This window comes from Peromyscus eremicus, chromosome 3 (genome assembly GCF_949786415.1).
Source record: "Peromyscus eremicus chromosome 3, PerEre_H2_v1, whole genome shotgun sequence".
Lineage (NCBI taxonomy): Eukaryota > Metazoa > Chordata > Mammalia > Rodentia > Cricetidae > Peromyscus > Peromyscus eremicus.
The window spans coordinates 52,265,752-52,337,840 of NC_081418.1; the positions used below are offsets into that span (position 1 = coordinate 52,265,752).

Genomic DNA, 72,089 nt, shown 5'->3' on the forward strand with positions numbered 1-72,089 from the left:
AGAGAGGAAAGAAGATATTCAGACTTGAAACATGGAAGACTCCTCTCACTTTGCAATTCATCTTATACATAATATGCAGTCAAATATCAAATCTGAAGATTCTGTTCATCTCAAAGACTCTTGGTTTATCATGGTATAATTTCTTTGTCACCACCTGTGTCTTGTCTTGTTCAGGATCACATTCTCCCTGCTGAGCCACTGAAACAGTGCTATTAAAATTCTTGTTTTTGATGTGGGCTCTCTCTTCCAATGCATCCTCCATAGCAGTGAACTAGATGTGAAATAGACATAGATCATGTAACTCCATACTTAGAAATCCTTTAGCTGCTCCACACTGAAATTGGGTCATATCTAAATTCTGGGCACAGCAAACGAGCTTAGCCCATTCTGAACCTTCCCAACACACTGGTCAATACACACCCTGTCAACTTCTGTTCACTTTCAACACTTCTCACTTCATTCTCCAGCTAAACTCAGTCCTTCCTGAGCTTTCCTAACAGCCTTTAATTTCCCGTTGTTAGGATTACTTCCACTCTGTCTTACTCAGATTATAGGACTCAAATAAGGACAAGTTAACTTCTCACTATTTTCTTTAGGGGAACTTGACCACAAGAGGAAGATTAAAATAAATGGAGGGTGGTAGGTAAGTGAATAATTGCTCTAGTACAATTGCTCTAGATCACTAAATTTTGCTTGGCAAAATGGTCCTTCAGGTTCCTGGTTTGCAGAGGAAACTGCCATAGTTTCCACTTAAACTTTATTTACGTGAAACAGTGTATATACATTCTGTTTGTTCCAGGCAGTTTAAATTTGCTGAGGATACAATGTTTTACTTGCTAACTATTGTGCCTCAAGTTGAGCATGAACCTAGCACATAGTATTTACTTGGTGAATAATTGCTGTATGAGTGGATTCAATAACTTTCTGTATTTTTCCCTGACAAATCTTCTACTTATCTGTTCTGGATATTGCTCTGTATAAATAAAATGCTGATTGGCCAGTAACCAGGCAGGAAGTTAGGCAGGACAAGCAGAGAATGAATTCTGGGAACAGGAAAGCTGAGTCAGGAGAAGCTTCCTGGAACCGCCATGAGTACAAACATGTAAGATACTGGTAAGCCACGAGCCATGTGGCCTTAAGGTATAGATATATAGAAATGGGTTAATTTAAGATGTAAGAACTAGATAGCTAGAAGCCTGGGCCATTAGGCCAAACCATTTAAATAATATAAGAGTCTGTATGTTTATTTTATAAGTAGGCTGCCAGACTGCCAGGGCTTGGCGGGAGCTGGAGAAAAACTCTCCAGCTACAAATGGTGCCCAACAGAGTGGTAAAAGTTTCCACCTAAAACCTGAGAAACAAGATTGTAAAATGGAGCTAAAAACAGCTTCCTATTTATCTCTCTCTCAAGTTAGCAGCAGCCTGAGGGTTTGAGCTACTATGGCGGGTTCATGACATGTGACCTTGACCTGCAGTATGGCGGGAAGAAGGTATCTCCATGCCACTCATTATGCTGCTGCTGTATGGTGAATTTAGCCTCTGCTAGTATAAAAAAAAAGTGGTTTCTGGGCTACACGCTGCTTAGATAGAAGCATAGACCCACTATGGCTCCCAGTGTCTTTAAAGAGACACTAAAGGTAGTATAAAAAATAAGCCTTGTAAAGATATGGATATTACACAGAGAATCTGGATTGTGTTGTCTTTGGGATTCTTAACTGCAGAAAAACATTTGATTGTAAAAGCTGTTGAGTTAAGCCAATATGTGTATTTTAAAGGTACCTTGACTTCAAAATTTGGATGTAAGGATATGTTGCTTTGGAAAGGAGGCTCTTCTTTTGTTTCCACAGAAAGCCAGAGGCTATGGATTTGTTCCAGATTAAGATACATCAGGTTTGACCAGCCAAGACCCCCTGAAAGGACTCCAATGACGCCATGGCCCAGATGATCCAACATCCAGAACAGTTTCAAGGCAACTGGCTCAGGCAATACACCCTCACGGACTACTCCATAATCCTTTGGATTCTTTGTGTCCCCATAAGATACAGCATCCCTACCCAGCAGGAAGTAGTATGAGAATTTACGTCCAAATTCCCAAATATACCAAGCTGGCTTTGGAGGTAGAATTGGCTCACTCCTTCTCTAAACCCAAGTATATTGAAAAAAAAAAAAAAAAAAAAAGGTTCAAAGATTCTTATGTCCCATATGAGAAGAGCCCTCTGGTTTGGGTCAGAGAAAAACCAATATTTTTATTTAAAACAGGTTGATTATAACTACAATCTCCTTCTAAAGAACAAAAGGGGACAATATAGATAATGATAAGATAAAGGGGTAGATTATTGAACCTACTTTTAAAGAGCAACTTGTTTAAAAATGTTTTACATTGTTATGGATTTTAGTTTATTGATACAAATTTAAAGTCAATTTTGTTATACTGTATGTGTATTTTTACTCTTGTTTAAGGTATTATGTTTATACAACTCATTTAAACTGTAATGGAACAATTAGTCTTCTATGATAGTCAAACTTATAGTCATGTTAAGTTTTCTAGGTATATATAGATATATTTCAGATAGATAGGTAATCTTCAAATACTTCAAAGACCTACAGAATATGGCATTTAAAATGTTTTAAAAAATGTAGACTTTCTGGACAATGAGACATGTCTGCTCCTGGCAGCACCGATTTACTTCAGAGAGGAAGATGGGCATCGAAGACACTTTATAACGGAGTTTATCTTTTTCTTGGCAAAAATAGCCATTTGGGCAAGAAACTGTTCTTGCCTGGACTGCTTGATTGACTGGACATGCAGGACCCATAGGAAGGTGACCACTAAATTTTGCTTGGCAAAATGGTCCTTCAGGTTCCTGGTTTGCAGAGGAAACTGCCACAGACATTCTACAGGACACAAAGAGAAGTAACTGAGAGACTCGAGGCCTGTCAGCTGAAGACAGATGCCCCAACTTTACAAAAGAACTTTGGATGACTGTCCAGGTTGCCAGCTGTCTCTGTCTACTCTTGCAAGACTCCCAAAAGTTGCTTGTGTCTGTCTCCCATTTCTCAGGTAATAGTATATCCTTCTGGAGTCTTTGATGTCGTTGAAGACTAGATAGTCATAATTTTCCTTAGTTATGATAAAAGATAAGTTAGATATGAAGCCTTAGATTCTCAAATATAGGACAGATAGGATATCTTCTTTAATTTTGCCAAACAGACTAGATATTATAAATAGACTAGATATTGTAACAGTAATTCTTGCTTGGTAATTGTTTTGTTATATGTAATTTTACTATGTGAAAGTTAAAACCTTTTTTGAAAAAAAAAAGAAAAGAGGAAGTGCTGTGGATATTGCTCTATATAACTAAAATGCTGATTGGCCAGTAGCCAGGCAGGAAGTATAGGTGGGACAAGCAGAGAAGAGAATTCTGGAAAGTGGAAGGCTGAGTCAGGAGACACTGCCAGCCACTGCCATGAGTACCAACATGTAAGATACTGGTAAGCCACGAGCCATGTGGCAAGGTATAGATTTATAGACATGGGTTAATTTAAGATGTAAGAACTAGATAGCTAGAAGCCTGGGCCATTAGACCAAACCATTTAAATATATAAGAGTCTGTGTGTTTAATTTATAAGTGGGCTGTGGGACTGCCGGGGGTAAGCTACACATATCCATCATAGACTACCCTAAGTATGAGCTGTTCTTTGAAATAGTCTTTGAAATTCCTTCTGTCTGCTATTGCCTTCATCCACCTGTTATCAAATCTTCTTAGATGCCTTCATTCATCTTTTGTCATTATTTACCCTGTTACAGATCCAGTTGTGTTGTAGCTTGGTTTTTGTAATTTTGCTGAGAGTTTTGATTTCTTTGTCCATTTCTTCAACTGTTTTTAAATTCTAGTAAGATATAATTTTTGCATTTAGGCTCCAAATGCTGTGTCTAGCACTGTGCTTCCTACTCTATTGAACAGACTATAAAGCCACATCTATAGCTTTACTGCCAAGGATCATCTAGGTTCTCTGTTTCACCAAAGTGCCTTCCAAATGCTCCAGTTGAAAGTTATGTCTTGTGTTGAAGGAGAAATCTCTGTCCTTAGTGCTACTGAGCATTTGCTCTGATTAACTGGACCTTGGGATCACAGGATCAGAACACCAGTCACAGCAGCATAAGTGGTCACCATAGGTCAGAGATGACTGGACAGTGTGGCTTCTAAATAATTTAACACGTGAGTAAAGAAAAGTCAACTACTAACCCAGAAAAGACACTTTTCTCTCTTTATATAGCAGCTAGAAATCTTAAAAAGCACCCATAAAACTGGCTTCTTGATGCTGGAAAGCACATGCCAGCCAGAGCAAGCAGGCTTAAATTTTGGCTCATCATAGGTGGTTGAAGCAGTTCTTAGAAAAGAGAATTTGTTAGAGAAAAAAGCTAGGTATGGTGGTTCATGCTTGGAACTCCAAGATTTGGGAGGCTAGGACAGTGGGCTGCTTTGAGTTTGAGGTCAACTGAGGATATGTAGTGAGTTCAAGCCTAGCCTGTGCTACAGAGGGGGAATCTCTTGTAAAACTTCCACCTCCACACCAAAACAGAAAGAAGTTGACATAGGGTCTAAGACTGGCTAGATTACAGGATTTGGCACAAACCTCTCTTCTCCAAATTACATTCCCTAGAATTCCTTTCCTAAATGCCCTCCAAGCTCAGAAGATAGAAGCCTATGCATTATGGATTTCAATAGTCTGTATATCGTGCAGTGTTATTTTAATTTTTTTTTCCATCTTAGTGCTGGATGTACATCTACAAAATACACACGTGGTATAACAAAACATAGAGACTATATTTTTAAATATTTTATTTATTTATTTTTAGTTTGCCCTACGTCCACTTAGTGTTCCTTACAATCAGTGACCTTGAAAACACTCAATATGTTTGGTGTCCAGAACATAGCAGAGAGAAGTCTTAGGGGAACATAATTCAGGACAGTTCCTCTAATTGAGAGACATCAGCTTTTTTTTTCTGTAATTCTGAGGCCTGGAGTGTGAGGACAATGAATGGGTGGTAATTGGAATGTTTTCACACCTGGAGATATTCACACTTCCCAGATCTACTTTCAAGGAAGCAAGTGGTGTGTAGGGCTTAAGGCACTTAATCAAGAGGAGTTGCTGTTTTCAGCACCATACTTTTCTTTTTCCTCATTTTTTTATTATTTCCTTTATTTTTGAGATAATATGATTACATCATTTCTCCCTTCCATTTCCTCTCTCCAGACCCTCCCATATACTCCTCCTAGGTGTCTTGGAAATCCCCGGCCTCTTGTTTCATTAATTATTCTTACATGTATATAACCTATTTGGTCTGTATAATGTTGCTTGTATGGATGTTTTCAGGGCTGACCATTTGGTAGTGAATAACCAATTAGTGTTATTGTTATATAGTGTGCTCTTCCCTGGGGAAGACCGTTTCTCCAGACTTCACCATCCCTTAGTTGCCTGTAGTTCTGTGTACAGGGTTGAAGCCTGGGCACTTTCCCACATCCACTTTGCTACTTCTGTGGTTATTTAAGGTGATTTCCAAATACTGGTAAGTGAGGATGAGGGTGTGTCTGGAAGGACACAAAGGAAGTGGTTACAGTACAATCTGTGACTTGATGAAGACCAAATGCACATAAGATATTTTTACAAAGCACAAAATGGTTGATGGAGGGCAAGATTCTAGTGTTTGCAATATCAAGACATCACCAATGCTTCCTAAAGAACTGGGTGAATAAAAAAGAACAGAGAAATACAAAGGGCTCAGAGTGCCCAGGTGATGCAAGTACATGATCAGTGGCTGTCACCACCAGCCTCACCCTTGGAGGATCTGCCTGGATCACATGGAGTCAGGCACAGCCTCCCTTTCTGTCACATTATTGGTGCCTCGAATAACACAATAAGCACACTTATGGGATATTTATGTACACTGTGAAGAAGTGTCTTTGCTAAGGGACCCTCTGTTGGATGTAATAAAGAGCAGAATGGCCAATAGCTAGGCAGGAGAGAATAGGAAGGACTTCCTGTCAAAGAGAGAAACTCAGGATGCTAGGGGCACAAAAGCATCACAAGCCAGACAGGGAGAGGGAACAGACAGTGCTAGGTGGAAGAGAGGTAACACCACTTAGCAGAACGTAGATTAATATAAATGGTTTAATTTAAGTGATAAGTGCTGGATGACACAAGCCTAAGCTAAAGGCCAAGCTTTCATAATTAACAATAAGTGTTTCCATGTCATTACTTGTGAGCTGGCAGCCCAAGGAAAATCTTACTATATACACTGCCAATTAAAAGATCACTATGATCAGAAGACTAAAGACTGAATTCCTTTGAGTCTGCAAAAGAGGGTCCTGGGGAAGGAGATGGAGACAGCATAAGGTGAAGAGGACATCCCCAGTTGTGTGTGGTGTTAGAATAGAAATGGGGCACACAAAACAGCCTCATGTAGGCTGTTGAAGCCCCAGCAGATTGAGGTCAGAGAAGACAGCACAGGCCTTGTGCAGGGTTTAAAACCTGGACTGAAATGAGGAGACCTTCTACATAATGCTGCTCTTCAGGCTTGAGGAGTCAGAACATAGATTGGGTGGGGAGGATGTTAGCAGGTGAGAGAGGGAGAGAGCTGAAATAGTCCACTGGCTGCATGCAGATTGGTGATAGGACATGGATACCTAATAAGGTTAACAGATAACAGGTTTCTCAGCACTGCCTAAGAAAGCTGCAGACATGGAAAGGGAGAGTGCCAGCACTAGAATGAACTAGAAACATTAGTAAACTCCCAGCTTTTCAATATGGATAGACAGAATTAGAAATACATGTGGATGTGTAGAGTTGTCTGTATACTGTGTATGCTTCCTACTTTACTTACTCTTATGCCCTGGACTAGTGTCATATCCCAAGCACACATACATAGAGCTTATGCCCTATTTCCTAAATATATTCTCCCCACTAAGAAAAGACAGTTCTCTTCAGATAAGTAATAGATATAAGACTAAGGGAGGATAGGAAATGTGGGAAACATTTTGTGTCAAAGCAATGGAGTCTCCAAAGAATGAGGAGGTCATGACCGGAAGGGTGATTTAAGAAAGGAAACAACCCCTTCCACTCCCATAGCTCCTTTGAACAACACTTGGTACACATTGAAGAGCTACTATTCCATGACCACCTTTAAAGTACAAATGTTCAATTAACTCACTCCAGATAAAAGTATTTAGTCAGTTACATTCTGATCTTGTATCTTGAGATGGCACTTTCAGTTTATGCAAAACCACCTACATAAATAAGCCAGTGCCAAAATAACACTTTAGAAACACTCTTTGAAATATGTAGACTTGGCTTTGCTTGTGATCTTTTATTATTTAATATTATACTCGTCTATTCAGACACAACTAACCATCCGTACCCTGTAAACCATCATGATAAAGTTGGGGGATACTGTGGTTCCTGGTACAGACAATGAGTGAGTATCTTGGCAGAAGGTTACCCCAACAGTCTGAATGTTTGGCAGGATGTTGCAAATGACTATGTCAGCCTTTACCTGCAACCAGCTCTCATTGGAAACGGGAATATGGAATATTTAGGTGCCTAAAGCAATTACAATCAAATTTTCCCAAAGTGTGCACTGAAAGCCTCACCCTCAGCATTCAAAAAGAACATTATTCATTGGTGGTTTTTTTAACAAGCTAAACTAGCCTATTTTATAATAGTCTGTTTTATTTCTCGATACTTAGTGTGTGAGCTGAGCCTGCTAAGTAGGGATGCATTCAGTACTTTTTGACTAATATGGGGTATTTAGTAGATGATGTTTTCAGTCAGCACATTTTTCCTTGGAGTTACCATGGATTCCCTTAGTTCACCATCTCTAGATAATTAATCTTTCTTTAAACTCAAAACTCAGGAATCTTATGATTGGGGTGGGGGGGATGAAGACAGGGAGGAGTGTAATGTGCTTGTTTGTCCTCTAGATGGAGCTATGACAATACTGAAAAAAATTTCCCAACTATTGATTATTTGGGATTTTTCACATAATACATCTCGATTACACTCACTTCCCAGTCCTCCCAAGTCTGCACCCCAATCCTTGTAACATTTAAAAAAAAAGAAGAAAGAAAGAAAATAATAAAAAAAAACAAGTCCAATTTGTGTTGCCCATATACTCACAGAAGCATGGTTAAACTACAAGTAGCCAGCTGCTTAAGGAAAACAATTGATGGCTTCTTGACAGAGTGTGAGTTGTAAAGGACTCAGTTTTCACTGAAACTCTTGAGGTTATTGATGGAGGTGGATGAGAAGGGAGGATGGGAAGGGAGTTGGGCAGGAAGTAAAGCCTTTGGCTTTGTTTCTTGCTGTGGTTGAGAGATGGTGTGAGTCCAGCTCAAAGGCACTAGGACTTCCTGAACCTGTAGGGTATTGTTCCTGAAGACCCTCTGCATGTCTCCTGTAGGTATGCATGCTTAGGCCCCTGGGAGGTGAGGTCTTCCCAGTGGGTGTTGGAGGGAAGCATATTACTATCCTTCCCCTCAAAGCTCTTACTGAGGTGCTTCTTACCTCATTATTAAATTACTGCATCTTGGACCGCTGGCTCCAAAAAAGGCTCTCATCAGCAATGAGGCTGCCTTTCTTGTGATGAAGGAAAGAAAGTCTGAGTGTGCCTGATCTGGGTCCATGGGAGGCAGAAGGAAGGGCATCTATCTAAAGGATTGAATCTGTGTCATGGGAGGAGGAGGTATTACAAAGTAGACAGAAGAGAGAGTGTGCCATTTGCTGGTACAAGCAGCTGTCTGAGGTGCCTTGGGAGGCTGCTGGGTATGGTCTGGGTATGGGAGCCTATGTATGCATGATCAGCCCTGACAAGCACAAAGGGCAGAGAGGAAGTGTGAGCTGAAGCCACTTACAGGAACAGGGAGCACCCAAGCAAACACTCTGACAGGGTAAGTAAAAGGCCCCTAGACAGCCAGGTCCCAAAGAGGGAGACATAGATACCATCCTGTGCCACACTGTGATGGGTTCCAGGCTCTTCAATTGCCTGGCCCTTTGTCTCCTGGTGTCAGGTGAGTCCTAGCCTTGGTCCATACACTTCTTGTATTTTCCATGGAACATCTTTTTATAATTTTCTTGAGGATTAAATTTGGTTTCTTATTCCCACAGGTCTAGTGGATCCTAGAATTATCCAGACACCCAAACATCTGGTGACAGTCATGGGGAATGAAAGGACCCTGAAATGTGAACAGCATCTGTCTCACAATGCTATGTACTGGTATAGACAAAGTGCTAAGAAGTCCCTACAGCTCATGTTTTCTTATAACCTCCAAAATCTCATTGAAAACCAGACTATCCCAACTCGCTTCCAACCTCACAATCCACAGCAATCCTACCTAGACCTTCAGATCTCAGCCCTGGAGCCTGACGACTCAGCCACATATTTCTGTGCTAGCAGCCAAGACACAGCCCTGCAGAGCTCTTGCCCCCCTGTACACAAACCTCCTCAGTCTATCCAGGAAACGGTTGCTGTAACAGGTCCACCTGAGCCTCGAGACACAGTCAGTAGTGCACAGGACTCATGTGGAAACCTCAGACCACAACACCAGCTGCCAATTAGATATCTTATTCCCAAATTCTGTGCCTGCATAGCAGCAGTCTTTGCCTTGAGTGTGATGGGGTCTAGAGTTGAATATGGGACTGACAAGCTCAATTGAAAGTTGTTTCAAGGGTTTTAGCCTGAGAAATGTTTTTATGAACCACTTAACTGTTCTCATCAATCCTCTGCCAATATGTGCCCTCATGTGACTTTTCAAGAAGAGCCTGTACTTCAGTCCTCATTCCAGCTCCAAGTATGCTCACACCTTTTCCATGACACTCTACCTCCTCCCACATGGCTCTTCAAGTTCCCATATCCCAGGAAAATCACTCATTTGAGTGTACCAATGTTGGATTTACTCTCCTTGTTTATGGTCAGGTTCTCAACTCTTACTTTTCCTTCCCATTGGAGCTTTTAACACTTTCATGCTTGACTCTTTCCTTAGATTTCTTTAATTTTCATGCCGAGTCTTTGTACTCTGGGTTGTTAACTGTAGACTCTGATGCCTCTGAATTGTTGCTCATCACAGTATCAAAGAAGAAAACCTCCTGGCATTTCTGAGAAAGACTTATTTCTAGGATCTTCCTATGCTGAATGCCAGAATCCCTCTAACTACTCCTGGTAATGGCCCTCTGTCTTATGCACACCATCAGATCTCATAGACAGAACAGAATCCTGAACCTTGGGTGTCTGGTATATGCATGGTACTAATGTTTGCTCCTTTGGCCTGTAGACGGCACTGTATTACCACTCACCCTTAACGGACAGACCTTGCCTATGGGACCATAGGATTGTAGTATGTCCTGCCTCTGTTTCTGAAGCCTAGTTGCTCAAGCTAAGAGAAGCTGCATTCCTGCTGTGACCCCATTATGGATATCTGGCTCCTATGTTGGATATTTTTTAGTCTCCTGAAAGCAGGTGGATTCTTAAGAATTCCTGACACTTTTCATTTCATACAGAGATAATTTTAAACCAGTATATTAATCTTCTTTCTCATTTCACAGGACACACAGGACCCAAAGTCGTGCAGATCCCAAGTCATGAAGTGATACACGTGGGGCAGAAGGTGACCCTCAGTTGTGACCCTGTCTCTAATCACATATCCTTTTATTGGTATAAACTGACCTTGGGACAGCAGATAGAGTTCCTGGTTTCTTTCTCCGGTGGTAAAACCTTGGACAAGTCTGATCTATTCAAGGAGGATCGGTTTTCAGTTGAAAGGAAAGAGGATTCATATTTCACTCTGAAGATCCAGCCCACAATGCTGGAGGACTCAGCTGTGTACTTTTGTGCCAGCAGTTTATCCACAGCCTTGCAAAAACACCTCCTTCCTGTACACAAACCCTCATGTGTCTGCCTCTCTCCTGGCTTCCCCAGGAGAAGGAAGTCTGTTTATTTATTTTTTAATTACAGTTGTTTTTAAACAGATACATATCTGAAATTAAATGATCAAATAGGCTATCTCATCCAGGGGTGGTCAGAGTCTATGGGATATACATACTGTCTGCAGACACCATAGAGTGTGACTGGGAAACAAACTTGAGTGAATAATCTCTTAGCAAGTAACTGAGGGACTCATATCTTCTTTTTTCTCCATTTTAATAGCATTGGAGTTTTTGTCTGTTTCATTAAGAGTGGTTTAGATTTCAACCCATAAGTTAGAAGTATGGTCACTGCACCCCTCATCTTCACTCCTAGTGCCTCAAGGGCCACATTTGTAGTTCCTGCCACTGGATTAATCAAACCTGTCAGATAAGAAATTCAGATTTATTAGATAGAGGAGGAAGAAATTGTCACTTCAACCATAGATGCAATAAGTATCCCATTGATTCTGAACTGGAAATGTCTTGGTCTTTTTGGTTTCTTTAACTTGGAAGCAGGAAGGTTAGGATAAGAAATGGAGTTTATATAAATAGATGTTAAATAGAGTCTATAAAATAGATGATCATGTGGTCACAAGTTTGCTACTCCACACTGGGAATAAGGAAAAGTTGATCTGGAATTGAATGAATTCACTTAAGTTCCTCTAATTTGTGGTGTGGTGATCGCGACAATTTGGTGAATGCATCAGTCACAATGTGAGCAAGTAGATCTACTTAAGGGATCAAAGCCATAAGGCAGCAGTTCTCAACCTGTGGGTCTCAATCTCTTTGGGGAGTTGAATGAACTTTTCACAGGGATTGCATAAGACCATCTGCATATCAGATATTTACATTATGATTCTTAACAGTAGCAAAGTTACACTTATGAAGTAACAACAAAAGTAATTTTATGGCTGGTGGTCACTACAACATGAGGAACTGTATTAAAGCAACACAGTGCAGAGAACCACTGCCATAAGGAGTGAAGATTGGGGCCATCCCACTGAACAAGGAACAACCCACAGAAGAGCAGAACAAGGATAAAGGAAATCTAGAATTTCTGGTAGAGACGGAAAACGAGGAACATCATCTATGCCTTGGGTATCAATGTTTGCATCAGCTCTGAAGTTTACTGCTGTGAACCTCCTGTGTTTGTAGCTGGTGTGTTGACCATGACCATGAAGTTCTGATTATTTAGCCTTGATAAAAGTGTAAACTGTATCATTTAATGCCAGTCACAGCTGTGATGAGCAATTCCGTGCAGACAAGCAGACGTTGACTCACTATGTTGGAAGGGTATTTAGGTGTGGGTGTTGAGTTATAGTAGTGGCCTGGATAGCACTTATGAAGGCATAGTCCAAAAATGTGCAACAGTAGATCAGAGGTTTTCCATTAGTCTGACTCTCTAGAAATCATAGATTGACAGTCAATCACCTGCCTACACCAATGCCCAATTGACATGCTTTCATTTGTACTTTTCTCTTTTTCTGTGTCTCTGATTTGGTCTGGGCAGTTTCACCTTATCTCTAGATCTTAAATGTTCTTTTAAGCTTTGTTCACTTTCTTTGTAAACTAATATATTGAATGTATATATTAGGCAAACAGTATAACTCAGTTCAGAATTTCCATTTAGACCATGATTACAGTTTCAAGTTGTCTGCTAAAATTCTCCATTACATTTATTTTGTTAAAACATTATCTATTTAAAAACCAGTGTCTAATAACTGTAACATCTAAACTTGTTTAAGACCCTTCTTTGTCTGTTGTCATGTCTTGGTTTGTGATGACATTATCTTGTTTCCTCACAGACCAAGTAAGTCAAGTGAAAGCTGAAGTACATGAAAAATTAGGAAAATTTGAAGCCCTGAATGATTTCATCTTCTGCTTGAAAGGAGAGATTGTGAAGAAGTTAAAAGAGAGGCAGGTCATTTTCATTAAGTTGATGATTGAGTTAAGCTGAAGCTGGGCTTTGAAGAGTCCATGGGATCATTGTTAACTCTTAGTCTTAAAGGGTCAGTGTTGTAAGTTTTAAAGAATGCTTTGAGCACTTAGCAGCTTTATTGACATGAAATTTATATAACATAATATTTATTCTAATATAAAATTCCGTGAGTTTTAACATATCCATGGATCTGTACTGGTGTCACCATGGTCTGGCACTAAAATATTTTCATTCTCCTCAAAGTTCTCTTGTGCTCATCTTCAGCAGTCCTCTGCTCCTGTCTGCATACTCAAGGCATGGGGGTTTTCCAGGGACTTTTTGATCAGTATCACTGAACATCATGTTATTCTACACATCCAAGTGCTACTGGTTGCTTTAGGAAGCACCCCACTCTCTCAGCCTTATTTCCTTCAGGCACTTAGCGCACTGTGCTAAGTTTGCAAATGGTCTTAAGGCAAATCGCCTGTCAGTTGTATTTGCTGTGAACTTTTGGTCTTTTGTGTCCTTACGGTCTTTGCACCCTCAAATGCCTCCAAACACAAATCATTTCTATTGTAATAAACGTTTCTAGTTGATTTTGGAAATAATCCTATCCAACTCTGAAGGCCAGAGTACATTCTGATCATGCTCACATTTGGGGAGGAAACACCCTTAAGAAAGGAAGGAGTTCAACCTTCTGCAACTTGTTCCATCATCACTGCTAGAAGTCCCAGCATATAAATTAATCTAAAGATATTTAACTTTAGTGACCTGGATGATATCATCTCTTGTTTTCCACATAGGGAATAGGTACTCTTTAGGGTCTTATGGAATACTGATACACGTTAGTTTGTTTCTGGAAAGTCTTCATTCTCATTATTTATCAATGGGATCCCAACTGGCATCTAGTTCAAAACATTTGAATGACAGTTTCCTATGTGTTGCATAAAATTTGGAACCTGAACAATAGTTAAGGGCATCAAGACATCCTTACATGAAACTACCCTACACACACACACACACACACACACACACACACACACACACACACAAACACAGACAATGTGGACCACTCATTGTCTAGTTGAGAACTCAAACATCATTTGCAGAATCTGTGAGACAGATTTTTCCCTCAAATTATACCCATCAAGAGAACAACTATCAAATAGTTACATTTCAGTCTCTGCTGCAGGGCTTATCACTCCTGAGTTTCAGAACTTGAACATGTCCCTGACTCTCACAGCTTACCCCTGCGCATGGGCCTGAGACCATGTGCTTTGTGTGACTGCTCAGGCTGAGTGGGAGAGGGAGGTAGGGTCAGGCTTGTGGCCTCTGTGGACAAAAGCTCTTCTCTTTTCCTGGGAAAGGTGCTTCTGAAGCCAAGGGTGCCTAAAGACAATTACACCCCTCTTCTAGCAGCACCCCAGGAGCCCTTTTCTCCCCAGTGGCCTTAGTCAGCCCCTGCATCACCCTGTTCCCGCCTTCTTCTTGCTTATTCCCTGAGCACCACTTTCTCAGATGGTGCCTATTGAGAAAGCAGTTTGGAATGGGAGAGCCTTGGACCAATGACAATCCCCCTCTGTGTGTATCCCTGCCTCTAAGAACCATGCAACTCACCTGCCCTAGGACACAGCAGAAATGCTAAATTCTAAACATTTTTGTCTGTATTGTTTGCTTTGTTTCCCTTTGTATTTTGTTTGAATAATGAAAAGCATGACAGGAAGAAGATTTATTCAATGTGCTCCCATTGGAAAGAAGGTCAGAAAGACCCAGTGAATCCCCAAAGTCCATCTTCAGGCTTCCAACGATAAGAAGTTTCCTTTCAGTTTTAAACAGAGGGCCAGAGATGTGCATATCTAAGCAGTTTCTACTGGTCAAAGTGTGGTCCTGTCCATCAGTGTTTCAGCTCCATCCTCCTGAAAAGTAGACTGACAACTGGCACATTTTTTTTTCTGGGAAAAATTTTAATTTCTAATGACCCAACAAGATTCCCAGGAGTACTCTAATGTCATGAAGTTCTTTGTTTCAATAGTCTGACAGCCAAAATGAGATATACAGTGTCTCTTCAGAATGCCTTCCCTTACTTTAGGTTACATTGTTCTTTATTGTGTTGCTACACCTCAACCTTATAGTGGAATATGTCTTTTGTGAAACAAATATAAAGGAAAATCATGTAGGGATGAAGGTTAGACTGCTTTTTAACTCACTGGCCACAAGGAGGAGTTGTGACTCTGAGATTAAGCCTTCTAAGGAAAATGTGAGAGAATTCACTGGTTGAGAGAGGGTTAGGAGAAACTTTGACCTATTTATAGCATGGGAAAGTGTGGTCTTCGGAGGCTGTGAGACAGGGATGTCATGTGAAGGGCCTCTCTCTGAACTGAAGTTCCAGCAGATGGCCTGCCTGGCTCACTTGTTGTATGTGATCCTGCATGGGATTAAAAAGTAGGGTTTGGCATGAGAAGCCTGGGAACCCACAGGCAGGTGCAAGTGCAGAATGCTCCCTGAAAGTAAAAAACAAAGCTCTTGGAGGGGAGGCTTTATGCCTTAGCTCAGTCAAGTCTAGTCAGTCCAGTCTTTCATGATGTGAGCTTCTATACCCAACAATGAATGCTGCAGACCAGGGCCTCCTCAGGACACTTGAGGATGTTACAGAAATCTACAGGTGAGGCCAAGAGAACAAGAGTCTCATTTCTATTGTCCCTCACCGCACACCATTAAGGAATTATACCAGAGAGGTCTTGTTACTGTTTATCTGCTGGGGATGGGGGTGGTGGTTCCTCTCCATCCTTGAAGCACAAACGTTCATTCACACAACAAGCATTTCTTCTAGGAATAAGAAAATTTCCTTCAAAATAGCAGCAACAACACCAAAAGATAGCAGGAACACACCCCTGTGTGGACTCTATTTAAAACCTCTTTCTCTATCTACAAATACCCCTGGTACTAGGGCCAACATTTTGGTGCTATCAAGATACTTAGAGATAGAAGAGCTGGTGGCATTGACTGGCACCCAGAACACAGGTCTGAGACAATGTGTTTTTACATAAGGCTCTATTAACCTTACAGCATTTGGAATTTCCCTTGCTTCTTGGAAATCCAGGAATATCATAAAATTACATTTTCTATGGGCAGATGCTAGGCAGCAGAAGGAAGTTCTAGGCCATTTTCCCATACTGCCATACACATCCCACCATTCTGCACCAAGGAGGAGTCGAGCCAAATTGTTGAATTGGAAAAGAATCCCCTTTTCTGTAAAGGTTAATTTTGTAGCTCATCTTAGAATGAAACAAAGAAATATACTGAAGATTACCAACTCAATTTTCTAAATTGAAATCTAAATCATTTTCTGTGTCAAAAGCTAATTTCAAAATCTGCTGAGAATTATGAACATCAGAAAAGGCAAGTACACACAGGTCTAGCATCAAAATTAAAATTTAAAACTGAGGACTTTAATTTAGGGCACGGAATTCATGATCTTTTGGATTTTTCTCACTAGTGGTCAAATACACTATCTCTAACTTCTTCCCAGTGGTGAATATAAGGTAAAATATTACCACCTTGAGAGCTAGCAAAAGGCCTATAATTCATATTACTACATTTAATTATATTACATTACAAATATGATGTTAATAAAAAATATCATATTACAAATATTTTTAATTGTTCTTTACAAGAAACTGGATCAAATGCTTAGTGATCCATACAATAGTACAAATTGCACATGTCATTACTTAAAGAGGACAGATGAGAATTCAGTAGTTAAATAGGCAAACAAAACAACTGATACTTTGTAAAGCTGGAGGGCAAATGGCCTGTAATGTGATGCTTTCTCCTTCAGTTTGGTCTGAATTTTTACTTGGGAAACTGTCAATAACAAGAGACAGTATGCATGTTAACTGTTACAATTTTTTGTCTGTGAGAATGCTGATTTTTCTCTTCTGGTTCAGAGCCACTGTAATCCACCCTTCTCTGAGCAGAACAGAAAGGCTGCCCTGTGCCTTGTTCCTTAGGAAACTTGAGAAACAGCCAGAGCCCAGGGAGAGGGAACATCTGGGACAATGGAATCTCCTGGGACTCCTGTGCAGCACTAAGCACCTGACAGGACTGGCTGTGGACATTCTGTCTCCATCCTGCTCTGCCAGAGCACCCAGCAGTGTCCCCTGACTGCTCAGGGAGTTTATTCTGATGAAAGTCACCCAAAGCAGAAGTGACAAAGGAAGTTTTGGTCCAAAGTAGATGATTTCATATACAGAACAGAGGATCATATGCTATGCTTTTCCCACTGAAACACACTCTCCAGTGTGGGCAAATATAAGAAGCTTAAAGAAGCCAAATTCAGGATCAGTGACCACAATAAGCACCTGGCTGTTGCTTAGTCCACTTCCTGTTTGTTCTGGTTCTTCCCCAGCCCTCAGCCTCATCCCCACTCCTAAATATTTCTACTTTTAGGTGACAGCCAAGCTACAATTGCTTCATTTTCATGCACACCCTCCCTTGACTTTTCTTACTGAAGCCTGGCCCTTGCCAGGGATTGCAGACTCACCTCTGGATTCTCTCTGTTCAGATCTTGCCTTTCTAGTTCTGCTAGACCTACCAGGAAGGAAACTATACAACAATATTTGTTTCTTCTTATCTTCCAGGCAATTAATGAAAAATAATGACATAATCTTCTGTTTTTTAACTCATAAAAAAACTAATAGAACTTAGAACTAACATTGCCTCTTGTGAAAAAAAATTTTTTTTTCATTTAGGGTCATTTCAGCATCACTTCTAGGAGTCATTCCCTTGATTGTGTTAAGAATATTTGAAGAAAATAGTAGGATAGTGTTGTAGCCCACAAAGTTTTCCTAGTTAGATCTGAGCTTGCTTTACACAGCAGGGTTGCATTAAGGGATGGCTTGACCACCTGTGTGGTCACCAGATGTCTGGGATGGTCTGCACTTGGCTGTGCTTCAGGGAAGTCTTTAGCTCCCCCCTTGGCATTTGTTTAAAAGGCCTTTGGCAGAGAAGTTTGGGCCCAATGGATTAGGATCCAGGACCTCCTCAGGCGATCCTGGGTTTCTCTATCTCTCTCCAGCTATCTTTCTGTTTAAGTTTTCTTTCTCCTCTTATTCAAGAGTACCCTGGGGATAAGTGGGGGTGGGATTGGCCCCAACCAATGGTTCCCAAACAGGGACAAAGACAAAGACAAGCAACAACAACAAACAAACCCCCCAAAACCCAGGTCCTTGTTGAAAACTGGAGTTGGATTCTGCAGAAAGCTGTTGGGCTAATCCAGTTTAGTACTAAAAAAAGAAAATCCTTGGGAGAAAAAAAAAAAAAAAAGGAACTGAAAGTGTGTCCTTAGAATGCTGCAGCATAGAATCTTCTCTATCAAGGTTTCTGTTGCTCTCTTAAAATTTTATCCATGAAAATTAAGGGAAGTAGACTGTAGTAATATACTGTTCAAAAAAATTAGAGTAAGGTAGAGTAGGAATATTGGGAAGAAAACTCAGAATAAGATAAGCATCAAGACAGGGGAACTATGTCCTTAATTTTCTTACTATGGGGCTATGAACTCAATCTGAGAAAAATCAGAGAGAAAACAGGGAGAAAAAGATTCCTATGGAAGCTTTTGGCCTGGGGACTGAAAAAATGCTAAGCCAAAGGATCAGAGGAAAGAGATTTCCCCTGAGGCAAACACGGATTAAGCAAAAACCCTCTGCTCTGTCAGCAATGCCTGAGAAAATTTGTACAACACCTTATATGCAAAATTAGTTTCCTTTTGGCTATGAAGCCAAAGTTTAGACAACAGAAGTTTTTGGAAAACTTGGTGGTCTTTCTCACTCAAACACTAAAAGCTTTCTTGGAAAAATTTAATCTCTTTGCCTGCCTGAGCTTTCTCTAACACTGCAAGTTAGCTAGCCTGCAGCCAAGGGAAAAAGCCTTCAGGTGGCAATGGATGCAGCCCATAGGAGCTGAGTGGGCTTGCACTTACAGACTGTAATAGTGAGCTGCTGACTGCATCCTCTGTCTCCTGACAACCCTCCTAAACACACAGGAGAGCAGGTTTCCATAGTGTAGTGATTATCACATTTGCCTAACACACAGGTGATACCCAACAGTCAAGGACACAGGACATCTTATAGGGGTAGATCGTCTTGTTATGAGTCTAGACTCTGGCACTCTTATAGCTATCACTGTCACTATTCAGAGGTGAGAAGGAGGGATCAAAACAGGTAAAGACTATGCTTTATTTCAAAACTTGTGTCTAGGAGACCAAGTCTTAAGTATCTAGCAAAGCAATAAAATGGAATCATCCTACTATCTTAAACTTTTAACTGTTTTCATCAAATCTTTTAAACATTTTTAAAATATAGTACCTACCCACATGGGAAATTTGGTAGAACTCTAGTATTGTAGAAATAATTCAGTAAGTTAAATTATCTTAAATTTTACTATTAAAAATAATAATTTGTAGCAAGAAGAAAGAGAGGAAGGGAGGAAGGGAGGAAGCAAGGGAAAAAAGAATGAGTAAGGGAGGGAGAGAGCAAAAGATCAAGGGAGAGAGGGGAAGGGAGGGAGGGAAGGAGGGAGCGATGAAGGGAAAGCGTAAGCAAGGAAGAGAGGGAGAGAGGAAGGAAGCTATTCAGACTTGAAACATGGAAGCCTCCTCTCACTTTGCAGTTCATCTTATACATAATGTGCAGTCAAATATCAAACCTGAAGATTCTGCTCATCTCAAAGACTCTTGATTTATCATTGTATAATGTCTTTGTCACCACCTGTGTCTTGTCTTGTTCAAGATCACATTCTCCCTGCTGAGCTACTGAAACAGTGCTATTAAAACTCTTATTTTTGATATGGACGCTCTCTTCCAATGCATCCTTCACAGCAGTGAACTAGATGTGAAGTAGACATAGATCATGTAACTCCATACTTATTAATCCTTAGCTGCTCCACACTGAGATTGGGTCATATCTAAATTCTGGGGCACAGCAAATGAGCTTAGCCCATTCTGAGCCTTTCCAGCATGTCGGTCAATACACACCCTGTCAACTTCTGTTCACTTTCAATACCTCTCACTTCATTCTCCAGCTAAACTCAGTCCTTCCTAAACTTTCTTAACAGCCTTTAATTTCCCATTGTTAGGATTATTTCCACTTAAACTTTATTTTGGTGAAACAATATATATATATATATATATATATATATATATATATATATATATATATATATATATATAAATACTCTTTGTTCCAGGCATTTAAATTTGCTGAGGATGCAATGTTTTACTTGCTAACTACTGTGCCTGAAGTTGAGCATGAACCTAGCTCATAGTATTTGCTTGGTGAATAATTGCTGAATGAGTGGATTCAATACCTTTCTGTATTTTCCCCTGATAAGTCTTCTACTTATCCATCAAAAACCACCCCAAGTATGAGCTGTTCTTTGAAGTAGTCTTTGAAATTTCTTCTGTCTGCTCTTGCTTTCATCTGCCTTCTGTCAAATCTTCTTCGATGCCTTCATCTTTTGTCATTCTTTACCCTGTTACAGATCCAGTTGTGTTGTTTTCTGTTTTTTGTAATTTTTGCTGAGAGTTTTGATTTCTTTGTCTATTTCTTCAATTATTTTTAAGTTCCAGTAAGACATAAGTTTGCATTTAAGCTACAAATGCTGGGCCTAGCACTGTGCTTCTTTACTCTATTGGACAGACGATTAAACCTCATCTACAGTTTTTTTTGTTGTTGTTGTTGTTTTTTTTGGTTTTTCGAGACAGGGTTTCTCTGTGTAGCTTTGCGCCTTTCCTGGGACTCGCTTGGTAGCCCAGGCTGGCCTCGAACTCACAGAGATCCTCCTGGCTCTGCCTCCCGAGTGCTGGGATTAAAGGCGTGAGCCACCACCGCCCGGCACATCTACATTTTTATTGGCAAGGATCATCTAGCTTCTCCGCTCCACCTAAGTGCCTTCCAAATGCTCCAGTTGAAAGTTATGTCTTGTGTTGAAGGAGAAAACTCTGTCCTTAGTGCTACTGAGCATTTGCTCTGATAACTGGACCTTGGGATCACAGGATCAGAACACCAGTCACAACAGCATAAGTGGTCACCATAGGCCAGAGATGACTGGACAGTGTGGCTTCTAAATCATTTAACAGGTGAGTCAAGAAAAGTCAACTACCAACCCAGAAATGACATGTTTCTCTCTTTATATAGCAGCTAGAAATCTTAAAAAAGCACCCATAAAACTGGCTTCTTGATGCTGGAAAGCACATGCCAGCCAGAGCAAGCAGGCTTAGATTTTGGCTCTTCATAGATAGTTGAAGAAGTTCTTAGAAAAGAGAATTTGTTAGAGAAAAAAGCTAGGTATGGTGGCTCCTGCTTGTAACTCCAAGATTTGGGAGGCTGAGGCAATGGGATGCTTTGAGTTTGAGGTCAACTGAGGATATGTAATGAGTTCCAGTCTTGCCTGTGCCACAGAGGGGGATCTCTTGTAAACCCCCACCTCCACACAAAAACAAAGAGAAGTTGGCATAGGGTCCAAGCTTTGCTAGATTACAGGGTTTGGCACACACCTCTCTTCTCCAAATTACGTTCTCTAACTGTTCCTTCTGTGAATACCCTTTGAGCTTAGAAGACAGATGCTTGTGCATTATGGATTGCAAAAGTCTGTATATCATGCAGTGTGATTTTTAAAGTTGTTTCACCTTAGTCCTGGTTGTCCCACTATAAAATTCACACATGATAAACAAAAAAATACAGACTCTATTTTTAAAGAAAAATTATTTATTTATTTAATTAATTGATTGATTGATTTATTTTTTTAATTTTTATTTTTATTTTGCAATACAATTCAGTTCTACATATCAGCCATGGATTCCCTTGTTACCCCTTCCACCCCCCCTCACCTTCCCCCCAGCCCACCCCCCATTCCCACCTCCTCCAGGGCAAAGCCTCCCCCGCAGACTGAGATCAACCTGGTAGACTCAGTCCAGGTAGGTCCAGTCCCCTCCTCCCAGGCTGAGCCAAGGGATCCTGCATAGGCCCCAGGTTTCAAACAGCCAACTCATGCAATGAGCACAGGACCCAGTCTCACTGCCTGGATGCCTCCCAAACAGATCAAGCCAATCGACTGTCTCACCCATTCAGAGAGCCTGATCCAGTTGGTGACCCCTCAGCCATTAGTTCATAGTTCATGTGTTTCCATTCGTTTGGCTATTTGTCCCTGTGCTTTATCCAACCTTGGTCTCAACAATTCTCGCTCATATAAACCCTCCTCATTCTCACTAATTGGACTCCCAGAGATTCACCTGGGGCCTAGCCATGGATCTCTGAATTCAAATCCCTCAGTAGTTAGATGGGGTTTCTACACGACAATTGGGGTATTTGGCCATCCCATCACCAGAGTAGGTCAGTTCGGGCTGTATATCGACCATTGCCAGCAGTCTGTTGTGGGGGTATCTTTGTGGATTTCTGTGGGCCTCTCTAGCACTTTGCTTCTTCCTATTCTCATGTGGTCTTCATTTACCATGGTCTCCTATTCCTTGTTCTCCCTCTCTATTGTTGATCCAGCTAGGATCTCCTGCTTCCCCAAGCTCTCTTTCCCTCGACCCTCGCCCTTCATTACCCCTACTCATGTCCAGGCTGTTCATGTAGATCTCTTCCATTTCTCCTTGTTCAGATATGTTCATATCAGCATTGTTTGTAATAGCCAGAACATGGAAACAACCTAGATTCCCTTCAACTGAAGAATGGATAAACAAAATGTGGTACATATACACAATGGAATACTACTCAGAGGAAAAACAATGACATCATGAGGTTTGCAGACAAATGGATGGATCTAGAAAAAATCATCCTGAGTGAGGTAACCCCGACTCAGAAAGACAAACATGGTATGTAATCACTCATAGGAGGATACTAGATGTGGAACAAGGATGACTGGACTGCTACTCACATCACCAGGGAGGCTACCTGGAAAACAGGACCCCAAGAAAGACACGGGGATCACCCAATGACGAAGAACTGGCAGATTTTATTTATTTTTAATTTTCCCTATGTCCACTTAGTGTTCCTTACAATCAGTGGCTTTGAAAAGAGTCAACAAGTTTGGTGACAAGAACATAGCAGGGAGGAGACTTTGAGGAAAATAATTCAGGGCAGTTCCTCTAATGCTGAGACAGTTTCTTCTTTCTGTAATTCTGAGGCCTGGAGTCTGAGGACAATGAGTGGGTAGTGATTAGAATGTTTTCACACCTGGAGATATTCACAACTCCCAGATCCACTTTCAAGGAAGCAAGTGGTGTGTAGGGCTTAAGGCACTTAATCAAGAGGAGTTGCTGTTTTCAGCACCATACTTTTCTTTTTCCTCATGTTTTTATTATTTCCTTTATTTTTTTAAATAATATGATTACATCATTTCTCCCTTCCATTTCCTCCTCCCATATACACTTCCTAGTTCTCTTGGAAATCCATGGCATCTTTTTTCATTAATTATTCTTACATGTATATAACCTATTTGGTCTGTATAATGTTGCTTGTATGGATGTTTTCAGGGCTGACCATTTGGTAGTGAATAACCAATTAGTGTTATTGTTATATAGTGTGCTCTTCTCTGGGGAAGACCGTTTCTCCAGCCTTCACCGTTCCCTAGTTGCCTGTAGTTCTGTGTACAGGGCTGAATACTGGGCACTTTTCCCCATCCACTTTGCCACTTCTATGGTTATTTAAGGTGATTTCCAAATACTGGTAAGTGAGGATGAGGCTGTGTCTGGAAGGACACAAAGGAAGTGGTTAAGGTACAAACTGTGACCTGATGAAGACCAAATGCACATAAGATATTTTTACAAAGCACACAGTGGTTAGAATGGAGGGCAAGATTCTGGGGTTTGCAGTGTCAAGACATCACCAATGCTTCCTAAAGAACTGGGTGAATGAAAAAGAAAAGAGAAATACAAAGGGTTCGGAGTGCCCTGGTGATGCAAGTACATGATCAGTGGCTGTCACCACCAGCCTCACCCTTGGAGGATCTGCCTGGATCACATGGGGTCAGGTACAGCCTCCCTTTCTGTCACATTATTGGTGCCTCGCATTACCCAATAAGCACACTTGTGGGATATTTATATACACTGTGGAGACATGTCTTTGCCAAGGGACCTTCTGTTGGGTTTAATAAAGAACAGAATGGCCAATAGCTAGGTAGGAGAGAATAGGAGGGACTTCCTGTCAAAGAGAGGAATTCAGGATGAATCTAGGGGCACATGTGTCACAAGCCAGACACGGAGAAGAAACAAGAGTTGGTAGGTGGAAGAGAGGTAATGCCACGTAGCAGAACATAGATGAATATAAATGGTTTAATTTAAGTTATAAGAGGTGGTTGGAACAAGCCTAAGCCAAGTGCCAAGCTTCCAAATTAGTAATAAGTATTTCCATGTCATTACTTGTGAGCTGACTACACACACTGTCAATCAAAAATCTCTGTAATCAGAAGACTAAGGACTGAATACTTTTGTGTCTGCAAAAGAGGGTCCTGGGGAAGGAGATGGAGTCAGCATAAGGTGAAGAGGATATCCCCAATTGAGTGTGGGTCACATGAAGCAGCCTCATGAAGGCTGTTGAAGCCCCAGCAGATTGAGGTCAGGCAAGACAGCACAGACGTAGTGTGGGGTGTGGAAACCTGAGCTGAAATGAGGAGACCTTCTACATAATACTCTTCAGGCTTGAGGAGTCAGAACATAGATAGGGTGGGGAGGGAGTTAGCAGGTGAGAGAGGAAGAGAGCTGAAATAGTCAACTGGCTGCATGCAGATTGGTGATAGGACATGGACACCTAATAAGGATAACAGATAACAGGTTTCTCAGCACTCCCTAAGAAAGCTGCAGACATGGAAAGGGAGAGTGCCAGCACTAGAATGAACTAGAAACATTAGTAAACTCCCAGCTTTTCAATATGGATAGACAGAATTAGAAATACATGTGGATGTGTACAGTTGTCTGTATACTGTGTATGCTTCCTACTTTAGTTACTCTTATGCCCTGGGAACAGTGTCATCTTTCCTTGGAGTTAGCCCATGGATTCCCTTAGTTCAACACCCCTGGTTAATTTATCTTTCTGTGGATCCCAAGCTGAGGAACCATGGGGTGGGGTTGGGAGATGAGGACTGGGATGAGTGTAATGTGCTTGATTCTCCTATAGGCGGCGCTATGACAACAGTAAAAAAAATTTCCCAATATATTTATTAATTATTTGGGAATTTCACACAATGCACCCTGCTTACATTCACTTCCCAGTCCTCCCAGGTCTGTACTGCAACCCTTGTGACCTCTCCCTTTCAAAAAAAAAAAAAGAAGAAGAAGAAGAAGAAAGAAAGAAAATAATAAAAGAAACAAGTCCAGTTTGTGTTGCCCATATACTCACAGAAGCATGGATAAACTCCCAGTGGCCAGCTGCTTAAAGAAAACAATTGATGGCTTCTTGACAAGAGTGTTTGTTGTGAAGGACTCAGTTTTCACTGAAACTCTTGAGGTTATTGATGGAGGTGGATGAGAAGGGAAGATGGAAGGGAGTTGAGCAGGAAGTAAAGTCTCTAGCTTTGTTTCTTGCTCTGGTTGAGCGATGGAGTGAATCCACTTCAAAAGCAGAGACTTCCTGAACCTGTAGGGTATTGTTCCTGAAGACCCTCTGCATGTCTCCTGTAGGTATGCAGGCTTAGGCCCCTGGGAGGTGAGGTCTTCCCAGTGGGTGTTGGAGTGAAGCATATTACTCTCCTTCCCTACTTAGTGCTGATGTGCTTTTTAACTTGTTATAAAATTACCTCATCTTGAAATGATGGACACCTGGCTTCAGAAAAGGCTCTCATCAGCAATGAGATGAAGGAAAGAAAGTCTGAGTGTACCTGATCTGGGTCCATGAGAGGCAGAAGGAAGGGCGTCTATCCAAAGGATTGAATCTGTGTCAGAGGAGGAGGAGGTATTACAAAGCAGACAGGAGAAAGAGTGTGCCATTTGCTGGTACAGGCAGCTGTCTGAGGTGCCTTGGGAGGCTGCTGGGTATGGAATGTGACTGGGAGCCTATGTATGCATGATCAGCCCTGACAAGCACAAAGGGCAGAAAGGAAGTGTGAGCTGAAGCCACTTACAGGAACAGGAAGCACTCAAGCAAGCCCTCTGACAGGGTAAGTAAAAGGCACCTAGACACTCAAGTCCCAAAGAGGGAGACATAGATCCCATCCTGTGCCACACTGTGATGGGTTCCAGGCTCTTCAATTGCCTGGCCCTTTGTCTCCTGGTGTCAGGTGAGTGTTAGCCTTGGTCCATACACTTCTGAATTTTCCATGGAACATCTTTTTATAATTTTCTTGAGGATTTAATTTGGTGTCTTATTCCCACAGGTCCAGTGGATCCTAGAATTATCCAGACACCCAAACATCTGGTGACAGTCATGGGGAATGAAAGGACCCTGAAATGTGAACAGCATCTGTCTCACAATGCTATGTACTGGTATAGACAAAATGCTAAGAAGTCCCTACAGCTCATGTTTTCCTATTACCATCAAAAACTCGTTGAAAACCAGACTATTTCAACCCGATTCCAACCTCACAATCCAGAGAATTCCTACCTAGACCTTCAGATCTCAGCCCTGGAGCCTGACGACTCAGCCACATATTTCTGTGCTAGCAGCCAAGACACAGCCCTGCAGAGCTCTTGCCCCCCTGTACACAAACCTCCTCAGTCTATCCAGGAAACGTTGCTGTAACGGGTCTACCTGAGCCCCGAGATTCAGTCAGTAGTGCACAGGACTCAAGTAGAAACCTCAGACCACAACACCACCTGCCAATTAGATATGTTATTCCCAAATTCTATGCCTGCATAGCAGCAGTCTTTGCCTTGAGTCAGACAGATGGGGTCTAGAGTTGAATATGGGACTGACAAGCTCAATTGAAAGTTGTTTCAAGGGTTTTGGCCTGAGAAATGTTTTTATGAACCACTTAACTGTTCTCATCAATCCTCTGCCAATATGTGCCCTCATGTGACTTCTCTTTGCAAGAAGAGCCTGTACCTCAGTCCGCATTCTGGCCCCAAGTATGCTCATACCTTTTCCATGACCCTCTACCTCCTTCCACACAGCTCTTCAAGTTCCCATATCCCAGAAAAATCACTCATTCGACTGTACCAATGTTGGATTTACTCTCCTTGTTTATGGTCAGGTTCTCAACTCTTGCTTTTCCCTCCCATTGAAGCTTTTAACACTTTCATATTGACTCTTTTTTTATGTCTCTTTAATCTTCATGCTTAGTCTTGTTTACTCTGTATTGTTAACTATAGGCTCTGATACCTCTGAATTGTTGCTCACCACAGTATCAAAGAAGAAAACTTCCTGGCATTTCTGAGAAAGACTTATTTCTGGGAACTTCCTTTGCTGAATGCCAGAATCCCTCTAACTACTCCTGGTAAAGCCATCTGTCCTGTGCACACCATCAGATCTCATAGGCACAACAGAATCCTGAACACTGGATGTATGGTATGTACATGGTACTAATGATTGCTCCTTTCACCTGTAGAGGGCCCTCTATTATCATTCACCAGTAACTGTCAGACCTTGCCTATGGGACCATAGGAGTGTAGTATGTCCTGCCTCTGTTTCTGATGTCCAGTTACTCAAACTAAGAGAAGCTACATTCCTGCTGTGACCCCATTATGGATATCTGGCTCCTATGTTGGATATTTTTTAGTCTCCTGAAAGCAGGTGGATTCTTAAGAATTCTAGACACTTTTCATTTCATACTGAGACAATTTTAAACCAGTCTATTAATCTTCTTTCTCATTTCACAGGGCTTACGGGACCCAAAGTCACGCAGATCCCCAGTCATGAAGTGATACATGTGGGGCAGATGTTGACTCTCAGTTGTGATGCTGTTTCTAATCACCTTTACTTCTATTGGTATAAACTGATCTTGGGAAAGCAGGTAGATTTTCTGGTTTCTTTCTACAGTGGTAAAATCTCAGACAAGTCTAAACTATTCAAGGAGGATCGGTTTTCAGTTGAAAGGAAAGAGGATTCATATTTCACTCTGAAGACCCGGCCCACAATGCTGGAGGACTCAGTCATGTACTTTTTTGCCAGCAGCTTATCCACAACCTTGCAAAAACACCTCCTTCCTGTACACAAACCCTCACGTGTCTGCCTCTCTCCTGGCTTCCCCAGGAGAAGGAAGACTTTATTTTTTTAATTGCAGTTGTTTTTAAACAGATACATGTCTGAAATTAAATGATCAAATAGGCTATCTCTTCCAGGGGTGGTCAGCGGCCATGGGATATACATACTGTCTGCAGACACCATAGAGTGTGACTGGGAAACAAACTTGAGTGAATAATCTCTTAGCAAGTAACTGAGGGACTCATATCTTCTTTTTTTTTCTCCATTTAAATATCATTGGAGTTTTTGTTTGTTTTATTAAGAGTTGTTTAGATTTCGACCCATAAGTTAGAAGTATGGTCACTGCACCCCTCATCTTCACTCCTAGTGCCTCAAGGGCCACATTTGTAGTTCCTGCCACTTGATTAATCAAATCTGTCAGATAAGAAATTCTGATTTATGAGATGGAAGAGGAAGAAATTGTCACTGCAACCATAGATGCAATAAGTATCCCATTGATTCTGAACTGGAAATGTCTTGGTCTTTTTGGTCCCTTTAACTTGGAAGCAGGAAGGTTAGGATAAGAAATGGAGTTTATATAAATAGATGTTAAATAAATAGTCTATAAAATAGATGACCATGTGGTCACAAATTTGCTACTCCACACTGGGAATAAGGAAAAGTTGATTTGGAATTGAATGAATTCACTTAAGTTCCTCTAATTTGTGGTGTGGTGATCGCGACAATTTGGCGAGTGCATCAGTCACAATGTGAGCAAGTATATCTACTTAAGGGATCAAAGCCATAAGGCAGCAGTTCTCAACCTGTGGGTCTCGATCTCTTTGGGGAGTTGATTGACCCTTTTACAGGGATTGTGTAAGACCATTTGCATTTCAGATACTTACATTACAATTCATAACAGTAGCAAAGTTACAGTTATGAAGTAACAACAAAATAATTTTATGGCTGGGGGTCACTACAACATGAAGAACTGTATTAAAGCAACACAGTGCAGAGAACCTCTGCCATAAGGAGTAAAGGTTGGGGCCATCCCACTGAACAAGGAACAACCCACAGAAGAGCAGAACAAGGCTAAAGGAAATCTAGAATTTCTGGTAGAGATGGAAAACGAGGAACATCATCTATGCCTTGGGTACCATTGTTTGCATCAGCTCTGAAGTTTACTGCTATGAACCTCCTCTGTTTGTAGCTGTTGGGGCTGACCATGACCTTGAAGCCATGATTATTTAGCCTTGATAAAAGTGTAAACTGTATCATTTAATGCCAGTCACAGCTGTGATGAGCAATTCCGAACAGACCTGCAGACATTGACTCACTCTACAGGAATGCTGTTTAGGTGTGGGTGTTGAGTTATGGTAGTAGCCTGGATAGCACTTATGCAGGCATAGTCCAAAAGTGTACAACAGTGGATCAGAGGTTTTCCACTAGTCTGGCTCTCTAGAAATCTTAGATTGGCAGTCAATCACCTGCCTACACCAATGCCCAATTAACGTGGTTTCATTTGTACTTTTCTCTTTTTCTGTGTCTCTGATTTGGTCTGGGCAGTTTCACCTTATCTCTCCATCTTAACTGTTCTTTTAAGCTTTGTTCATTCTCTTTGTAAACAAATATATTGAATGTATATATTAGGCAAACAGTATAACTCAGTTCAGAATTTCCATTTAGACTATGATTACAGTTTCAAGTTGTCTGCTAAAATTCTCCATTACATTTATTTTGTTAATACATTGCCTATTTAAAAGACAGTGTCTAATAACTGTAACATCTAAACTTGTTGGAGACCCTTCTTTGTCTGTTGTCATGTCTAGTTTGTGATGACATTATCTTGTTTCTCATATCCTGAATAAGTCATGTGAAAGCTGAAGTACATAAAAAATTAGAGACAATTTGAATCTCTGAATGATTTAATCTTCCTTTTGAAAGGACAGAGATTGTTAAGAAATTTTAAGAGAGGTAGGTCATTTTCATTAAGTTGATGATTGAGTTAGGCCGAAGCTGGGCTTTGAAGAGTCCATGGGATCATTGTTAACTCTTAGTCTAAAAGGGTCAGTGTTTTAAGTTTTAAACAATGATTTGAGCACTTAGCAGCTTTATTGACATGAAATTCATATAACATAATATTTATTCTAATGTAAAATTAACAAATCCATGGAGCTTTACTGGTGTACCATGGTCTGGATCTAAAATATTTTCATTCTTCTCAAAGTTCTCTTGTGCTCATCTTCAGCAGTCCCCTGCTCCTGTCTGCATACTCAAGGCCTGGGGCTTTCCCAGGGACTTTTTGATCAGTATCTCTGAATATCATGTTATTCTACACATCCAAGTGCTATTGGTTGCACCCCACTTTCTCAGCCTTTTATCCTTTGGCCACTTAACAGATTGTGCTAAGTTGGCAAATGGTCTTAAGGCAAATTGTCTGTCAGTGTTATATTTGCTCTGAACTTTGGTCTTTTGTGGTCTTACTGTCTTTGCACTCACAAATATCTCCAAACACAAATCATTTCTATTGTAATAAACTTTTCTGGTTGATTCTGGTGTGAAAATTGTAATAATCTGATCCAACTCTGAAAGCCAGGATACGTTCTGAGCATGCTCACATTTAGGGTAGAAACACCGTTAATAAAGTAAGGAGTTCAACCTTCTGCAACTTGTTCTAGCATCGCTGCTGTAAGCCCCAGCATATAAATTCATCTAAAGATGTTTGATTTTAGTGACCTGGATGATGTCATCTCTTGTTTTCCACATAGGGAATGAGTACTCTTTAGGGTCTTATGGAATACTGATACATATTAATTTGTTTCTGGTAAGTCTTCATTCTCATTATTTATCAATGGGATCCCAACTGGCATCTAGTTCAGAACATTTGAATGACAGTTTCCTATGTGTTGCATAAAGTTTGGAACCTGACTAATAATTAAGGGCATCAAGACCTCCTTACATGAAAGTACCCTACACACACACACACACACACACACACACACACACACAAATATATATATATATATATATATATATATATATATATATATATATATATATATAGAGAGAGAGAGAGAGAGAGAGAGAGAGAGAGAGAGAGAGAGAGAGACTACTCGATGTCTAGTTGAGAACTCAAACATCATTTGTAGAATTCATGAGTCAGATATTTTCCCTCAAATTAGGACCTTCAAGAGAACAACTATCAAATAGTTACATTTCAATCTCTGCTGCAGGGGTTATCACTCCTGACTTCAGAACTTGAGCATGCCTCTGACTCTCACAGCTTACCCCTGTGCATGGACCTGAGACCATGTGCTTTCTTTGTCTGTCCTCTCAGGCTGAGTAGGAGAGGGAAGTAGGGTCAGGCTTGTGGCCTCTTTGAACAAAGGCTCTTTCTCTTTTCCTGGGAAAGGTGCTTCTGAAGCCAAGGGTGCCTAAAGACAATTACACCCCTCTTCTAGCAGCACCCCAGGAGCCCTTTTCTCCCCAGTGGCCTTAGTCAGCTCCTGCATCACCCTGTTCTCTCCTTCTTGCTCATTCCCTGAGGACCACTTTCTCAGATGGTGCCTATTGAGAAATCAGTTTGGGATGGGGGAGCCTTGGACCAATGACAATCCCCCTCCTGTGTGTATCCCTGCCTCTAAGACCTCTGCCACTCACCTACCCTAGTACACAGCAGAAATGCTAGATTCTAAACAATTTTGTCCTATTTGTTTGTTTATTTCCCTTTTTATTTTGTTTGAATAGTGAAAAATCATGAAAGGAAGAAGATTTATTAAATGTGCTCACATTGGAAAGGGGGTCAGAAAGATCCAGTGAATCTCTTAAGTCCATCTTCTGGCTTCTCCCAATAAGTTTTGTTTCAGTTTTAAAAAGAGGGCCTGAGATGTGTATGTCTAAGCTATTTCTTCGGGTCAAAGTGTGGTCCTGTCCATCAGTGTTTCAGCTCCATCCTTCTGAAAAGTAACCTAACAACTTGCACATCTTTTTCTTGGAGAAAATTTTCCCTTCTGATGGCCCCAGCAAGATTCCTAGGAGTATTATAATGTCTTGAAGTTCGTTGTTTCAATAGTCTGATAGCCAAAATGAGATATACAGTGTCTCTTCAGAATGCCCTCCCCCACTTCAGGTTACATTGTTCTTTATTGTGTTGCTACACCTCAACCTTACAGTGGAATATGTCTTTTGTGAAACAAATATAAAGGGAAAGCATGTAGGGACCAAGGTTAGAATGTTTTTTAACACACTGGCCACAAGGAGGAGCTGTGACTCTGAGATTAAGCCTTCTAAGGAATATGTGAGAGAATTCACTGGTGAAGAGAGGGTTAGGAGAAACTTTGACCTATTTATACCATGAGAAAGTGTGGTCTGCGGAGACTGTGAGCCAGGGATGTCATGTGAAGGGCCTCTCTCTGAACTGAAGTTCCAGCAGATGGCCTGGCTGACTTCTTGTATGTATGTGATCCTGCATGGGATTAGAAAGTAGGGTTTGGGGTGGTAAGGCTGGGAACCCACAGGCAGGTGCAGGTGGAGAACTCTCCCTGAAAAGAATAAACAAAGCTCTGGAAGTGAGGCTTTATGCCTTAGCTCAGTCAAGTCTAGTCAGTCCAGTCTTTCATGATGTGAGCTCCTATACCCAACAATGAATGCTGCAGACCAGGGCCTCCTCAGGACACTTGAGGATAAAACAGAAATCTACAGGTGAGGCTAAGAGACCAAGAGTCTCATTTCTATGTCCCTCAAGCCACACCGTTGAGGAATTATACCAAAGAGGTCTCATTGCTGTTCATCTTCTGGGGCGGGGGATGGTCCTCTCCATTCTTGAAGCACGAACATTCATTCACACATAAGCATTTCTTCTGGGTTCAAGAAAATGTTCCATCAAAATAGCAGCAACAACACCAAAAGATAGCAGGAACACACCCCTGTGTGGACTCTATTTAAAACCTCTGTCTCTATCTACAAATACCCCTGGAACTAGGGCCAACATTGTGATGCTATCAAGATACCCAGAGATAGAAAAGCTGGTGGCATTGACTGGCACCCAGAACACAGGTCTGAGACAATGTGTTTTTACATAAGGCTCTATTCACCTTTACAGCATTTGGAATTTCTCTTGCTTCTTGGAAATCCAGGAATGTCATAAAATTACATTTTCTGTGGGCAGATGCTAGGCAGCAGAAGGAAGTTCTAGGCCGTCTTCCCATACTGCCCTATACATCCCACCATATTGCACCAAAGGAGAGTCTAGCCAAATCACTGAACTGGAAAACAATTTCCTTTTCTGTAAAGTTAATTTTGTAGCTTATCTTAGAATGAAACAAAGAAATATACTGAAGATTACCAACTCAATTTTCTAAGTTGAAATCTAAATCTGTTTCTGTGTCAAGCTACTTTCAAAACCACTGACAATTATGAACATCAGAAAAGGCAAGTACACACAGGTCTAGCATCAAAATTAAAATTTAATACTGAGGACTTTAATTTAGGGCATGGAATTCATGATCTTTTGGATTTTTCTCACTAGTAGTCACATAAAGTATCTACAGCTTCTTCCCAATTGTGAAAATAAGGTAAAATATTACCACTTTTAAAACTAAAAGGGTCTGTAATTTATATTATTACATTTAATTGATATCAATAATTAATATATTACAAATATTTTTAATTGTTCTTTTCACGAAACTAGTTTAAATGCTTTGTGATCCATACAATAGTACAAATAACGCATGTCATTATTTCAAGAGGACAGATCAGAATTCAGTAGTTAAATAGGCAAACAAAACAACTGATACTTTGTAAAGCTGGAGGGCAAACGGCCTGTAATGTGATGTTTTCTCCTTTGGTTTGGTCTGAATTTTTACTTGGGAAACTGTCAGTAACAAGAGACAGTATGTATGTTGACTTTTGCAATTTTTTGTTTGTGAGAATGCTGATTTTTCTCTTCTGGTTCAGAGCCACTGTAATCCACCCCTCTCTGAGCAGAACAGAAAGGCTGCCCTGTGCCTTGTTCCTTAGGAAACTTGAGAAACAGCCAGAGCCCAGGGAGAGGGAACATCTGGGACAATGGAATCTCCTGGGACTCCTGTGCAGCACTAAGCACCTGACAGGACTGGCTGTGGACATTCTGCCTCCATCCTGCTCTGCCAGAGAACTCAGCAGTGTCCCCTGACTACTCAGGGAGTTTATTCTGATGAAAGTCACCCAAAGCAGAAGCAACAAAGGAAGTTTTGGTCCAAAGTAGATGATTTCATATATAGAACAGAGAAACATATACTATGCTTTCCCCACTGAAACACATTCTCCAGTGTGGCCAAATATAAGAGCTTAAAGGAGCCAAATTCAGGATCAGTGACCAGAATAAGCACCTGGCTGTTGCTTAGTCCACTTCCTGTTCGTTCTGGTTCTTCTCCAGCCTTCAGCCCCATCCCCACTGCTCCTGTACATTCCTATTTTTAGGTGACAGCTAAGCTACAATTGCTTCATTTTCATGCACCCCCTCCCTTGACTATTTTTTTTTACTGAAGCCTGGCCCTTGCTAGGGATGGCAGACTCACCTCTGGGTTCTCTCTGTTCAGATCTCCCCTTTCTAGTTCAGCTAGACCTATCAGGAAGGAAACTATACAACAGGATTTGTCTCTTTTTAGACCTATCAGAAGGAAACTATACAACAGAATTTGTTTCTGCCTATCCTCCAGGCAATTACTGAAAAATTGTGACAAAATCTTCTGTTTTTTTAATTCTTTAAAACAATATTTAGTAGTACTTAGAACTAACTTTGCTTCTTATGAAAATTTTGTTTTTTTTTTTAAGTTAGGGTCATTCTAGCATCATTTCTAGGGGTGTTCGCCTGATTGTGTCAAGAATATTTGAAGAAAGTAGTAGTAGGCTAGATAATTACTTAAAATCTACTCTTCAAGTATTTTCTCGGTTGTGATCACCAGAGTGACCTGTCCCTTACCGTGTTCATCCCACCCCTTTTTTTCCTGTTTCCTTTTCTTTCCTATCTTTTCATTACGTTCTCTCTTCCTCCATCTCTGTCTCTCCACCTTATCCTCTTTCTCCCTTCCCCTCCCTTTCCTTCCCTCCCCTCTCCCCGTCTTCCTTTCTTTCTCCCTGCTTCTTTCTCATTTTGCTTCCTTACTTCTTCCTTTGAAACACTGCACACGTAAGCTTTGTAATGTAATGAAGCAGTGTGTTCCGGAGGCACTAATGAGCGCTCACAGAACTTGAAAATCATTCTTAGCCCACTGTTCTGCAGATGAGAAAATGGGATGCTGTATAAAGTGCTTTAAAATTAATTCCTGCCTTCCACAGAGCATGTACTTCATATTCTTGATCCACAGTTAATCTGTATATTTTCTAAATTTGGTTTTATGAGGTAGGGCTTTGCTCTTTAACTCTGGCTGGCCTGGCCTTATAGCTAGGTTGGCCTTGAACTCAGCAATCTTCCTATCTCAGCCTTCTGAGTGCTGGGATTATAGGAGTTAGGACCCCACACTCGGATTCCATTCTTTTTATTCCTATGAGAATAGTACTATCCTAAGAATGAGATTATTTTTGTCTTCCTTTGCACCACATTAGCATTTAAGGTCTGAAGTAAGTAAGCTGCACTTGACCCTCCAGGAAGGCTCATAGTCATTCTTCTTTCCTTCACTGCTATAAGCCTTGATACTAGTTCTGTGCTCCTTAAAACGCATGTGAACTGTCTGGGTTTACTCTTGATTTTACTACCAATGCCTGTCTTCCTCTCTCTGTCTATGTCTCAGTTTCTCACTGTCTCTGTGTGTGTGCGCACACACATGCATGCTCGCATATGTCTGTTTGTCTGTCTGTATTTGTGAATCAAGTGCCTTTCTGGCTTCAGTGGTAGACAGACAAATCACGTGTCAGCTATAGTGGAGCCTACTGCCTGCTCTGATAACAGCAGTAGAACCCTGAGGTAAGGACTTATCTGGTCTGCCCTGACCCAACCATGGGTTCCAGGTTCCTAAGCTGTGTGGCCTTCTGTCTCTTGGGAGTAGGTGAGTAGTTGAGTTCCTAGGCAAGAAGATGTGATCCTGTTTGAGTCCTTTGAGCATGCTTACTTCTGAAATTTCCCTGAATTCTGATGATTTTTTTCACAGGTCCCCTGGAGATGGCTGTTTTCCAGACTCCAAAACATCTTGTCACACAGGTGGGAAATAAAGCGTTTCTCGAGTGTGAACAAAAGCTGGGCCATGATGCTATGTACTGGTACAAGCAAGACTCTAAGCAATTGAAGATTATGTTTACCTACAATAATAAACAACTCATTTTAAATGAATCAGTTCCAAGTCGCTTCTCACCTCAGTCTCCAGATAAAGCTCTTTTGAATCTTCATGTCAAGTCTTTAGAACTGGATGACACTGCTGTGTACTTCTGTGCCAGCAGCTATGACACAGCCATGCAGAGCCACTGCCTCCCTGTGCACAAACCCAGCCAGCCAGGAAGCAGTGGGGGTTGAGCATTAACCCACACCTCATGCTCCATGTCCCCAGGGCTTTGGGGGCTCCAGTGGCATTTCAGTTATGGTCTAACCTCCTATGACAGTCCATGAGGTGAATTAGTTCTGTGTTTTATGCACAGATGAGTCTTACGGAATTCTGCAGATTAGCCAGAATGGTAATTGACATCATAGTCACCCGAGTACCTAGACTCTGCCAACAATGAAAGACCCTGGAGATATTAACTGAGAGAAGACACTGCTTCTTCTTTTCTGCCATGTATGTATTGCCTGTAATATTAGGATTGAAGGCAGATGGTTTCTACAAGTATTTGAGGAGCACAAATCTAAAGGACAGAGCAAAATAACCGATTCTAAGATGCTACAGGAAACTGAGATCATCACTGAGGGTTTTTCTTTGTTTGTTTGTTTGTTTGTTTGTTTCAAGAGAAAGGTATCTGGAGAAGCAGGAATGTCCATGGCCACAGGTAAACTAAAAAGAAAAAATGAGGGAGAAGTTGTTTGAGTCAGGCATATACGTGAGGACCCCTTCTCATCAACTAACACTATTTTTCTCCCTATTCTGTTGTCTTTCAACCTTCTCCAAAAGTAGGCAGCAGTAGATGCTGGAGGATAGTTTGAGACACAGAAAGGACTTTAGCTATAAATTTCCATGTAGTAGTTAGCTATTGGGCTTACTAGAGTTACATAATATTGTTCCAGGACTGGAGTTACCTGATAGTCTAAATGATTCATACATTATCTGTATGTCCAGGGCCTCCCCCAAGCTCCCACAACCAAGACCAGAGGTGGTTAATAGCTCAAATGACCTCTACACTCTCTGTATGATCAAGACTAGGCTATATCATTCCATAGACTCTTAAGGTTGTACAGGTTAGCCTGTCTCTAGAAGAAATCACATGTATTCTGAGTCGAGTTTTGATGTAATTACACTTCCTTACTCACTGGGTGTTGTGCTATACCAGGAATTTTTCCCCAATTTGTACCATGTTTAAATTCACTGGGAATCAATCATCAGTCATCAGGCTCCCCAGAGTTTGATCCATGTTGACCGAGCCAATCTGAAACAAGTTTTCATTCTCACCTGTTCATGGTTCTCTTCCCTGCCTGCCGTGGCCACCTGCAGGGACCCCCTCAACATATGATTACATTTGTATTTTGGTACAATACAACAGTGGTATGGGCTAGATAGGTGAGACTCACCAAGAGAAGACACAAATATTCTGTAAGACATGGTATAAAGCAGTTAATGCGAGCCATTGTTAGTGATAGTGTGGATGTTCTGAGTTAGTCACTTTCTTATACAAGTCCTATTTTATCCAGTGTTTGAATGCAGCATTTTGTAGGGACAAGTTCAGCATTACTGTCCCTATTAGGGAGTCCTAGCATGTAGCTATTTTTGCTCATTCACAGACTTTCTGTAAAAACCAAAGTGTTTTACCAATGTCTCTCCTATATAATGAGGCCCAAATGCCAGAGTCCTCTAGCCCTAACTGTCTGCTGAAAACTCTTCTCAACTCTCTAGCCTTCCAGAATGTTCTCTGTTCTGCCTTCAGGTAGCCCAACCTTTGCACCCACAAATTCAATAGTGTTCTCTCAAAAAAGATCTATTTATTCAGATTCTTGGGGTTCTTTTTATCACTCTGTGCCCCAAATTCTAGCTGTCTTGAAATTGTTAAACCTCAAGTACTGTGCACTATGATTAATTAGTAAAATATATGCAACAATAAGTGAATACTCCAATTTATTTAGGAGTTATGGACTACACATTTTCTAGACTAAAAACAAAAACTCAACATTTTCATAGTGTTATGTTTTAATAAAGGTAGTATCTAGTAACTAAGTGATCAAATGCAATACACATTTTATATAAGGAAATAGAAGCAATCATGTTGGGTCACCCCAATTTGTCTCCATTGGAAGGGTATGGGAAGTCATGATGAGGCTAGTTCCATTTCTAACATTCCAAAAACTGACAGAGCTGGGATTGTTTCATCTCAGCTTTTCTGGCTGTACAGGTGAGAAATGTCATATTTACATATATGAAATGATTTAAACACTACAATACAAAATGACTTCCTTAAATATTAGAATTTTATTTTGTGGTTATCTATGAATATGCTTAATTGTCCTGCTAATCTGTGGGTGAACATGGTGTTTGTTGCTCCTAGTTGTTGGTCACTGAAGACTGAACAAACCAATTTGGCCTATAAGCTCCACACAAGATGCATAGTTAACACCCACATGACTCCTTGCTGAGTAAGAATCCTGGCACTGTCAACCTCTACTTAGCAGAAATCAGAGTGAGACTTACGGTGTGTAAATGGGCCACTTTGGCCACAGGACGGAGCTGTGATCTAAGGATATCTATGAAGCTGGTGATGGGGAAGGTGAGCCACTGGAGGGTGGGAAAAGGGGGAATCTCACCCATCTGGACTCCTTGTTAGGCGGAAGCCTCAGCTGTAGACATCTCAAAAACACTGGCATAAATTTCTAATTGATTCCCCTTGGTCTAATATCAAATGATATCTGTTTCAGCATCTTATATACAATATCTTTTCTCTACACCTACTCAAGCTCGATACCTCAAACAACCTGCACACAGGCTATCTCATCCATTTTATGTTCCCTTCAGTGTCTTTACCAGTATCTGGCTTCTGAATGACACCACAGTCATACACTTCAAATGATGACTAGGCATTCAAAATCATCTAATCATCACCATAAACCACCCCTACCTTCCACAAAGCTGGGCAACCACCATTAAGCATGAACCAGAAGAGCAGTTTGAAGGTACTGTTCCTTGAAACTGAGCAGGAGAGGAAGGGGATCTTTTGAAGGAGAAATGGGCTGTGTTAGAGAGTTCCCTGGGAGAGTGTGGTGGTGAAGAACTGCATGATGAGAACATAGCTACAAGCATGGGAACAACTTCTAGAAATACCTCTGAGGGTTAAAAAGTTGAGTTGGCATTTTTTTAAACGTTCATTCCTCCTCGCTCAGTAAATTCACCTTCTAGTACAATCTAAGTTGACTGTGAAAGGGGAAAAGGAAATATCTCTTGGAGCAAAAGAAACTAAAAAGGATAGTGACATCACAGGCAAAAGCACCAATCAGTGCCACGAGGGATAGACACAGCTGTCATCCAGGGTATCTTGCTACACAATGCCCATCTGGGACCTGATTCTACCATGAGATGCTGGCTGCTCTTCTATATTTTCCTATGTCTCCTAGAGGCAGGTGAGTCTTGGATCCTACTGGCTCCTAGCTCCAAATTTCTTTTAGCTGAAGCCATCACCTTTTTTCCTGAACTGTGTCTAAATTTTTGCCCTTTTCTTCCCACAGCGCTCATGAACACTAAAATTTTTCAGACACCTAGATATCTGGTCATGGGAAGAGCAAATAATAAATCTTTGAAATGTGAACAACATCTGGGAAATAATGCCATGTACTGGTATAAACAGAGTGCCGAGAAGCCGCCAGAGCTCATGTTCTTCTACAATCTTAAACAACTGATTCAAAACGAGACTGTGCCCAGTCGTTTCTTACCTGAATGTCCAGACACCTCCAAGTTATTCCTTCACCTGTCTGCCCTGGAGCCAGAAGACTCAGCTGTGTATTTCTGTGCCAGCAGCAAAGACACAGCCCTGCAGATTCATCAGCTCTCTGTACACAAACCTACAACTCCAGGAAGCTATGGGACAACTGAGGGCTCCATTGAACATTTCCTGTAGGACCCAAGGCAGATGTTGCAAACCATAATACTACCTTCCAACTCAACCCATGTAGCACCTCTAGATTTCATGGCCATGTTTAGGGGTGGTGCTTCCTTTACTGCCCGTGGCTTTCCTGCCAACTGATGAGAAGATAAATACTTGTGGGTTTCATTTTTAAATGATTTTGTCATTGTGAGAGAAAATAAACCTGCTAGAAAGTGAATCATTTCAACTAATAGCTTACAAAACACCTCAGTACATAGTTAGATTCAGTCCAGGGCTAGAAAGTGAGACATCTTTCTGAGAGAGGCATCCTGTTCTGTGTACTTTCGGTCCTGCCACTTCAAAGCCGCTTCACCAGTACTCTTGCCACCAGATCCAGGAAGCACTAAGTCGTGAGGAATCAGAGGCTGAGAATCTAAGAAAGGATGCCAGGTCTGGAGCCTGATGATGACAGGGCAGGAGAAGACCATAGCCTTTGCGAAATGTGTTTGAAATACATACATTCATACATACACACACACACACACACACACAGTCTTTAGTAGTTCTGTATTTCTGATATTGTCTATGCCAGCATTTCTGATTTCTTTTTTCTCCATCTTTAGCTAGTCTTACACATTAGTTCTGATCAAAATGCTTTGTCTGCACAGAAACTTTTTCTGAATCCCACACATAGAAACTGCATTGGTGTGTTTCCACTCATTCAGCTGGAAGCCAACTCTTTCCAACATCTGTCTGTTTCTTTAGTTTCATCACATTGAAAACCACCACGCTCACAGCCTCTGGCATGCAGCTTTTCACTGGCCATCAGAAAAAAAGAGGAGAGCCTATGATTCTTTTCAAATTCTTACCTTGGTCTCACTGTCTGAAACCGTAAATAAGAGGTGCCTGTCAGCACATGGTTTAATGCACACTGCAGCCTTTAGAATATCCATGGGGCTACATTGAGGAATCTCATACCCAGAGAAAGTACTTGGGAATTTCTCATCTGCATTTACATAGGAGCAATTCTTAAATTTCTCTTTATTCCCTTTTTTGCCTTCTGTCTCCTCCACAGGATACATGGAACCTGGAGTCACACAAATTCCTAGTCATGAAGTTACAGAAATGGGACAGAATGTCATTTATAGATGTGACACAATTTCTGGTCATTTTGCCATCTCTTGCTACCAACAGACACCAGAAAAAGGAGTGGGGAGTTTGTGGTTTCATTCTGTGAGATGACTTGTTCAGAAAAGGGTGAATTTTTCCAAGGGCCAATACTCAGCATAAATGCCTGGTGGATTGTTCTCCACTCTGAAGATTGAGCCTGTTCATCCAGGAGGCTCCACTGTGCTTCTGTGCCAGCAGCTTAGCCACAGCCCTACAGAGAGGTTTCCTGTGTCTGAAAAAAAACTTAATGATCTTCATGCCTAAGGAGGTGGAGACAGGTGGTCAAAGGTGAAGGTGCTTCCGATGGAAGTAAGAAAGTAACTCCAGTTGCCTGGAAGTAGATGGAAATGGGCGTGTGTGGAGTCATGCTTGGGAAATGTTCGCAGGCACCGTAGGATGTGATTATGAAGACAGCAGTGGGGCGAAAGCAGCCAGAGTAGTGACCACCAGCACCCACACAGGAATCTCTGCACCCACTTTGGGTCTCAGGTTGAGTTTCTTCTTATTCAGTAGGACAGGACTTTTCATCTGTGAGTAGAGACTCATTTTCTAGAGGGGACATGAAGGATTTTCATGAGCATACTGAAAATAGTCAGCTGAGAATTTTCCAGAAAGGGAGTAGATCTAAGGACCGGAGTCTGAAGGTTAATAAGGAAGGTTAATAAGAAAGGTTGGTTTGGATCGGCAGCTGACAGCAGAAGCAGGAGCCTGCTCTTGGGACACGGAGGCTATTTGAAGCATGGCTGCCCATGCCTGTTGAGCGGCCTGCAAGCTGTGCAGTGAGCTCCTGGTTTCCAGGTTTGTGAGCTGCGGTGGGGGTTAGTGATGCAGCTGTCTTTGAATCACTTCTGTTCCTGGAAGGAAGCTCTCACCTGTACTCACATAAGTAACCCCTCACCCATACTCATGTAAGTCACCCCTCACCCATACACATGTAAGTAACCCCAGTAAAACTCATCGCTTCACCAAGCTGGACTTTGGTGATCTGCATTCTGTAATCTGCCATTGGTTACTTATCTGAGGTAATAGATGTTTGTTTGCTTTAGGAATAGTGTCACACAACAACTTAGGAACAGAATGGATGGTTTATGTTCCACAGGGGCCATGGTTGGGGGTTGACACAAGAACCATTCACAGGGTCATATAGATTCATGTATATATTACAGTCTGACCCAGTTCAGGCAACTCTCCTTCATGCTATGAAGTTACCAATCTCTCTAGAATGGGTTTCTGGGTTACTAGGATAGAAGCAAAGTTTGGAGGCAATATGTGCTTTCATATTTTCAGAACGAGTATATAATTTATCATCTAAAGTGGAGTCTATTTGGAATGAGAGAGATGCTGCTAATGATTTCTCTTGAGCAATGTACATGCCTTGCAACATTTAATATACATGCATCCCAGGCCTAAAGCTTTGGGTTTCTTTCAGATTCACAGTAGAAAGAGGCTCTGGACTTGTCTTGGTGTAGCCATAGAGTACAAGGTTCTCTGCAGAGCACAAGAGAAGTTCTTTCCTTGAAAGACCTCAGTTTTGAGACTCACTACTTCTCTCCATTGACAGACTTGGTGCTCACTGAACAGATTGGTGTGAGTCAGGCACAAAGGAAAGTGGACGAGTTCTGTCTCCTGCTTCTTTCTCCCCCTGTATCGTACCTGCCATCCTTAACTGGCCATCCACAGGCCATTATGCTGGTGACTGCAAAGGTGCTATACAGCACTACAAAGATAACTCAGTGTGCAGAAAGTGGCCACCATGCAGGTGTGCAGGTCTCCTCCATCAAGCTGGGAACTCCCATCCCAGAACTCTTCTGTCTTCATCTGCTGCTGACTTCAAGTCTTCTTTGTCTCTGCCCTTTGATGAGAACAACTACTGCTTTCCTCAGTAGGGGAAGAAAACTCTAGTTTTATCTTAACAGAGTCTCTTTTTCATCCCCCGTATTCCCTACCCTCCTTTCTTTCCTTTGGGTTCTGATTAAAATGTCACCTCATTTCTATGACCCATCCCATTATCTGTTACCATGATGACCTCTCTTCACACTGAGCCTCAGGCACTGACTAAAATTAACCTGATGTTTACTAACCCTGACATATAGCCTCTACCTTAGAGCATTAATGTAAATGACTTATTTATGTTATTTACATAATAATCACTTATTTATGTGACTTATATACTAATGTAAAACACTTACGTTACAGAATGACATCACTTATTTAAAATGCTAAGTAGATGCTCAGTGTTCCGTAAATGGCAGGCATTCTGTATAATTTTGTCAAGGGTATAGTAGCACCTTCTTAAGGGGTATCTTTGCTCCAAAATTATTACACCTTACAGGACTGGAGGGTGTTTAGGATATGCCTATTCTATTGACTATGCTAGAATATAAGACAAATAAGCAAAGAGTGTGCTAGAAAGAACTGATTGCTTTTTGTATTATAAAGCTTCTCTTCAAGAGAAAGGCCTTTTGACAGCTGGAAACCAGCCACCTACATGCAGTTTTGATAATTTCTTCTCTCTCAGCATTAGAGGATGGTGTTATATTTCTAGCCTGGGTTGTGTTAGGGGAATAAAGTTATAAACTAAAACCTCTTCCAAACCCAGAAAACCTCTCAAGAAAATGAGAAAAGAAAGTTGTTTAGTTACTTCATAAGCATTACCCAGACTGTGGGATGCATATAGATAATCTGCTGATGAATTCAAATGAGTAGATAAACTCACTATACATATGATCTCAAGAAGAACAATTACTGATCTTCAGTGAAGGGGACTTAACAGGACCCCTTGTCACCAGTAGTTCATTCTAGAATCACTTGGTGATTGCATTGGTCATCTAGGAGAGCAAATGGGCTTTACCTGACGGAAAATATACTGCTCACATACTTGTGAAATGACATAGCTTTGCAATTTGATGTAAAGCACATATTGTGCATTAAGTTAGGTAGACTCCTAAATCAGAGTCTGCCAAGTGAAAGGAGGCTCCTACTTGAGTTAAGGTGGGCTCCCAAGTTAGGCTGTACCCCTCGCTCAGACATGGAGATGCTCCTGTCTATACAAATTCTACCATAAGTAGGTGTTAAATGTTCGCCACTCAGTGTCTCTCTAAGTACGTAGGGCATCTTGGTGATGAATTTTTTTTCTTGGCAGGCTTTGTATGGTGCTTATTTGCCCAAACACATCCACACATAGAGAAAGTCGGTAGATATTAGATATATTTTACTATTTTTTGCCTTTACATTTATCTTATAAGTCTTATTTTATAACTATGGTGCATATTGCAGTTGTATCTTTATATATGATATTTCTTTCTATGATAGTATCTTTACAGAACTTTTAGACTAGCATGGGAAAAGACAAGCTCTCATGTTAATATAAATTCAATAACTTATAGACAGAAGCAAGATAACAGTTTTGGAACTTTTGGAAAAATGGAGTTGACTTCTTACTTGGTGAATAAATAGAGTAGTCAATATCTCCACCAAGCCAGTCATACTTGATTAGAGCCAGAAGCAAAGGCTTGGCCTCTAGAATTTTGTGTAATCATGGAAGCAGTTGGGGAAAATAAGTCTTGCAGAATTTTTGCTATATATTGTGATATGAGTATCTTTTTTTATTTTTTTTTTTGGTTTTTCGAGACAGGGTTTCTCTGTGTAGCTTTGCACCTCTCCTGGAACTCATTTGGTAGCCCAGACTGGCCTCGAACTCACAGAGATCTGCCTGGCTCTGCCTCTCGAGTGCTGGGATTAAAGGCATGCGCCACTACCACCCGGCGAGTATCTTCTATATACAAAAGTTTCTATTAAAAATATACACTCATCCAGCCTCTATGACAATAAGTATGAAGATTTTAAAAACAAACAAACAAAAAAGTCAAACAAACAGGAAAAAAAACAAACAATGAAACTAGGAATAGACCTACCATACTACTACTACTCATACCACTAAGTATTTATCCAAGGGATTCTGTTTTTTAATTTTTATAATTACTCTTTTTTAAATTTATTTATTTATTTTATATCCTGGCCATAGTTTCCCTTCCTCCTCTTCTCTCATTCCCTCCTCTCACCTCCCCCTCCATATGCCCCCACACCCACTCTCCTTCTGTTTCTGTTCAGAAAGAGGCAGGCCTCCTATGAGTATCAACTACGCATGGAATATCAAGTTGCAGTAGAACTGAGCTGCTCCCCTTGTATTAAGCGTGGGCAAGACAAACTAGTACGAGAAATAGAGTCTCAAAAGAATCCTAGAAAGCCTGCCAAGATGCCCTATGTATGTATAGACACTGAGTGGCGAACATTTAACACCTACTTATAGTAGAATGTGTATAGACAGGAGCATCTCCATGTCTGAGCAAGGGGTACAGCCTAACTTGGGAGCCCACCTTAACTCAAGTAAGAGCTTCCCTTCACTTGGCAGACTCTAATTTAGGAGTCTACCTAACTTAATGCACAATAATATGTGCTTTACATCAAGTTGCAAAGCTACCTTATTTCACAAGTATATGAGAAGTTTATTTTCCTTCAGGTAAAGCCCATTTGCTCTCCTAGATGACCAATGCAATCACGAAGTGATTCTAGAACTAACTACTGGTGACAAGGGATCCTGTTAAGTCCCCTTCACTACAGACCAATAATTCTTCGTCTTGAAATTATAAGTATAGTGAGTTTATCTACTCATTTAAATTTATCAGCAAATTATCTATATGCATACCACAGTTTGGGTAACACTTATGAAATATGTTCATCATACAATATACACGTGTCTGAAAAACTGAAAATATAAGATTAAAATAAAATTTAAAAATATTGATTCTCAAAGGTATTCTGGGCATACTTTTCCTGTTAGATTTATTGTTATACTGTTAGGAATTTTAAAGCAAAGAAACATAATATGAAGATATAATTGTGTAAGCATGGCCCACAAATAAACCAATGTTATTAGTATTATTTGCATAAGGTAGACCTTCCTCCTACATAAAGATCAAAGTATCCCAAGTGTTCCTGGATGAGCTCTGCCCAATTGTATCAGAGCACTAGGATTCTGTAGTTAGAAATGCTGCTAACATGGCAGGTGAACGTGAGGAACAGAAAGTCCATTCTTGACTTGTGGATCCTGTCTTCCATAAATCTCTCTTTTCTCAAGTTCTAGTCATTTGTAAAGGTGAGTGTCTACTGAGGATTCTGATTGAATTCATTTTATCATTTCATTTCTACAATTGAATTGGAATGGCAATTCATCCACTGCTTCCAGCCTCAGGCTTCTGGTATTCAGTTTCAGTGTTTTTTTCAATTGTTTATTTCCCATTTGGATTTATCGAAGCTCTAAAACTTCTTATTGAATTTCCAGATGAGTATCTTCCCCTGGGTATGCCATGGACACACACAAATTCAAGTGCAGAAAATGAAATTAGTCCTACTCCACGCTACACAAGACCCACTGAAAACTGCCATTGCTTGCTCTGTATAATTGGTTCCTTCATTTGAAAAATATTTTCAATAACTGACTGGATGATGAGCAATTTAAAAGATGCTTGGGAATCATGACTCAAGCACTCAATGAGTCAAGTTACAGAAATCAATAACTAAGTCTTCAGAGTCAGTGGTACAGCCTCTAATTGGTACTCTGGTTTGAAGGCAGTAAGACAAATAAACCATTTATTTTTCAAGTTTATAAGATAAATAGATCTCCAAGAGAATGACTTGCACTTCAGAAGTTTAAGGAAAAACAATGTTTTCCCAGCTAATTTAGGTCTTATAAATAACAGTTTATTTGATAATTTCATTTCTCACCTGCTATTTTTTTCCACCCATGAGACATCACACTTAATGACTCTATGTGAGGCCTGTGGAAAGCACAAGTTCATTGTAGAGGAGATTCTTGTCCAAGTTCAGTCACAGCATTTTTACCTGACATGGAGCTGGTCTCCAGTGGGCTGCGAGGCATCAGGGTTGAGGATGCTAAGTGCACAGTGAAACTGTCTTCAAAACATACTCTAAACCACCTGATCCTGCACCGCAGTCACTAGTGCAGATAAAACTTGAACCTTGCTTTTTTATTTTTATTTTAGGTAAATTATAGAAATAGATTATCTGAGCTTTGAGTAGAATAGTTTTTCAATCACAGGATTTTACAATTGAAATAACTTCCTGTAACTGTGGCGAGCGATGTTTTGCCTGACTCAGTATTTGAAAGCAACAAAATAACAGCAAAAGGGAACAGAATCCCACCATATATTCATGTTCTGAAACAGAAACAAAGGGGCAGTGGACCTGGGGGAGAAGTGGGGTTTTGTAGGAAGAGGGGACTGGGAGAAGGGAAGGGAAGGGAAAATGTGGTCAGGATGTATTGTATGAGAGAAGACTTTAAAAAAATAAAATTTAAAAAAATGTAGCTGGGCAGTGGCGGTGCACACCTTTAATCTCAGAACTCAGGAGGCAGAGGCAGGTGGATCTCTTTGAGTTCCAGGACAGCCAGGGCTGTTACACAGAAAAACCCTGTCTTGAAAAACCAAATAAATAAATAAAATTAAAATTTAAAAATTCAAACATTGTACTTCTCAGGATGGCTATTTAGAACAAGAAACTAGACAATGAGTGTTGGCATGGATGCAGAGAAATCAGATTTGTGTGTATTGCTAGTAGGAGATTAAAAGAGTTCAACTACTCATTGTGGAAAAGAATACAGAAATTCCTCCAAACCTTCTGCATAGAATTATTCTGCAGTCCATCAACTCAACTTTTGAATATATGTGTGCAAAGGAGTGAGAGCAGGGCTAGAACAGATAGGTGTAGAGTACAGCAGTGCTCTACTCCAGACAGCCAAAGGTGGAAGCAATGTCTGTCCACGGATGCATGGGTAAATCATTGCATACACACACACACACACACACACACACACACACACACACACACACAACACAACACAACACACATACGCACACTCACACATGTGTGTATGGAAGCACACACTCATATGTGCTAGAATATTATCCACCCTTAGAAAAATAAACTCTTGATACAGACAATAGCATGGATGAATCTTGAAAACATTGTGTTATATGAAAGGAGCCAGGGGGGGAAAAGACAAACATTGCTTGACTGTATGATTCCAAATAGAATGGAAACATCCTGAGAATGGGAGTGGAGAGAATGAGCAGTTTGCATTCAATAAATAGAGTTTCACTTTGGGAAGATGAAGAAGTGGGGAGGATGAATAGTTATGATAGATGCACAATGATGTGGATGTTTTAATGCTTCTGAACTATATATTTAAAGTGCTTAAAACTAACATCAAGGAAAATAGTTACAATGGTGAATTTTATGTGTATTTTTTATCACAATAAACTAAAGGATATTTAATTATTGTATTTTATAACACTATGTAATTTATATGAAACTATCATTATGAAAGTTAAAGAATAGTTTAAGCAATCATTTAGAAAGACAGTCCAAATCACTAAAGAAGAAATCCATTCCAGAAGAGATTGGTGATGTGTAAATTTTCATGAAGAGATTGGAGCAATTGTCTATTGTATGGCAGAGATAGCAGACCAATGACATGTTTCACTCAAGTCTCATTTGATGTATCAAAGAGTTTTTTAGGGCTATTTACAGAGGCATATGTAAGAAGTTTACAGGAGCATGGTAACTCAAAATGCATCACTCAAAAGCCCACTGTAGAGTGAGTGACCACACATGAAAGCTATGTTTCTGAGGCCCCTGTCACCTTGGAGGCAACTCCCTCAAAGGGTCTCTTCTCTCTGACAATCACTAACTTCTTAAACTGGGACGGGCCTTGTGAATCCTTAAACTTTCAGAATCTTCTGTACTTTATAAATTTCATCAGCTTTCTGAGTCATAGGTCTCCCCCTCCCTCCAGGAGAGAGTCTACTCAGAGGAAATAACCACATAATTGGTTAACTATAACTTTGAATATATAGATTAGTAAGATATGAAGGAAGTATCTGACAACATTTTTCCAGAGTGAAATGTTATTGATGGGAATATTATGAGTGTTGGGTGTAGAAGACAAATTTGAGGATGCTGTTCCATCCATGGTGGGTGGGATCATCTGGAATTCCTGGGGATTCTTGAGAGGGAATGTAAAAGAAGAAAGGAGGCAAAGGGTGGGAAACCACTTCCTGTCTTTTATGGGTCCTTGTCAGTGTGCCCAGTCTTTTGTTCTGGCTCTCCTGCACCTGTCAGTACCCCAGTGAATAGTTTTGTTGAGAGATTCAAGGAAAGCCAGCTCTCTGGCCAGGTAATGTGACAGGGCTGGACAAGCAGGAGAGTTGCCTATGGCAACGAGCAGAAGCCCTCAGCTGAGATGTCATAGTTTTTTACATTGGTGGGCTGTAGGGAGATTTTACATAGATCTTGAAATGAAGGGAATCTATAGGTATTATCTAGATTATAAACTAGCCAAATATCTCAAAATATCCCAAATAAATTAAAAGGAAAATTTAAAGATAGGATCCAGTTTTGTAGTTCCTATTAGGAAAAATATCTTCTCAGTTTTTTTGAACCTTACACACCGATAACATTTTCTTCTACATGAAAATACCTGGTCATGTGAATGTCAAATGCATTTGATGTGCTATGACCTTTAATAAATTAAGTGCACATGGTCCCGTGGGCTGGACTACTTTACGTCCTTGTATATTTGCAGATGGTATGTTTACCAAACTTATTTAAACATCCTTGGTTCATCTATTTGAGTAATTTGCATACTAGAGATATAAACTGATCAGCTGGTTACTGCCTATTTCATTTGGGATATAATAACAAAATACCACAGCCAAGCAAAACAACTGACATGAATTTCTCCATGTTCTAAGGCTGAATCTTTGAGCAAGGCAGGAAAGATCCAGTGTCCAGAGAGGACTTAACATCTGGCTCATACATGATACCTTCTTGCTGTGTTCTCACTTACAGTTGATTCCTGCATTGAAAATTCAGTTAGATTATTCCAATGCAAGTATGAAGTCTGACAAAATAGAGCTGACACAATTTTCCTGCTGTTTTCACACTACAGGCTTAGGTTCACCTATCTTCTTACTCATATTATAGTTCCCAAATAGGTTCTGTCCTCCTAGAAGAGTCTCACAGCTCGAGGTTCATCTCTGGTTTTTGTATTTCCTTTTTGCCTCATTAGCTTCACTGGAGGAAAACAGCTGGAAGATGATGCTACTTTGCAGTTTTAGAATGAGTCAGGCATTTATATTTCAGACATTTTTTATGTTATTATCTGGGCTTCCTTCCTTCTGAAATATAATGTTTTTTTTTATGGATGCTAATGCATTTCCAAGCTTGACTGGTTATTTAGAAGTTTGATCTAATTGAAACAAAACATCACTAGGTACTCCTTTTAGAGCAAAGAAACACACTTTTTTTTCAATGTGCATTATACTGATAGCTTGTGTTTTTTTAAGATTTTGAGTAGAAACTTTCATTTTCATACCACCCAAATCTTCATCAGATACATCAGCTTCTATTATGAAATGTTTTAGTGAGTTTTGTATGCCCAGAATTTTAAAATTTGTTAAGCAAGACTGAGTTTGAGAGAACTTTATCTGGTTTATAATCATGAAGAATTAAGGGAGAACTTCCCCCCATGGGGAGCATCTTGTCAGTGTGTGGGTCACTATTTCAGAGTAATTGGTTTATCCATAAATGACAGCTCATGTCCGCTGCACCTGGCTCAGCAAATACTTCTCAGTGATATCTTTTGAGATTGTGTGCATTTATACCCAGAAAATAAAAAATAGGTTGGGTAAGAATATCTATATTTTTTTTATATAATGCTCTACTTAAAACTTAATGACAGGTAAGCAGATATATTTAAAGACCTTAACACTAGAGGTGATTTAAGTCAGAAGTAGTATCTGTAAGGCCAGTGCTCAGACACTGTTTTCCTAAGTGTGCCTGTTAAACTTTTAATCCCACTTTAATCCAGGCAGGACTCTCTCCTTCCTAGCTTACTGGGCATAGGTATAGGAATAGCTCATCTCCAACTTTAGCATCAAAGAAAAAGTCAAAGGAATTTAATCACCTGTATTGTCCACATGTCTACTTGTATATGGGAAAATGAGAATTGGATTGTTGTTAATTGGCTGAAGTCAAGAGTTCTAGAATAAAGAGAATAGAAGAAAAAGCAGCAAATGCCACAGGAGCATGGAGCATCCATGGTGGCTTATTTCAGGGTAAGTTGGTCAATGATAAAGAGGAGTGAAAAAGGTCCCTGCCATGAGAGAATTGGCTAGGGCCATCTGAGAACAAAGGCTGTCTGCAGTGAATGACTGGATGAATCTGGTAACTCACTCTACATTTTCCTTTATCATTTTCCTCCTAGATTACCCAGGCCTTAGCCATGCTTTTCATTGAAATCTCAAAAGAAAGTTTTAATTCTCTATGGCTTTTTCTCTTCCAATGTCAAAAGTGAGATTAAGGGAGGTAAATCTCAAATATTCTGAAGGCTGGCATTTATTTATTTGTTGTTTGTTTATTTTGTGCACATGTGCATTGTGTCATATTGTCCAGCCAGGAAAAGTGCACAAATGACAAGATCAGGTGCCACCAAAGAGCTCCCAGTGTTTCTGGTGAAGAGTTCATAGCTGGCTGCCAACATCATGGAGGATTAAAAACAGTGCTATTTGAAACTTTGATCCACTAGAAAGTCCAATAACAAATCTATACATTTGCAGGTGTTCTGCAGCAGTGAGCTGTGAAGTTCAGTTATGAAATTAGAGGGTCTCTTTGAGCTTGCAAAGGAGAATGAAGAGTGTGTTGTTGGAGCAGCATACATACACTGCATAGAGATAAAGAGAGGAACAACTGCCTTCCAGAAGCAGAGGAACTGTGCAAGGACGTGTGGCCTGAAGCAGCTCAACCTAGGGCAGCCCCATCTGTCCTCTCAAGGTACCAAGTGGCATTCTAACGGGCAAGTTGTGGCAGACAATCCCACTTGGGGACATCTCTGGTGATTTGTTGGCAGATGTGAAAACCCCGACACTTATTATGGTTTCCCCCTTGCTGACTTCTGTCCCAGATGAATCAATCATTTGCAAAATGCAGTGGAGGTTATATCACACCTGGTCCCAAATGGACAGATTTTTCAACTACCAAAACATGAATTCTGCTCCCCTGGATTAATGTTCTGAAACACATCGACAGATTCTGTGTCTACACAGCTTCTCCTCGAGCTTCTTACCATGCGTCAGCCTTTGCGTCTGTGACTGTCTTACCCTTTCCTAGGCCAGGAAGTACTGTGTGCTTCCCAGACTAGCCATATGCTGTGTAGTGGCAAGGCTTGGCTTCCAGCTGTCTTGCTCTTCCCCAGCATCAGATAGTCTTGCTTTCTTGCCTTTACTTTCAAAATAATGCAATGTATGCAATCAACTGTGATGTTCATGAAACAAAAATGTTAAGACCTGCTTCCATGGAGCCCTAGCCTGTTTTCAGTCACTATTGCCCTCCTCGAAGCAACTGTCTTATCTACAATTGAATGAGCAGGTGCTATGGGGCATCTCAAGTTTCCATGCATCTTTTGTGATATGCTGAGGCGCTGTGACTTCACAGTCAGAATTGTTGACTGACATCATGAAATCCCCTGACTGTATGAACAAAAGGGCAAGTTTGCCAGCATGCTTTTGAAACACAGACAATGATGTTACAGCAATACTCAGACAGCAGCATGACCCCTTAGCAAGGAAAACTGTCACCACCACCAAATTTTTTCATCATCTCATCTTTAGGGAGTTGATGCAGCTGGAAACATCATCAAAGTTTTTCAGAAATTTACATAAAGCTGAAAGCAGTTTTAGCTGTGCTGAGTAATAAAAATCTTACTTCTTGCCAATTAGAAGGCATTGTGCCTGTGAGTGAGAGTTTGTGTGTGAGTGCTTTTTTGTGGAGACTCACCCACCTGGACACAGTTCCTCTCTGGTGTGTTTGTGTTTCCTGGGAAGCCCTGGTTCACTTCTGAGAGCTCCTCCGAGTAAATTCAGACCCTACTAAATCTGCTGTAATTACTGCATTCAGCATAGTCTGTGAATTTGTAAGTTTGCAGATGAATATACAAATTCTAATAACCCCCTTATGAAGTGTGCTATCTAAATTTTGATGATGATTTACATGTAAATAGTGAAAATGTCTAGGTCTGATTAATGAAGAGTAGCTGTGGAATAGCATGATTCCAGGTACATATCCTGGAGATCACCAGTCTTCTTATTTTTATTGTCTGTGTTATCCTAGCTTATCTCTTCACTTGGCTGCTTATTACAAAGGGGCAACATTTATTTTATTTTGAATCACAATGTTGGTTCACACATTTTTTTCCTGTGTATCCACAGGATGATGATGGATTTGAAGATCAACCTGAAGTTGGGCAAGCTGGGAAAGCAGAAAAATGAGTGTGTTAGAGATAGGATGAGGGCTTGAGGTTGCTGTTCCTGGTTCAGCTGGTCAGTCATGAGTATACTGCCTTAGGAGGTGGGACTTCAGGAACTGATGTATGCCTCTCACTTGGGTGTGCTGTGACACCACAGGGAGTCCTACAGGGCCCATGAAAGCAGCCTCACAAGAACCCTTGTTTGCTCAGATGCAGGACACAGACAGTCAGAGACCTGTCAATCCAAGGAATGGTAAGAGACTCAGGGCCCTAGAGTGCCACTAAAGAGTGAGTTTCCTGTCCCTTCATGGGTGGTGAAGGAAGGCAAGGGCAGGGAACTATGGTCAGGCCAGGCACAGGAAATAGCAAGGGAAAGTTAATATGGAAGGAAATGTGGTATGATATAGATATAGAGAAATTTAGCTGAACCTGACCTCTGTTTGGGAGTCCTAACTCTCAGAGTCGAATCTGTCTTACCATAGGCTGCACTGCACCAGGGTGTCTTGCAGCGAGAGTAATGTCAGAGCACAGAGTACATGCCTATCTGGAGACTATATCTTCAAACCTCCAAATACTTCCCCCAGGAGGCCCCAACCTTGAACAAGGTGATACTCAAGGTTTTTCATCCTACATGATCAAAAGCTGATTTGCGGTGTGGTCTTTGTCTCCTGGGAGCAGGTGAGTCATGGGAACAACTTAGAAGGTTTTGCCCTGTGTTGTTCATGCCTTAAACACAAGACAGAGAAAGAGGGCCCCAGCAAGCTCTGTCTCCTGACTCTTAGACCCAGTGGATTCCAGAATCATGCAAACCCCCAAAACATCTTATCAAAGACAAAGGACAGCTAGCAACAATGAAGTGTTCCCTCTCTCTGGACTCCTGTCTATGTTCTGCTACCAGAAGACACTGGGCCAGGAATTCCAGTTCAGTATTACAATAGAGAACAGAAAGAAAGGGAAATGTCCTTACTGGATTTGCAGCACAGCACTTTGGTGACCATTGTTCTGAAAGAAATCTGAGCTCCTTGGAGCCGAAGGACTCGGCACTGTTCCTCTGGGCCATCAGCAGAGCACAGTCCTGCCTGACCATCAGCATTATGTACAAAAACATTCCTGTCCCTGCTCAGGAAGGAGTCAGAATGGGTCAAGATGCTGCCAGTGAATGTGCTGAGGCCCTGAGAAGTGACAGTCCTTTCTCAGACACTTGTGGCTGCATAAATCTATGGTCTGTTTAGTGTTCACAGAATTTGTGCAAGGTAAACATCACTTGACCTGTACATGCAACAAGGCAGCTTTCTTGGGTTCACATTCGATAACTAACTACCTGATATTCATTTTCCTGCTGCGGGATGTTTTGTATGTTAAATGTGTTGCTCTGATTCATTAATAAAACACTGATTGGTCAGTAGCAAGACAGGAAGTATAGGTGGGACAAGGAGAGAGATTTCTGGAAAGTGGAAGGCTGAGGCAGGGAGATGCTGCCAGCTGCCGCCATGACAAACATGTGAAGATTCTGGTGAGCCATGAGCCACGTGGCAAGGTATAGATTGATAGAAATAGGTTAATTTAAGATAGAAGAACTAGATAGCAAGAAGCCTGCCATGGCCATACAGTTTGTAAACAATATAAGTCTCTGTGTGTTTACTTAGTTGGGTCTAAGTGGCTGAGGGACTGGTGGGTGAGAGAGATTTGTCCTGACCATGGGCCAGGCAGGACTGGAGAAAACTTCAGCTACAAATGGTACCCAACGGGTTGGCAAGAGTTTCCACCTAAAACCTAAAAAAAAAAAAAAAAAAAAAAAAAAATCTAAAACGGAGCTAAAAACAGCTTCCTAGTTGTCTCTCTCAAGTTAGCGGCAGCCTGCAGGTTTGAGCTACTATGGCGGGTTCCTGGTGTGTGCATTTGACCTGCAGTATGGAGGGAATGAGGCGTCTACAAGCGGCACATTACGTTGCATAGTGGATTTAGCTTTTGCTAGTACAAAAAAAAAAGGGGGGGGGTTTCTGGGCTCCATGCTGCTTTGATAGAAGCATAGAACCACTGTTTCTAAGAGTTGATGGCTCCCAGAGCTGAGCTGGCGGTAAACTACCGCCACCATGTTGGGAAGCTGAGGTAGCCGGAGCCACCAGCCAAAGCTGCTATTTTAGCCCTAGTAATGCTACAGTTTAAAGCAATAGGTTCGCAATAAGACAGATTCAGGGGTCTAGAGAGACGGCTCAGAGGTTAAGAGCACTGGCTGCTCTTCCAGAGGTCCTGAGTTCAATTCCCAGCAACCACATGATGGCTCACAACCATCTGTAATGAGATCTGGCGCCCTCTTCTATCGTGCAGGCATACATGCAGGCAGAACACTGTATATATAATAAATAAATAAATCTAAAATAAAAGACAGTTTCAGATGGAATAGTTTACAATGTGTGTAAAGTATATGTAGGCTTCAAAGAGACAAAAAAAAGTGATATATACAGTTATATAAAAAAAATACATAGTTTTAAAAAATAAGGCCTTTAAAGAGACAGTAAAGGTAATATAAAAAATAAGCCACGTAAAGATGGATATTACACAGAAAATCTGGATTGTGTTGTCTTTGATATTTTAACTGCAAAAAAAAAAAAACCATTTGATTGTAAAAGCTGTTGAGTTAAGCCAATATGTATATTTTAAAGGTACCTTGACTTCAAAATTTGCATGTAAGGATATGTTGCTTTGGAAAGGAAGCTCTGCTTTTGTTTCCACAGAAAGCCAGAGGCTATGGAATTGTTCAAGATTAAGATACATCAGGTTTGACCAGCCAAGACCCCCTGAAAGGTCTCCGATGACACCATGGCCCAGATGATCCAACATCCAGAATTGTTTCAAGGCAATTGGCTCAGGCAATACACCATCACAGACTACTTCATAATCCTAAAATTTTCTTTGTGTCCCCATAAGATACAGCTCCTCCCTCCAGCAGGAAGTAGTAAGAGAAGGTACGCCCAAATTCCCAAATATACCAAGCTGGCTTTGGAGATGGAATTGGCTCACCCCTTCTCTAAACCCAAGCATATTTCTAAAATAAAAGGTTAAGAGATTCTTTCGTCCCATATCAGTAGAGCCCTCCGGTGTGGGACAGAGAAAAAACCAATATTTTTATTTAAATCAGGTTGATTATAAATGTGATCTCTTTCTAAAGAAAAAAAAGAGGATAGTATAGATATGATAGGATAAAAGGATAGATTAATGAACCTACTTTTAAAGAGCAATAACTTGTTTGAAATGTTTTACATTGCTATGGATTTTAGTTTATTGATACAAATTTAAAGTTAATTTTGTTATACTGTGTGTATATTTCTACTCTTGTTTAAGGTATTAGGTTTGTAAAGCTCATTTAAAATTGTAATGGATAATTAAGAAATAGATTAATAATTAGTCATTTATGATAATCATACTTGTAGCCATGTTAGTTAAGTCTTCTAGGTATACATAGATATATTTCAGATAGATAGGTAATCTTCAAAGACTTCAAAGACCTACAGAATATGGAATTTAAAATGTTTTAAAAATTTAGACTTTCTGGACAGTGAGACATGTCTGCTCCTGGCAGCACCGATTTACTTTAGAGAGGAGGATGGGCATCGAAGACACTCCATATGGAGTTTATCTTCACCTTGGCAAAAATAGCCATTTGGGCAAGAAACTTCTCTTGCCTAGACTGCTTGATCGTCTGAACATGCAGGACCCGTGGGAAGGTGACCACTGAACTTTGCTTGGCAAAATGGTCCTTCAGGTTCCTGCTTCACAGAGGAATCTCCAGACATTCTACAGGACACAGAGAGAAGTGACTGAGAGACTCTAGGCCTGTGGGCTGAAGACAGATGCCCCAACTTTACAAAAGAACTTTGGATGACTTCCCAGGCTGCCAGCTGTCTCTGTCTACTCTTGTAAGATTCCCGAAAATTGCTTGCATCCTTCTCCCTTTTCTCAGGTAATAGTATATCCTTCTGGGGTCTTCGATGTAGTTGAAGACTAGATAGTTAATCATTTTCCTTAGTTATTATAAAAGATAAGTTAGATGTGAAACCTTAGACTCACAAATATAGGATAGATAGGATATCTTCTTTAATTTTGCCAAATACAAATAGACCAGTTATTATAAATAGACTAGATATTGTAACTGTAATTCTGGCTTGATAATTGTTTTATTATCTGTAATTTTACTATGTTAAAGTTAAAATCTTCCTTTTTGAAAAAAAAAGAAAAGGGGAAGTGCTATGGGATGTTCTGTATGTTAAATGTGTTGCTCTGATTGGTTAATAAATAAAATACTGATTGGCCAGTAGCCAGGCAGGATGTATAGGTGGGACAAGGAGAGAGAATTCTGGGAAGTGGAAGGCTGAGGCAGAGAGATGCTGCCTGCTGCCGCCATGACAAGCAACATGTGAAGATGCTGGTGAGCCAGGAGCCATGTGGCAAGGTATAGATTAATAGAAATGGGTTAATTTAAGATAGGAGAACTAGATAGCAAGAACCCTGCCACGGTCATACAGTTTATAAGTAATATAAGCGTCTGAGTGATTATTTTCTAAGTGGCCTGTGGGAGTGTGGGGGCTTGGTGGGACCCAGAGAGAAATTCTCCAGCTACATTTTCCCAATATTTATTGCCTCCTGTTTCCTTATCCTTTGCTCTAGATCCACCCCTTCACCTGGCTTCTCCATCTTAGGCCTCCATTAGCAAGGTGGTGTGGCATCAGCTGATTGTTTTAACCTCTTCCCAACCAAGCCTAAGGAATCAAGTTTTTGAAAGAAGCCTATACACTGACAAGAATGAAGGCACTCTCTTCCTTAATATGGTTGTGTTGTCATGGTAAGAGAGATGCTTTAAGACCTCTGTAATCCTCATGAGGACACAGGAATGTTTGTTTTCCTGCCTTTAGTGCAAAGGAAAGGGCTCATTGGTTAGAGAACTAGCAACCTTTAAGAGCAACACATAGCCAACCGTGATGGAAGGAACAGCTCTCCTTACTCACTAGTTTTACTCCTTCATTTCACATTTTGGGATCTACTTTGCCTAAGACATTTCCACACAGGACATCAAATAGAAAAAAGAAAAGAAAAGAAAAAGAAAAATCATTTGTGATTCCTCACACGGTAGCTAAAGTAGTCTTTCTTTGATTTTCTACCTACCCCCTTTAGACAAAAATGTTTATTTGTTAGCGGTGAAAAGAAGGTTTAAATGAGATCTACCATCTTTCATGTTGTTAAGTGTATAATGCAATGTTATATTGCATCTGGGCTCTATAATGTACAGCACGTCTTCAGACTTGTGTCTGCTGCATAAGTCAAACGTTGGACCTTTTGTCAGAAACTCACACTTGCCCCCACCTGCCAGCCACTGGGTAGCTGCCATTCTGTTTATGGTTTCTGTGGATTTGTCTTCACATGAGTAAAATCAGGTAGTATCTTTTTTTTTGTATCTGTCCTATGTCAATTATCATAATATTCTCCAATTCAGGGCTGCAGTTAAAATGGAAAAATATCTTTTATAATACTTCATAATATTCCATAATATTATTTAATATTATATGGAGGCAGCATGTTTAAGATCTGAAATACTAATGTATAACTTATGACTTCTCTTATAAAAGACATCCAACATACTAGTTGCAAGATCCACTACAGAGCTATGTGCATTAAGTACATCAGTGCACAGTCACAGTTCAGTTAGGATTCATGAGATAACTCAGAAACAAAAGACAAAGGCATCATCATTTATTGATGATTGACTTTATACCAAATAAAAACTCCTATTTATAAAATTTCAGTTAAGAAATTCATTTATCAGAGAAAACGTTAAGAGGTAAGGCATATTATTGCTCTTATTGGATAGATTAAAAAAAATAGCCTGTAAGTGTAATAATTTGATCACATCAAATAGATGCCCCCATGCAGTTATATTCCTGGTCTAGGTCCCATATATATATGTCACAATGCCTATTTCATGAAAAAAAATACCTGTCTTCAAAATCAGAATGCTACCCATTCCAACCCTCTCATATCTGCTGTTCTAATGAAATCATTAGCAAAAGTTAGCTTGCCTGGGATATAGCTATGGAGGGCAAAATACCTGCTCACTGCCACTACATCTCATTCTTCCTCCCATCCCAACATGAGCTCAGCAAGGCAGGCTACAGTTCTTAACTTGTTCAACTGATATTGGCCAGAAGTATCCAGTGAAACAGAACCATTAGGATCTGTTTGTCTGTCTATCATCTATCTATCATCTGCTTGTCTGTCTATTATCAACAATATCTTATTCTATCAATGGAATTTTTAAGGAATAGGCTAATGCAATTATGAATGTGTCTAAATCCAGGTGAAGTGATGCTGCTGGAGAGCAAGGGGGAGCTGTTGTTCCAGGCTCAAGGCTGGCAGCTGTCTGATATGCACATTCTACTTCACCTGAAAGAAAGACTGTTTTAGTCACACACTGACCAGCAGAAACTGATCAGATGGAGTCATATTCTGAAAGGCTATTTGGTTTGCTATACTGACTGGATTATTAGTTCAATTTAATGTGAAAATCTACTTATTTAAATGTCAGTATTCAAAAACATCCACGTGGACTCATCTAGAGTGTCTGATAAAATCTTTTGAGTAGTCATGGCTTGGTCAGGTTGGCATATAAAATTAGCCATCACACCATCTTCACAAATGTATAACACTTCAATAAGCATAAAATACGTAGTGTATGATATGAATCCAGATGTTTGATTGCAGTTGCTAATCAAAGACAGTCTTTATCACTATCTATGTGCAAAAGCAGATGAGGACTCTCGTCTTGTCATTTTATATTTGAGATGGAAATACATATGCCTGGTGACTCATCACATGAACTAACTAGAGAATTTAGCATATACCCTTAGTCAGACATTTAAAAAACTTCATTGACAAATAAACCACACATGATAAATATTACCTATTGATGAACAGGTCAGTGATTTTTGAGCAATGTATAAATGTATACAGTCATCTAACATAAAGCCTACTAAAATATAGGACTTTTATATAATTTTGAAGTTTCACTCTTTGTAATACCTTTCTCTATGTCTAAAATAACTTTTATTTTTATGAATTAATTTGGCTTGGAATTCTTTTAAGCACAAAATTAACATCTATACTCATTAAAATACTTATCTGGCCAGGCGGTGGTGGTGCACACCTTTAACCCCAGCACTCAGGAGGCATAGCCAGGCAGATCTCTGTGAGTTCGAGGCCAGCCTGGTCTACAGAGTGAGATCCAGGAAAGGCACCAAAACTACACAGAGAAACTCTGTCTCAAAAAACCAAACCAACCAAACAAACAAACAAAAAACAAAATAAAACAAAAAAAAACCAAAAACAACCTTTTCTGTTTGGAGCAAATATTTCTGATGGCTTAAGGAGTATTTAAAATCATGTTACTCGAACACTCCTCTCTGAAGATAGACAATGAGGTAAGGTGATCGTCAAAAAGTTTACTCCTGCTGGTAGAGGCTAGCTTTACAACATTCACTCATGCTTTTTCATTCATTCATTTTCTCAGTCACAAATGTACTCAAATTGTTTTATAATGATACTCTGATCAACCTTAGTCATTTTCAATGGAGTTGCTTTGAGACATGTGGCTAGGCCTCATGTTGACATGTGTATGTGCTTGACATGTGTATGTGTTAGAGCCAAGCAAACCACATGATGCCATTTGTGGGTGAGATTATATTGGGAAGGGATGGCTTTGCCTTGGCTGTGACTGAAAAATTGTGACCTAGAAAACTCCTCTTTATCATCTGAATTTGATCTGGGCTTCAGGCTCAGGTGCTGTTTTCTGGACCAGAGGAGTCCTGAGCACAGATGTGGGACTACTCTTGGGCTTGTTGGATCTCAGATCCACAGCTTGATTAGATTATGGCATCAGACACTGATGACATTTCCTCCTTCAGTGTCTATAGCCTTCTGTCTTCAGCCCCATAGATGCTGAGTGATGCCAGATATGTGCTCTTGCTTAAAGAGTCCATCTCAAAGAAAATGAACAGACTCTGAAACGAAGACTCTCATCGACCAGAACTTACTTTCCAAATCACCAAGAACTTAATGTCTATTAAACAACCTGTAAAGTCTTTCTGAATTATGAGCTCTTAGCCAAAAATACAGGTTTTTGAAGTCCTCTATTAAGTAATTCATGACAGCATTCTAAACAAGGGAACATCACCCATGGAATGTGCCTCTGTTAAGAACATAGCACTTGTCCTGACCCTGGAATCTGTCCTCTCTCCCAGGTCCTTCTCACATCTTCACCTCTGTCTTTGTTACTGACAGTACATTTTTCTTACTATTTTCATTCATTTTTTCACTCATATCATTTTTTTTTTTTTTTTTTTTTTTTTTTTTTTTTTTTTTTTTTGGTTTTTCGAGACAGGGTTTCTCTGTGTAGCTTTGCGCCTTTCCTGGGACTCACTTGGTAGCCCAGGCTGGCCTCGAACTCACAGAGATCCACCTGGCTCTGCCTCCCGAGTGCTGGGATTAAAGGCGTGCGCCACCACCGCCCGGCCACTCATATCATTTTATAATAGTGCTCTGACAGTCATTTCCAAAAAAGTTATTTTGAGACAACATGTGGTAGGTCCACAGGTGTTTGCCAAGAGGTGTTCTGTTATACTAGGTATCCATCATGGTCCATGAAGAGAGGCCAGTCACTAGCATGGTATGATTCCCTGATGTGGTATCACCTGGACCATGAGAAACAGATTCATTGGTTTTATGTATATATAAAGCCAGCCTGGATACAGTGGGCAGGTGTTCTATCTGTCATAAATTGACAAGAAATAGCAAATAATTCCTTAAAGGCTAATGGGTCGCCCTCCCAGGTTTAAAAACTGGACATGAGAGCGATTTACTGCAGGTAGAGAATGTTAATAGAATTGTGGTTAATTAAGTAAACAGAAAAGGATAATGTGAGACACATGAGTCAAAAGCCACCAGGAAACTACAGATTATTCTCTATAATTCTTTGTTTGTTTGTTTGTTCCCTATAATCCTACACCAGTGTGTTAATGAGGAATTATATCTCAATGGGAATATAATGTGCATGGACTCACAGGCTACATTATAAAAAAAATTGTCAAGAGGTATTTGAGTAATTTTGGACAACTGACTTCTATTTAGTCCACATGGGCTTTTATTCTGGAGATGATTCTCTGAGGAAGGGGTGTGGCTTGGTGACTAGAGGCCTCTGGTACCCAGGCAGGGAAACTGAGAGTCATTTGCTTCAGAGACCATTTCCTTTCTACAACACAGATTCAGTGGTCCCTCTGCTTTGCTGAACCTCAGTCATGAACCTCAGTTTACTATGCAGTGCGGCATTTTGTTTCCTGCAGGCAGGTGAGTTTTGCACGTCTCAGTGTGTATTTTTTGTTTGTTTGTTTGATTGTTTTTCAAGACAGGGTTTCTCTGTATAGTTTTGGAGCCTGTCCTGGATCTGTAGACTAGGCGGGCCTCAAATTCAAAGAGATCTGCCTAGCTCTGCCTCCCGAGTGCTGGGATTAAAGGTGTGTGCCACCACTGCCCAGTGTTAGTGTGTATTTTAAGGTACTGAAACAAAACCTTTCCATCGTTGTGAGAGCATTCACTTCTCCTTTTCCACAGGTCCAATGAGTGCTGCCATCAATCAGACTCCCAAATCGATGCTCCTGAGAACAGGGCAACATGTGACAATGAACTGTACTCAGAATATGAAACATGATGCCATGTTCTGGTACCGACAGGATCCAGGGCTGGGGCTGAGGCTAATCTACTACTCGTATGATGTTGGCATCACTGACAAAGGAGATGTCCCTGAGGGGTACAGCGTTTCCAGAACAAACACAGAGGACTTTCCCCTCACTCTGGAGTCAGCCTCCCCCTCCCAGACGTCTGTGTACTTCTGTGCCAGCAGTTATACCACAGAGCTGTGGGCCTGCCTCCTCTCTGCACATAAAGATACATGCTGAGAAGAGACACCTACCCCTGGAACTCAGTGACATAATGGAGTTATCAACACTGGAATCTTGGAGCTCTGAGTGTTCTGGGCAGTGCAAACCTCAGTCTGTGCTGAGGGGCATCTTCTGGCAAGCTCAGGCAGGTTTGGACCAGACCTTGAACTCAGATGTCTCCACTGTTGTTGTCTTTCCTCTGATGCTTCTTTAATTCTGACTTTCTGGTCTTTGTCTTGAGTTTAAATATTTCTGGATGGAAAGTGGCTTGTAATTTGGATATGCACAAACTCCCTGTTTTCCTTGACACAACATAATGTGTTCTCCCTCTGGGATTCAGGTCATGCCATAGGAAAGGGATGATTGAACAATTTCTCAGTAGACTGAGAAACTATCAATGGAAGCACCTCAGATTGTACTTCGCCCTGCCAGAGATGAAGCCTAACTCTGAGTAAGCATATCTCTTTGATTACTGGGCTAAGGTGAGTGCTGGAATGTGGTGCCATATTCTCTAGCCCCATTAGCCAGAACAGGATAAAGGCTTCCTTCAGTGGCTGCATCCCGAGACTTCTTATAGGTGATTTTCCCACAACGAATTTAGATAGATCAGAGACCCTTTCCCAGAATGCCATCCTTAGAATCTTCTTTCATTGAAACCACTTATGATGCCAAGACATCTATTAAATTTCCACCACAGTGATGATACAGAACCAGTTAGGTATCATAGGAAGATAGAGTTTATCATAGATCTTCTAGATGTGAAAAGAGCTGAGAAAGAGCTGGATTGAAAGATAGAAGTTGAAGGTTAGTGAGGCAGCTGGCAGCCAGCAGCCAGAGCTGTTGGCTTTCTAATGTAGAGCACAGGATGGAATTCCAAGGAAGAAGGTTTAGAGTCTGCCAGACATTATGGGTAGGAATTCTGAACTAAAACTGATAGTATCTTGAACAAGAATGGAAGAAACCAATGGACACTCACTCCTGAGTATCTGTTGCAACCTTCTGTATTCAACTGACCTCTGGTGCTCAACATTTTGGAAGACAGCTAGAAACAGAATGCAGAAAAAAAGCATCCTTTTGGTCTGTAGTATCCACGTCACCACCTCACTGCTTGACTACAGCCACCTTCCAAGTAACATGGTACAATGGTAGCTACTTTTTTTTCTAAATTGTACACAAATGTTTCATTACCAAGTATAATCTGAAAATGACTGATGCTGAGATAAGTTGATTTAACACCACCCAGCACAAGATCTCTTCTCCTGGACTAAGACATCACATTTGTCTCAACCCTGCCTTGGTCTCTAGGCTCCTCTTCTGAATGAACCTCTTTCCAAGTGAACTGTGACTATGACTAGAATGTTTCTGTTCTAGGTGTTGCTTTCATGACTGTGGCAGAAGTCCCCCTTCTACTCAGCTCCCATGATGCTGGAATCTCACCAGGCAGGATTAACTCATGATTAATGTGACTGATTAATCCATTCAAAGAAGAGCAGATGAATTCAAAGTAGGAATACTTACTCTACACCAACTAAGTTGGGATTAAGTAGTAAATAAAGTATTTTTGTTCTGTTGCCTTAGCCTTCCCAATGTAGCACATGTCTTTGATGTTATACCTCAATATCTGAATGTTTTATATTCTCCCCAGTTACCCAGGAGTTCAGAATACATAAGAATTAATGGATTTGTAGAAGAACATTTACTTACTAAATAAGCCTGGATGCATTTGTGTGTGCAACCCAGTTTATCACTTGGCATGGGAATTTCGTATTAATATATGGCTTGTTCTTTAATATAAATGTGTGTTAAACCTAGAAGTACAGGTCAAGCTTCCAGGCTATTTCTGAAACTTTTGAATAGAGGAATGAAGATAGCAGTTATTTAAAGACATATAGACACCATAACCATGGCAACTCTTATAATTGGGTTGGCTTACAGTTTCAGAAGTTTAGTCCATTATCATCATGGTGGGACATGGCAGCATGCAGGCAGATATGGTCCTGGTTCTAGAGAAGGATCTGAGAGCTCTACATCTTGATATCCAGGTAACAGGAAGTGAACTGTGACCCTGGGCATAGCTTGAGCATAGGAGATACAAAGTTCACTCCACAGTGACACACTTCCTCCAACAAAGTCACACCTACTCCTACAAGGTCACCCCTCCTAATAGTGCCACTCCATTTGGGGGCCATTTTCTTTCAAATTGCCACAGTTATATATACACATATATATTTATTTTAAATACAAAATAAAATCCAAACCTATAGACACCGGTCTTCTTTAGTTTTTTTTTTTTTTTAATTTTTATTTTGCAATACAATTAAGTTCTACATATCAGCCATGGATTCCTTTGTTCTCCCCCCTCCCACCCCCCTCACCTTCCTCCCAGACCACCCCCCATTCCCACCTCCTCCAGGGCAAAGCCTCCCCCGCGGACTGAGATCAACCTGGTAGACTCAGTCCAGGCAGGTCCAGTCCCCTCCTCCCAGGCCAAGCCAAGCGACTCTGCATAGGCCCCAGGTTTCAAACAGCCAACTCATGCAATGAGCACAGGATCTGGTCCCACTGCCTGGATGCCTCCCAGACAGATCAAGCCAATCAACTGTCTCACCCACTCAGAGGGTCTGATCCAGTTGGTGACCCCTCAGCCATTGGTTCATAGTTCATGTGTTTCCATTTGTTTGGCTATTTGTCCCTGTGCTTTATCCAACCTTGGTCTCAACAATTCTCGCTCATATAAACCCTCCTCATTCTCGCTAATTGGACTCCCGGAGATCCACCTGGGGCCTAGATGAAGTCTCAATTCTGAACATTTATGCCCCAAACACAAGGGCACCCACATATGTAAAAGAAACATTACTAAAGCTTAAATCACATATAAAACCCCACACATTAATAGTGGGAGACCTCAACACCCCACTTTCACCACTGGACAGATCTCCCAAATCAAAACTTAACAGAGAAATAAAGGACTTAATTGATGTCATGACTCAAATGGACTTAATCGATATCGATACAGAACATTCCATCCAAACAAAAAAGAATATATTTTCTTCTCAGCACCCCATGGAACCTTCTCTAAAATCGACCACATACTTGGCCACAAAACAAATCTCAACAGATACAAAACAATTGGAATAACCTTCTGTGTTCTATCAGACCACCAGGTCTAAAGTTAGATTTCAACAACAACAAAAACTACAGAAAACCTACAATCTCATGGAAACTGAATAATACTCAACTGAATCACCAATGGGTTAAGGAAGAAATAAAGAAAGAAATTAAAGACTTCCTAGAGATCAACGAAAATGAAGATACCACATATCCAAACCTATGGGACACTATGAAAGCAGTGCTAAGAGGGAAATTCATAGCACTAAATGCCCACATAAATAAGTTGGAGAAATCTCACACTAATGACTTAACAGCACACCTGAAAGCTCTAGAACAAGAAGAAGCAAAGTCTCCCAGGAAATATAGACGCCAAGAAATTATCAAAGTGAGAGTTGAAATCAATAAAATAGAAACAAAGAGAACAATACAAAAAATTAATGAAACAAAGAGTTGGTTCTTTGAGAAAATCAACAAGATAGACAAGCCCTTATCCAAACTAACCAAAAGACAGAGAGAGCATCCAAATCAACAAAATCAGAAATGAAAAGGGGGACATAACAACAGACATTGAGGAAATCCAGAGAATCATCAGGTCATACTTCAAAAACCTCTACTCCACAAAACTGGAAAACCTAAAAGAAATGGATAACTTTCTGGATAGGTACCACATACCTAAGTTAAATCAAGACCAGATAAACTATTTAAATAGTCCAATAACCCCTAAGGAAATAGAAACAGTCATTAAAAGTCTCCCAACCAAAAAAAGCCCAGGACCAAATGGTTTCAGCGCAGAATTCTACCAGATCTTCAAAGGAGAGTTAATACCAATACTTCTTTAGTTTTAAAAGGATATGAGAGTTTAGGCAGTATTGAGAATGAAAATGAAAACCCATTCATTGATTTTTTTTTAAAGAAGAAATGTATAAATGTTTAAGTCAGTCATCCATGTACTGACAATGCAAATTGTGTATTCTTGATATCATGGGAACTGCCCTGTGGAGAGAAGGGTCACCTCAATCTTCCTCTGCTCCTATTCACTGCTACTCAGATTCACTGAGCTTTTATCCTGTATGGACTCTACCATGGGTATTAGGCTCTTCTATTTGGTGATCTTCTATCTCCTGGGGACAGGTGAGTCATTAGAATATCAATCATTTTCACTGTGTGTGTGTGTGTGTGTGTGTGTGTGTGTGTGTGTTTGATGAACTCTTATTACAATCCTGTTCTTTACTCTGTTCACAATTTATGTTTTCACAGACCTCACTAGTGCTAGAGTCTCCCAATCTCCCAAGTACAGAGTTATAAAGAGGGGACAGGATGTATACCTTGTATGTGATCCTGTTTCTGGCCACAACGGTCTTTATTGGTACTGACAGAACCCATGACAAGGTCCAGTGTTTATGGTGTATTTCCAGGATACGTTTTTATTTGACAAATCTGGGATGCCTAGTGATCGATTCTCTGCAATGAGGTCTAGGGGCTCCTTCTCCATTCTGAAGATCCAGTCTACAGATCAAGAGGACTCAGGCATCTACCTCTGTGCCAGCAGCTTAGTCACAGCATGGTACAGGTGCTTCCTTTCTGCTCACAAACCTCTGACTTCATTCTCCTCACAGTGTGTAGAGCCCCTATGCAGAATCAAACATTACTTATCCTTTATACAAAGTCATTGCTGGAAAATTCACAAAACGCAGGCTGTAAATATGAGTGAGAGAAATAATTGAGATCTGCTCCATTCTAGAAGTCTCCAGAGGCAATTGGGTGCTACAGGGCAATGACTGGACATCTTAGCTTTGGCTTTCAGACCACAGCAGCCAGCCATCTACAGAATCCTGATGTTGCTACTCATACACAAGCTTGTGCCACATGCAGTGTCCATGACTCCTCTCCTGCAGTTGTTTGATCGCTGTGGTATCTGAAATTCCCACAGACATGTCCTTAGCTACATTCTTTCTCCAGTCGCATCTTCTACTTTAGCCACATTAGACACCTTCGGCTATATAGTATGAAATTTGTCTTTTTTTTTAATTAAAAAATCTTTGCTACATTTAATGGCAGTTACTTGATAAACACAAAATTATCTGAATACTGTTGCAGAATATTTGATTACACTGTGTGAAGATGTATTTCTCTCTTTTCTTGCCTGCCTAAGGCACCTTCTGATTGGTTTAATACAGAGCTGAATGGCCAATAGCTAGGCAGGAGAGGATAGGTGGGACTTTCGATCAGAGAGAGGAATTCTGGGAAGAATCTGAGGTGTGGAAGATGTGGAGGAAGTTGGACGTACTGTATGGAGGAGGTAACGAGCCGTGTGGCAGAAAGTAAATTAATATAAATGGGTTAATTTAAGTTTTAAGAGCTAATTGGGAACAAGCCTAAACTAAGGCCAAGCTTTTATGTTGAATAAGAAGTCTCAGTGTCATTATTTGGGAGCTGACAGTCCAAAGAAAGTCTGACTACAGCATATATTAAGCAACTGGGTTTTTCCTCACTTATTTTCCATTTCCCACTACTCTTGCCGTGATAGTTACACTACAGCACATTTTCTCTCACATTTCAGTGCAGTCTTAATACCCTAAAGCAATAGCTAAAAATTGAATTTTTCAGTTCCTTCCTAAGACTTTCAATTTGAAATAATTTCCTTGAGGTCTCTAACTCAAGAAAATGGAATTAAAAATTAATATCTTTATTTCTTTTTGTTTAGTTAGTATATACTGCTCTCTCTCTCTCTCTCTCTCGTTTTCTTCGAGACAGGGTTTCTCTGTGTAGTTTTGGTGCCTGTCCTGGATCTCACTCTGTAGACCAGGCTGGCCTTGAACTCACAGAGATCCGCCTGCCTCCCGAGTGTTGGGATCAAAGTTGTGTGCCACCACCACCTGGCTATACTGCTCTATATTATTTGTTAAAAATACAATTATATTGTAGTACAATTGTCTGCCCATCTGTAAGTGAAACCAGTTTGTATCTATGAGACCTAAATGAGTAATGAGAGTTGCTAATACATCCTGGGCTTCTACTATTCCTCAGAGACAGCCCAGTGCTCTCAGATTGGAACTACTTAACACAGAGTCAGCCACCATAGGGTGCCCTTGCAAGCTGGTTAGAAAAATTCTAGTCCCCCTAAAACCTGCTTATCAGAAATTAGGGTGGCTCTGTATACCAAATGTTTTTCCTCAAGAATGATGACTTTGACACAGGAATTGCCTGTGTCCTATTTTAGTGATGCCATCCCCAATTATTCCATATTTTGTTTTTCCTGTTTCCTGGGAGCCAATAAAGCTGCAACTTGGATAGCAATTGTCTGTCCTTGGGTTGATTCAAGTAATTCCCCTCTTAACTTTGTTTCAACCATGGCTACCTAGTCAGGGTAGCAGGATCATCTCTGATTTGTGTTCTGGTTTATACAGAGCACATCCCTTGGTTATAAATTCTGGACCATAATATAGTATTTGTAGTGGAGATGTTGCAGGACATGCTCTGAAGATTCTTTTCAAATATTTTATACAGTTTGCTGTTTTCTGTTTCATTCTGTATTCTCACTCATTGGAAGAAAAATTTCTCAGGCTTGTGCTGCTTACAGCACCAAGGAAGGTTTTTGTGCTTTAGTTATATCCAGACATCATCAACTCTTCTGCTTGGTAAAATTTATGACAGCAAAAGAATCAGCAAGATGAGCACCAAGCTACAGAAGGCAGACACCATCTACATCTCCATGTCACATGATAAAGAACTTTATAAAGGTTTATTGTTAACAACGAACATTTAGTTTAGTTGAAATGAAAGGACAGAGAATTGAAAAATGAACATGTAACCAGGAAAAGGTCTTATCATGAATTATAAGATTTGAAAAAGAGGGAGACTTCCACTTGATGCAGTTAGTATTCAGAAAAAAAAAAAAAAAAAAAAAGGAGCCAGTAGCTGGTACATGGAAACTGAGGAAGTCCAACCACTAGGAGCAATTCTAAGTTGGTGTTCTAAGTTGGTGGAGGAAGGCAGACAGGAACACATTCTGGAAATAGAAATGATCCCTGGGGTCTGGCACACAGGCAGCAAGTAGTTAGAATCCAGCATGTTCTCCTCACCTTCACTGTAGTACTAATTTGCATCCATGTAACCTTGTTTCCCACCGTCCTGCTCTCTGTTCTCTTCTCACCCCTCACATCAGTAGGTGTGCATTCTAAGTTATCCACACACCCTCAGCTAATTATGCCCGGCCTTGATTCCCCACCACCACTTTACCCATAATCAGTTGGCTTATAAGATATCTTACATTTTTCTTTCATTCCTATTTAGTTCTTTATTGGTTTCTCAAGACAGGGTTTCTCTGTATAACAGTCCTGGCTCTCCTGGAACTCACTGTGTAGACCAGGCTGGCCTTGAACTCGGAAAGATTCACCTGCCTCTGTCTCCCAAGTGCTGGGATTAAAGGCGTGTGCCACCACCTCCCTGCCCCCTTTTATTTTTTATTCACACATTTGACCTCATCTTGAAGATGATCTCACTCATTGATGATCAGATTTTTTTGTGTGTTGTCTGGAAAATTGTGTTTATCTTTAACAAAATTATTCTTACATGTCAATTCATATGTCTTTATTCTTAATGTTTGTACTAAGTAGCAGTTCTTCTCGTGCCTATCCATCTTGTAAAAGAAAATTGCAATTGTTGTGTATACAATAGTAGAGTGAAGGTGGGTTAGATGCTAAACATGAAAATTCCCAGAATTTATCAGAACTAGAATTAGGATTTAGATTAAGGTTTAAGAAAAGTGATCATAAAAATTGTCCTATAATACCTCTGGAATTTCCTCCTGTTGACCACTCAAGATATTTTCCAGCATTCCTTGGGTGATTGCAGGGAAAGTTTCTGTATTGGCCACAAGATGGCACTGAGCTCCACAGATTGCTAGAGAGACTGGGCAAGCAGCCAAGGACCGAAATTCAGACATTTTCAGTTACTGGTTTGTGTACAGCTTTCCAAGTGGCGGGAGGATATCTCTAAACTGGAATGAGACCCACAGTTGGAGATTTTAGGCAGGACGGACTTGACACCAGGACAGGTGCTGGCAACGGACAAACTCCTCGCCGGAAGAAAGGGAAACCGCTGGACTGTGGTTTACCCTCATTTCCTGGTATCTTTGCTAAACTCCCTTTTCCTGCGGGCTTTGCTGAGCAAGAGAGCCCTGCTGCAGAGGTGGCAAGAGGGAGGTGACATCAGAGGCCCAACCATCACTCCCAAGAAGAGGAGGCTCAGAATTTTTGTCCTCAGTCCTAAGACCA

General features: G+C 40.6%; 5 gene segments (V, D, J or C); all 5 read left to right on the plus strand.

The window, feature by feature from the left end:
• The first annotated feature begins 9,019 nt into the window (after positions 1–9,019).
• Positions 9,020–9,713, plus strand: LOC131906254 (T cell receptor beta variable 3-1-like). The segment is given in 2 exon segments: positions 9,020–9,068; positions 9,166–9,713. Coding segments are annotated over 2 exon segments (597 nt in total).
• Positions 9,714–26,097: 16,384 nt separating this feature from the next.
• LOC131906255 (T cell receptor beta variable 3-1-like) lies at positions 26,098–26,607 on the plus strand. The segment is given in 2 exon segments: positions 26,098–26,146; positions 26,243–26,607. Coding segments are annotated over 2 exon segments (414 nt in total).
• Positions 26,608–35,962: 9,355 nt separating this feature from the next.
• On the plus strand, positions 35,963–36,472 carry LOC131906256 (T cell receptor beta variable 3-1-like). The segment is given in 2 exon segments: positions 35,963–36,011; positions 36,114–36,472. Coding segments are annotated over 2 exon segments (408 nt in total).
• Positions 36,473–39,660: 3,188 nt separating this feature from the next.
• LOC131906837 (T-cell receptor beta chain V region A20.2.25-like) lies at positions 39,661–40,316 on the plus strand. The segment is given in 2 exon segments: positions 39,661–39,709; positions 39,815–40,316. Coding segments are annotated over 2 exon segments (438 nt in total).
• A 22,747-nt stretch (positions 40,317–63,063) lies between these two features.
• On the plus strand, positions 63,064–65,044 carry LOC131906842 (T cell receptor beta variable 6-6-like). The segment is given in 3 exon segments: positions 63,064–63,112; positions 63,377–63,664; positions 64,585–65,044. Coding segments are annotated over 3 exon segments (369 nt in total).
• The last annotated feature ends 7,045 nt before the right edge of the window (positions 65,045–72,089 follow it).